The following is a 72,089-nucleotide window of genomic DNA, read 5'->3' as shown; positions in this document are numbered from 1 at the left end:
AGCTGCTGATATACCTACCTGCGAACAGGGCGACATAAATATCAATGAATGCATCAAACGCGCCTTTCAAAAGCTGACTCCCCGCCTAAAGGATGGCATCAAGGAATTGAATATACCGCCCATGGACCCTTTCATTATTGAGCGCAACAACATTGATGTGAGCGGCAGTTTCGCTCAGGGCCGTGTGCAGGTACGTAATGTGCGTGTATTTGGCATAAGCGAGGGCGATGTGCAGAAGGTGAATTTCCATTTGGATGGCAACAATGTGCGCATGGAGTTGGTTACCAAAATGCCACGCCTCTACGTTGAGGGTAATTACAAGGCAGATTTGAAGATAAATGAAGTGAAAATGACACCGAAGGGCTACTTCAATGTGACTATGAGTAAGTATAAGAGCGAGAGAGAGAGAGAGAGGGGGGAGAGAATAATAGTAACTCGTAGAGAAAGAGAATAGAAGAAATAAGAGCGCCCATTTTGTTTATTTTTAATTAGCCGATCTTCTGCTGAGCTCCGAGTCGGAAGGCGAACTTTATGAGCGCGACGGACACACTTACTTGCGGCTGACGAAATTCAATTTCGAACCGGAGATCGGTGATATGCAAATCTATGCAAGCAATCTCGTGCCAGATCCATCATTGAGTAAGTGAAAAAAGTATTGCAATGGACAAAAATAATTAAAGTAGATAATTTTAAATTAATTAGAATTGAAAAAATTAAATTGAATAAAAAAAATAAAGAGAAAATAGAATAAAATAATATCAAATACAAAAAAAAACTAAGAAAAAAAAATTTTAATTCTAAAATTAAAAATGAGATAAAATAAAATTAAGTAAAATACAAGAAAACCAAGTAAAATAAAATCAACAAGAGAAATCAGAAACTAAAAATCTAAAAATAAAATAAAATTTGATAAAATACAAAGAAATAAAATATTAATAAAATAAAGAAAGTAGAAAATAAAAATTAAAAAATTAAAAATAAAATGAAACAAAAATAGGTAAAAAAGTTAAGAAATCAAAAATTAAAAAAATTTAAATTAAATAAAACATAATTAAGCCAAATAAAAAACAAGAAAGGCAAAGTAAAGAAATCAGAAAAAATAAATATTGAAAATAAAATGAAATAAAAATAGATAAAATAAAATAGAAACCAAGTAAAATAAAATAGTATAAAGAAATCAGAAATTAAATAAAATACAATGGAATCAAATAAACAAAAAAAAAAGAAATCAGAAATTAAAAATAAAAAAATTAAAAATTAAATTAAATTAAATTACATTGAATTGAATTAAAGAAAATTAAATTGCATTGAATTGAAATGACTTAAACCGAATTTAAATTAATAATACAAGAAATAAAGTTAATTTGAATTGGATCCAATTCGATTAAATCAAAGGATAAATTTGATAAAATTTGCTCTGATACTTTATTTTTAACTTTATTTAATACTAAATATTTTTCTATATGAATTTAATTGAATACAATTTAACTTAATAAAGTTAAAGTAAATTTTTTTTTCTTAATTGTTGATTTTGAATACTGAAAATGCATTCATTTAATATTTTACATAAAATTGTTAATAATATTTCCTTTTCCCTCTCCTTTAGATGCTGTTATTCTGGACTTTGTAAATCAATATTGGCGTCAGGTCTACAAAGTTATGTTGCCACAGACACGCGACACTTGGGAGCCGATGTTCTTACGCGTGATGAATTTATTTTTGGGCGCCATACCGTTCGATTTGTTCATTAAAAAGAACTAAACATTTTAATAAAAATACTCAGGGATTTATTTGACAGAATATTCACAATTTTTGTATATACATAGATATTCATAGAGTTAAGAATTTAACTGTATTACTGCTATTTAAATTTTATGGCAAAATGCTTATGTACATATTAATATACGCAATGAATTTATCAAACCAAATTTAAATTTCATTTGACATCAGCGGGCGGCGTCTGTTCGATATGGGAGTCCAACTTATAATTGCACGGGGCTCTATGTCGTGGATAAATTTAGCCATTTTGTGTTGGAGGGCTTGCTCCCAAAGCATTAATTTTTCACTTTACTGCACAAGAGAAATATTTAATGGATTCCAATAACAGCTGAGCGAATAAATGGGTTAATTTCGAATACCGAAAATATGATACGACACTCTTCTCAAATTGTCGAGCGGAAAATAGCAGACAGGGTCTGATATTTCTTTACCATACTGAATGATAGCAAAGCAAGAGATGAAGGGCACTTGTGACAGCTGATGCTCCATTACTGGTACTTCAGCAGCAATTCTATAAAATTTAGGTGTAATATGTTTTAAAAACAACAATCAAAAATGGTGTCAGGGTTCGGGCCTACATATGGGAAATGATGAAAAAGAAGAAGAACTACACACCTGGCGTATTAGCAAACGACAGCTGTTAAAATTTCATGATATTCCATTCATTAGTTCGTGAGTCATTGCGTTCAGAGTGACGCTACTTTTATTATTTTCAAAATAATGGTCAAAAAGGATTTCGTTCCACAAAATCGTTTTGAATAATCGAAAAGTGAAGTTGCGTTAGTTAGCTGACTTCGCAAAGATATCAAAAGAGCGAGTTGGCTATATATTGCATGAGCATTTGACTACGAGAAAGCTCTGTTCAAAATGGGTGCCGCGTTTGCTCATAATTTTTTTCCATCAGACAATGCACCGTGTCACAAGTGAATCAAAACCAAAACTACTTGAATTGAACTTAGAATCGCGCCTACATCCACCGGATTCACCAGATTTGGCTCAAAGTTTCTACTGGCTGTTCGCAGACATACCAAAAAACAAGAAAATGCTCGCCAGTGGGAAATTTCGCACGATTGCAGAGATTACCTTACTAATAGCCAAGCGGCGATAAAATCCCTCACAAAACAGTCGACAATCTACAAGGTAGCCATGAAATGCCGCCCATCTCTTAACGAGATGGCTGAGTCATCTCACCTAAAGGTAACATGGGTTTCTGGCCATCGCGACCTTGAGGGTAACTGTAGGGCCACTTAACTAGCGATTTGAGTGATGAGTACATAGACAATGGCATAGACATACCCTGACAAACATGTAAGCTACTCATCCTTGAAGAAATCGTAACGTAAGCAAACGAAGGATGGCGTAATGAAGTCACCTGCAAAATCGCGCGTCAACTGCGGCTGACTCTCAATCGCACTGAATCTCTGCTAAGCTAAAATGAACACAGTCTTAGCACACTGATTTCAGTCATAACTGAGCACTGCACTCAGTTCTGCAGGAATCAGAGATATTCTAAAATTTTTGAAAAGCACACACTGGTTTTAGGAGAGATTCAAAAATATCGTTGAAGAATAAAACTAATATAATTTTTAACAAAAAGAAAAATGTGTTTTCTTTGTTAGGGCCGGGACTTTTCAGTTCACGTGTTAAAGACCTAACTTTTTATATAGAATGATCTATATTTTTATAAAAAGAAATAGCGTATTTTGAAAAAACAATAAAATCATTTTCAACTACCAATACTAGGTTGTTCAATAAGTTTTGCGGTTCGATAAGAAAAACACAATTTCATGGTTTCAAATGCACTTTATTATTCAGTATAGTCACCCCGAACATCAATACACTTGTTCCAAAGTGATTCCAATTTCTGAATTCCATCTCTAAAGTGAGAATCCGGAAAGGCTGCAAAGTATGCTTCCACAGCTGCTATGACCCCATCATTTGGTGAAAAACGCTTTCCACGCATGAATTTTTTTAATACAGTAGATGCTCCAACAATTCGAATTGTAATGGATGGACTTTAGCCATTTTCATTGCCCTAATGAAAAATAATTTCTTTCTTCTGCAAACTGAGTATTTTTTCACGAATTTTTTCCTTCAGCTGATCTAAAAGTTTACAATAATATTCAGAATTTATTGTTTTACCAGTTTGCAAGTAATCCACAAACGAAATTTCTTTCGCATCCCAAAAAATTGCTGCTAACACCTTCTCGGCCAATTTCTGGACACGAACTCGTTTCGGAGCCGAGTAACCACTTTCACACCAATCATTAGCCTCGCGTTTCGATTTAGGATCGTGGTGATGTGCCTCGACACAGTGCAACAAAGCGAAGCTTTACAGACAGAGACACAAGTAGGCGAGCCTATAGCATGAAAGCTGGCTACAAATATGGTGGACCCAGATGTGGGTGAATAGAATTGGTGCTTTATGGATGCTGTTCTGGGCTTTCACGAAGTAATGCAAAGTAGTCCCGGAACGGAGTCTCCCCAGAAGAGGGGGAGGGATTGTATTAGTGGCCACACCACACGACGCAGTAGACGATGGTAGTTGAAAGTGCGAAGGCATTTTGAACCCTACCTCAGCCACCAAAAAAGAAAACAAAAATGGTGATGGAGCCAAGTCTTCGAGAACGCTCTAAATGTTGCTGAGAAAGTCGCATTCAATTGTGTTTTTATTCCATTGTTATTGTTAATGAGGCACCCCTCCCCCAATACTTCGGTCAAAATATTGCTTACACTGCCCAATGAGATGCCGAGGGTTTCTATTAAATCTTTTTCACGATTTTCCAATACGATATTCTGTATGTTTTCAACGATTTCTAGTCTTGTTGCTGTTTTGGGAAGTCCTTGGCGTGGAACGTCTTCAAGGCCCGTACGAACAGGTTTAAATTCAGCAACCCACCTTTCTACTGTACTAATTAATGGCAAGAAATCCTTATACGCTTTCAACACTCGTTCATAAGTTTTCGTTGCTTTTAAACATTGAATCACTGCTCGAGACTTGACTTTTTCCATTGCAGAAAATACTGGCTAAAGAATGAATGAGAGATTGAAATGATAAAGGGTGTTTTTTTAGAGGTTAGGTTTTCAAGATGAAATAAAAGGGTTTGCCATTATGTTTTAAAAATGATTTCGGGCAAGTGGCCGCCGCGGCTGGCTCGAATAAATTCCAGCTGAGAGGCCCAATTTTCGACCACTTTTTGCAGCAATTGGGGCCGTATGTCAGCAATAACGCGTCGAATATTCTCTTCCAAGACGTCAATCGTCTCGGGCTTATCTGCGTAGACAAGCGACTTCACATAGCCCCACAAGAAATAGTCCAGCGGTGTTATATCGCACGATCTTGGAGGCCACGCCACAGGTCCACGGCGCGAGATAAAGCGCTCACCAAAAGTTTCCTTCAATAAATCGATTGTTGCGTTGGCTGTATGGCATGTAGCGCCGTCTTGTTGGAACCAAAGGTCGTCCACATCAACATCGTCCAATTCAGGCACGAAAAAGTCATTAATCATGGCTCTATAGCGCTCTCCATTGACTGTAACATTATGGCCGGCTTCATTTTTAAAGAAATATGAACCAATGATTCCCTCTGCCCATAGAGCACATCAAACAGTGACTTTTTGAGGATGTAACGGCGTCTAAGCAATGGCTTGTGGATTATGTTCACTCCAAATGCGACAATTTTGCTTATTGACATACCCATTCAACCAAAAGTGAGCTTCATCGCTGAACAAAATTTTCTTGTGAAAATCGGGATCGGTGGCCATCTCGTTTTGTGCCCATTCACCGAACGTGCGACGCGCTTGATGGTCGTTCGGCTTCAATTCTTGCACGAGTTGGATTTTGTAAGCCCGCAAACTAAGATCCTTCCGCAAAATCTTCCATAAAGTGGATGGGCACATCTCCAATTGCTGCGCGCGATGGCGGATGGACTCATTCGGGTCTTCTTCGATACTCTGCTCCACAGCAGCAATAGCGTCTTCGGTGCGCACTGTACGACGTCTCTGAGGATGCGTATTATCCACTAGAGCAAACGTGGTGCGAAACCGATCCATGGTTAATCGAATTAGTGACTCTGATGGACGATTATGTCGACCGAATATTGGACGCAGCGCGTGATGCGTCGCGCGAACCGAACCATTATTTTCGTAATAAATTTGCACGACTTGCAAACGTTGTTCAGGTGTAAGTCTATTCATTATGAAATGGCAAACCAAACTGAGCATAAATCAAGTGACAGCTGTCAAAAAGACCATCTACGAAAAAAGTAGTGCCAACTTGAAAACCTAACCTCTAAAAAAAACACGCTGTACTTCGCATACGTCCCTATGAAGAGTGTACCAACACAACAAAAACAAGTTTAGGCTAATAGCTACGCCTTCTCTTATCAAACCACAAAACTTATTGAGCAACCTAGTACTAATTTTTCCATTGTTAGGCCAGAAGTAGTGGGCACATAAAATGTATGTTTCTTATGACTAACGCACTATGAAAACATATTATTATTTCAGGGTTAAGTGAAATTACCAATTATCTGTATGGAGTTTATCGTCCAGCGACTAATTAAATAGGCAGTCTCGACACTCGTTGTAGAATAATTTCTGAATTCCACTGCTTTTCAGTGTCACTCACACCGAAAGCTAAGGAATGGTGCAGGTGCACAGGTTTTTATGAAATTAGTCATGACTTTACAATTTGTGAAAACGATGAATTATGCACAACTAAATAAAAAACGCATTGAATTTGAACGACTTTCCAGACATGTTTAATTATTTATCACAAAAGCCAAAAGACTAATTGGAATTAAATTTATATTATACAAAAAGGCAAGGTAAGTTATAATGAAAACTTATTAATACGAAACAGTATAATTTGTATTGAAATTAGATGAAATAAATAAAGCGTTATAAATTTAAGTACTTTGAGTATTAGGTGAAATAAAACGTGCCGTATGCTTTCCACTACGTGGCCTTAGTGAACCATATTTTGCGATTTATTCCATCGGCCAAATACAGTGCAAAGCTTCCATTCGTGACGTATTTGCTGCTTTCTCTGTGTTTTGCAACAAAATTACAATAAAAAGTTAAAGTTAATATAATTTTCATAAAAAGTACCTTATAAATTATCAAACTATAATTTAGGGAATTTTTTCTTAATAGTATTTGAGGACGTTTACACAGGACAGATTTGGCAATAAAGTGCATAATTTAAAGCTCAGCGACCAGGCGTAAATCATTGGAATGACAGAAAGTGTTAAGCAACTTAGGGGACGAAATCGGAAAACCACTACGAGGAATGGCTGAAAAATTGCAATCGAAGTCAAAAGAAGAATTCGTTAAAATTCGGAAACAGAAATAAAAGAATGCGAAATTTGCTGAAGAAAATAGCAAGTTGGCCTCTTTTATGGCGTCTATAGGTGTTCCACAAGGTTTACTTTTGTTTATTCTTTTTATTAATCGCCATTAGTTCCTGTTTCAAAATTTCGAATTTTCTATCTCATTGGGCATAAGCAATATTTTGACTGAAGTATTGGGTTTCAGAGAGTTTTTATACGCAGTGCACAATGGGTGTCCCATTCGCAAACAATGGAACAAAAACACATTCGATTGCGACTTTCTCAGCAGCATTTAGAGCGTTTTCGAGAGGATAAAGCGGATTTCGTGCATGGATTTGTGACTATAGATGAGTCTTAGATCTATCACCATGGTGCTTAAACAAAGCAAGAGGCTAAAGAGTGATGTGAACCTGGTTATTCGGCTCCGATACGAGTTCATGTCCAGAAAACGGCCAAAAATGTGTTAGCATCCGTTTTTTCGAATGCGAAAAAAATTTTGTTTATAGGTTACTTGCAACCTAGTAAAACAATAAATCCTGACTATACTTCTTCTTCTTAAGGGGTTATATACCTTGTGTTTTTTAAAAAAATCAAAATAAATTTTATTTCTTTATCGTAAAGTACAATCCCTTGAGAACATTTTCCAAAAATTTCATAGAGATCTGAGCAATAGATCGAAAGTTACAGCGTTTTAAATTGTGCGTCGTCACGTCCTGAGCGTACGGCCTCATGCGGCGCTTGAAACTTTAAACGCGATTATCTCAAAAACGTGTTTTTCCAAAAATTCTTTTGCGGTGGACGCGATTGCAAAAAAAGTATTCAACCGATTTTTATAATTTTTTTTTAAATTGTTCGTAATTGATGTCGGCTCTTAGTGAACGATCAACTTTTTATGTATAAATTTTTATTTTGCAGATATGAATTTTTTAATGCCAATTTTAGGACTGTAGAAGTGGAGTTTTTTAAAAACATCTTTTCGATTTTTTGATTTTAGTTGACTTGGTGGACTTCAATCGCGTCCACCGCAAGCCTCTTCCAAAAAAAGGGTCTTGGGGGAAAACGCCATAACTCCGCCATTTTTAAATATTTTTACACAAACAAAGCCTTTTTTTTTCTTTAAACATTGTAATATCCAATAATAAAAACTTTTATACAATAAAATTATTGCTACATATCTTTAAAAAAAACCCAACTTTCGCTAATTTCACCGGACCACAAGGTATATAACCCCTTAATGGTGCGATAACCGCTTAGAGGGCGTCCATAAATTACGTAAGATGTTTAAGGGGGGGAGGGGATCGAGTCAAATCTCATCTTATCTTACGTTGGAGAGAGGGGGGGGTCTCGGCAAATATCACGCAATTTTTTTTCTGATTAAAACAAAAAAAATTATACTATTTTGGTCCATTATCCAGATTGAACATGCTTAAGATTTAATCTTAAGCGTAATCGTAGTATGATTGAGATCATTCACTAATTCGTTCGAAAGAAAATAATTTCATTCATACCTCGACGTTATATTATATCTGTTTTATACCAAATAGCTCAATTTAATCTGAATTTACAGTACAGTGTAGCCCGTCGCTTGTTTTCGAGCCACTATCAGCCGAACGCGCGACTCAATGAACAAGAGCGTACGAGCTGAGTGGCAGCGACACACGGACAGGTTCCAACCTTCTTTGTTTATTATTGTAAATGTTTTACTCGACTCAGTTCATGCTCTTACTAATTTAAAATGAGTTATCCAGATTTTATAACGCATACGTCAAAATATACGTCTATAAGGCGAAGAAGTCCTGCCACGACGATGTGATAAAATTATGAAATACCTTGAAGCGAAAATTCCCGAAGAAAGAAGAGTTAATACATCACATTAAACATGAGATTGAACGGCTTCTCAGGGAATCCACTGAGAGAAAAGTTCGGTCTACTTTAGCATTCCTTCAAAAGGTAGGTTAAATATATATGTTTTTAAGAAAATACTTTTTTTATATAAAGTTTATTGTTACATTTAATAGCATAAAAAAAACTGAAACTGTGATAAAATATGCTAAAATCATAACTACAAAATATTAGCGCGGTCATTTCCTTCACTGTTTTCATATAATTCAAAATCAGCTTCTTGTGATCAGCGATGATGTGGATGAAGCTATGCCGAGCACTACACCATCTAACGTACGTCCCATTCCAGCACAAGATACTATGAAGAAACAGATTGCTAAGCTGCATATGGAGCTTGACCTAAGTGTTGCAGCGCACGCCGGAGTGATCTGCATATGATTCTTCACGACCGTTTTCTGCCACCTCATACCCTATCACTCAGGTTGATGGACGTTTGACAATTTCGTACTTTAAAGAACATGACGAGCTAAGCAAGCGCGTATGTTCCGCAAAGTGCGACCTTCACGGATTGTCACAAGACGAGCTAATGAGTTACTGTGCGCAAGCGCCAACGGCTTAGAGTGGCTAGATCAGAACGAAGTTGAAGGAGCAGATGATTTTACTGAAAATCATATGGACATGTTGGTCCCAATAGTCTCTCTTGAAACCGCGCATGATTCTCCATGGACTGAATTAGAGTAGATATTTTTTTTTTAATCGCAGTAGTTACGATTTAAGTCTTCTATTGCTAAATTTTTATTACACTTATAACTCTCAGCAATATTGATTACTAGTTTTAAATAGTCGTAAATAAAAGCACGGAGCAAATTTTTTTTTTCTTTTTACAATAGCAATCCAACGCGTTTACATAAGAAACCCACATTTTGAAAAATCTCACGTGAGATTGGGGGATGGGGGAGGGGGTTGAATAAAAAGAAAATATAAAAAAACACCTCACGTAATTTATGGACGCCCCCTTACGCGATTGTGGTCGAGTTTCTCTTGGCGATTTTGGCTCGAGTTTAGACCATCTGACGGCAAAAAACTTTTTATCAGGCACTTCTGTCAGGACTATCTGCCACAAGGGCATTTTGACAATGGCTAAAACCCATGAATTAAAGTCCGAAATTTTGGAATGCCCCTAGCGACTTCCATCTGTTTCCAAAGTCAAAAAAATTCATGCGCGGAAAACGTTTTTCGCCAAATGATGAGGCCAAAGCAGCTGTGGAATCGGATTTTGCAGCCTTTCCAGATTCTCACTTCAGGGATGGAATTCATAAATTGGAATCACGTTGGAACAAGTGTATTGATGTTCAGGGCGACTATACTGAATAATAAAGTGCATTTGAAATCATAAAATTGGGTTTTTTTGTCCAACCGCAAAATTTATTTCTCTATAAAATAGTTTTGAACGCACATGCAAAGCTGCGATTTTAACGATTTCGTTCTGGTAGGTCGATCGTTGAAAATGTCGAAAGCACCTGGAAAATCATCGCGACTGACCGGCATACCTATGAGCACTCATTCCGTTGCCAAGAAATTGGAAGCGCGATTGGACAAAGTGCCTCGAAACAGGGCTCAAACGAATGCAATGGTGTATTGCTTCTCATGGAGAATATTTTGAAAAACCATTTCCAACCACCAATGCTGATTTCTCCAAAGTTCGCCCAGAAGTTCATATGTAGTAGCCCCTCGTATGAGCAAATATCTTAAATTTCATCATCGAAATGAAGCGTGACGTTGTGAACTTTTTAATGCACCTAATATGAACCTCGTATTGATAAAATATGTGCATTGTGCAATAAAAATAATTGCCATTAAAATATATAATTCGTACATACAATGCTTTGAAAGCCCATAGAAAAACTAAGTGCTCGAACACTCGGCATATTACCTGTTTGTATGTATGTATGTATGTATGTATGAATGCAACTAAAAATAATTACCCACCTAGTCGTGCTTATAAATGCAGATAGTTCAACTTGTACCAGATATTCACGCATACATATGCAAGTATGTATATATGTGTGTGTGCTTGAATATATGTATTTGTGACCACTGATATGTTCCATAAAATAGTCACTTGGTTAGTTTGTGTGGCTGTAAGTAAAATTGTATAAAATTATTTTCGTATCAATTTGATTTTATTGGAACGTTTCATAAAACCGACTGCAGAAATGCATCTGAACGCAGAAGGCGGTCAGCAGTAGTCGCGTCTAAGTGTGACACCAAAAACAGAAATTTTTAAATCGGAAAATTTAAATAATTAAAATATTGTAAAATATACACAAGAAAGCTAGTGAACTGTGAAAATTCTGTGAACGTAAAAACGTTGCAATTAAAAAAAAAAAACAAAAAAAATCCATCAAAATGCTTTTGCATCTAAACAAGCGGTGCGTACCGTGCATTTTCACGTTGTTTTTGTGCCTTGCGTTTGCCCAAGAGGAGCTCTCAGCATCTGTTACAACAACCACAACAGGTCCTACCACAGCATCAAGCACAAATGCCGCTGATATATTGAATAGCTCGCCCTCTACCACTACAACAACTACTACTGCTACTGTTTCTGCCACAGCAAATCCTGCGCGTGCAGAGGTGGTCGGCTCTGGTAGTGACAAGCAGACGGCTGGGAGCACAGCGCAGCCAAAGAAATATTTCTCATTGGGTAAAAAAAGTGTTGTTGGCTTAGTGCCTGATTTTCTTGTATATAGCACATGCAAACTGTGGAATCACTTAGAATTGGGCTCTAGCACTTCTGTCAGATAATATAATGTAGTTTTATGATCAACATATGAAATTGTAATTATTTTTTTTATATGTGCGGTCACCCTAATGTGCATATTTTTGTGGTGTTGTAAAGTTCATATATATATTTGGGTTTATGTGAAATTTTTGGCTAGTCAATGAAACGTTTAGTTCAAAAGAGGAGCTAGCAACCATAACACAACACCAACATTGCCTAGAAACTAAAGCTAAACCAGAAATTCGTTTGGAACCATTTACATAAGGCTGGTCTTAAGAAAGAACTCTTGCCGAATTCTACTTTTGGGTCAATTTGACGCTTGCAATTTTTTGCCGAAACATTAAAAGGGCACTCATTTTGAAAGGCGGGGTAACTGAAGATAAAAGCTTTATAAATTACGTGAACAACAGGCGGAAAAATGTGCGGTCAAATCGCGGTGAGTTGCCCTAAACGATTGCCAAGCTTAGATTGACGGCTAAGGAGGTTACGCTTTGCATTTGACATGACTGGCTACATTTGATCAGATTGAAGTAGCGGTCAGATTTGACGAATAGGAGAGGGTGGAACTCCTTCAAACGCTACTTCAATCTATCAACACAACGTCTTTAACAACTAGCCAGAAGTTCTGAAAACTTGAATGGAAGGTTGTAGGCGATAGATCAGAAGCGGCTTAGGAAAGGATTTTAAAAATACGCTGTTCGAGTTTTTTTGACGTGATAACGTCTTATAATTCGATTTAGCCGTCTTATCGATTTAGCCGTCTTAACGTCTTATTATTCAATTTCGAGCAATTTCCAAACAAAAAGAACAAATCTAGATGCAAAGATGCATACAAATCATATGGACATATCAAATGTACGAATCTATTCTGTACGCAAGTAAATGTAAGCTAATGTGCTTGAACTGCAAGCGAGAGCGCGGAACGAACGACAAAGAGCACAATCGGCCCTCGCGTTCGGCAACGTTCGACATCTGGTGGTCTCCTACTTGAGTGAGCATACATAAATATGTATGTATATGCGCATTTGTATATAAATTCCAATACTTGTATTTGCATATGCCTTCTTCCTGTGTGCATGGTAATGAACCATTTCGCTGTTGAGAATAGGACGATGATAGAAAAAGTAGGAAATGAAAGGGAGTGTTTCGAGTGTAAAGTGTATTGAAAAAGGCAAATCGATGATGGTGCCTCTTAGTGTTGTTGACTTATTAACGTCTGATGCACAATCGAAATTGAACATATCTTTCATGAATTTGATAAATGTTTCGTCATTTTTCACGTTTGTGTAAATGTAACTTGACCTATTCCATTGCAATTCCATGTACCTCCTTCTCTATATCCATACAAAATATCTATCAAACAAATAAAATTAAAATTTTTTTCTGAAAATTGCAACCATTACATCAGTATTTTCTTATGACTTTGTCACGTTAAACTATCGTCAGTAAACCTACTTTACAGACAACCTCTTTTTTTTCAACCAATAATGGAGAATAGTCATTCAGTCTCAGGATTATATAATTGGCGCATATTTCATGTGAATCGGATAATTCTAGGTATGTAAATTTCATCGTGCAATTTGATGCGGAAATGGTTAGTCCATTTTTTTTAATATTTATACTGCGTTAAATAACTACAGCAAAGGGACTATTAACAGGTTTTGGCCCGGGTTGGGCATTTTGCACTACCACTACTTAAATAACACAACAGGGTTGCCCATATTCGACGGACCCGACGGATTTCGATGACTCTTTGGGCCCATTCCAATCGACGAGGCTTGTCCGCAGGCAACGATCTTTGCGTCAATTGAATCTTATACGGGAATAAATGCAAATCAATGCGGATAATTCGTTGTAAAGTGGTCCGAGCAATGCGACGCCTTGGTCCGTTTTGATTTGGCCTCTTTGGATAAACGCTAAAAAAAAACACTTTTTTCATGAATTTATTGTAGCGAAACGGTTCAAGTCAGTTTATTAAAAGTTGTTGCATATTATAAAGTAACATTTCAAGAACATTTGATAAAATTTTCATGTAAAAATATTGCAAAATGAGCGAATGAGAGCACATTTACGTAGACGTCTTTTCAAAAATACATTTTGCAGTAGTCAGCATATCTCAGCGTAGAATCATCTGAAATCAAAAAAATCGAATAATTTAGTTAAAGTATGAGTTAAACTTCCCCCAACGTTTATTTTGACGATTTATTTTCATTTTCAGCCATTTGGTAGTCGTTTGAAGTAAAAAGTGATTTTTGACGAAAAAATGCCGCCATTTTGTAGGTGTAAAACCACCTTAATATAAAAAAAAAATGGCGAAAAAAAAACGTTGGGGGGAGGTTTTTTATATGTAAAATATGTGTGCAAAATTTCAAAAGGATCGGTTGAGTAGGTTTCAAATACCAATGACTACGCACTTAAAAAAAAAAGGTTCGAGAAAACCGCGTTTAAAGTTTGTAACGGACTACGCGCGCAACTGCTGCGTCTCGGCAGATGTTTGAGGCGGCTCGGCTTTATGCTCTATAACTTAAAAAGTTTTGCTCGGATTGACTTAAAATTTCAACACGGTATTTTTGAAATGTTTTACTACAATAACATGCAAAAAAAATCGATTTTTATCCCTTACCCCCCCCTTAAGCGATCTGACGTCTCTGGCAAAAGATGCAGAGTTGCCAGATGGGTCCGTCGAATATTGGCAACCCTGTACAACCATCTTTCGTAGCTACTTAAATTTGCTACCAAGTGCGCAAATAGCTCTAATGGACAGTAAGCGACAAATAATGGTAATAGTTGCATTGGTATATCCGAGTCTCATTCAAAAGTAAGTCTCGCTCGAAAGAGATATTTGAGTGCAAGCCTAGACTTACACATCGTAGTTTCAAGCGCCATACTATGATTAGGTAGGTGGAAGTGGCAGGCGGAATTTAAACCAACTCAGTTAGACCGTCGCGGATCCATTGGGATATTCCTCGTTAAGCCATTTTGTTGCAAACCCATTGATCTCGTTGACACTTACATCTCTAAGATCATCAGTAGCATTAAATAACGATGAGCCAAAATATCTAAAACTAGTGGCATGCCACGCAGGATAGCGACAAAGAAGATGCCCTATAGACGTTTCCTCATCATTTTTGCAGCTTTTGCAGTAGTCGAAATGAGGTGCATTCGACAAAAGAGACAGTGTGACCTGTGATCAAAGCGACTAACTTAGAGACGTTGTGCCTTGACCGATTAAGAAGCGCCTTTGAGCGCCTTACGTCCCAAGCTGGCCAAATTCTTTTGTAGCTTTACATGCCAAACTATGCGACGAGTATTATTACGTACTCAGTATTATTACATACAAACATACATATGTATGTAGCTCAAATAATGTAACATACATTTGTGTTGTACAGCAACATGTGCTACATTTTTTATTTGTTTATATTCACTTGCGCAAAACAAACGAGGCCCACACAATTTACGCCGCCAATCTAAAAATTAATAAAAAAAAGCAAAACTCGATCTTAGAATGGATAATTGTAAATTTGTAGACACGTAATCAGCGCATATCAAAGGTCATATTGTGCGCTTGAAATGCTGCCTTCGAAGCGGCCGACCTTCACTTGAAGCTGGTTGCTGCGGCTGTGGCTGCTGCGCGGCGCATTTGGTGTATTTGTTGTTACACTTGTAAACAGTAGCCAGCAGCACGCGTACGCGGTTGACTGGGTCTAGATAGCGAGGTAAATATCGGCATATACGTACACATATGGAAGTACGCATGAAGAAAACTAAAAATTACGCGAGAGAATTTTAGCGTAAAAATTGAAACGAATAAAAATTAATAGTTAAGAAAAACGACGTACATACATGTGTGCATGTATGTATATGCTGCTGCTAGCAGATAAATAATAGTAATTATTTGGCAATAAGTTAATAAATATTTATAATCGAGGTCTTCTAGCGCTTGTGAGATAAGCGAAGTACCTGCCAGAATATTGCTCATTAAATCTGTTTTCTAAATGTTTTTGTTGAAAAATTTGCAAAATTTTTTATATTATTTGCTGGCTTCCAAAACCTTAACGGAAAGCATCTGTGTTCTAGAACAGCGAAAAAGCAATAAATGAAGCACGAAACAAATGTCAATGCGCTGTATGAGATTAGATAAGTAGGAAGGAAAAATATTACTCATACGACACGGCATGCACTGACTATAAAGTTGCTAATTATTAGGTTAATTTTTTAATCCCCGCTTTGTTACTATATTAATAATAGCATTGCGGAAATATTGTTTATATCAGTTGTTGATTTACAACAAAAGACTCTTTGAAATTTTTAAATTTCCTAACAATGAATCATTTTTCGAAAACAACAGGGGCAGCGGATATACCAGCAAATTATACAGTAATCAAGCTAACAAAACAGGACATTCCAATTTCACTTTCGCTGGCCTTACGTCAATAAGCGAACACTAAACCTTGTACAAAACTGCCAAAAACTAAGCTAAGGACTAAGAATACCAAAACCATAAACTTTATTTTATCACTGTCTAGGAAAGACTGCAAAATCTTGGTTGGAGTACCGACGGGACACTGCCTCACCCCACATCACGCAACCAAAATGAGACTAGTCCAGAACGATGCGTGTAACAAACGCAACAAAGCGAATGCTAGGGGTGCTTGGGAACACCTACTTTGGCACTGTCCGGCTCTTTGTAGGTATCGACAAATATGCCTAGTATCAGCATATTTTCCATCCTTGAACGATATTGCAGACAGGCGGTATGGCTTGTTAAAACTCTTCGATTCCTAATACGTAGTGTTGGCAACACAACGGACCTTGGCGGTTTAAGTGAGATCTTTATACAGATCAGCCAGCACTACCTAACCTACATTCGTTGGCCTTAAAAGAAAGAGTTTTGCCGCTCGCCACCTGCAAGTTCATTATGAGGGAAATTTTCTCAAGGATTGCAGGTTTCAGATGGACATATTTTTCCTTATGTATGAAATACAGCTAAACTCATGACCCAACCAGAATAGAACGGAGACAGATCGCTGATTTAAACTTTATTTATAACTGTTTGAAGTAAATTTTTGGGCACAAATATGAACATTCAATTCGAAAAGCAAAAAACAAAAAGCAAAAAATGTTTAGAACTCCGCGGGTTTACTTATTTAGGATTTTTTATGCAAGGTGGCGCAAAAGTAACCATTTTTGTTTTTACAAAACTTTTTTAATAAATAAAAAAAAGATTTTGAGTGATAGAAATCTTTATTTTGACATTTGCGCTCTCCAATGTTTGTCTATTTGAATCCTGCAGCTGTCTAGTCTACCAGTGTCAAATATGATTGACGCAGGACACCATTTGTAAAAAACCAAGTCTTTCGATAGGATGATTAATTTTGCGCTACCTGTATATTTAGAGCTGACGCCATCGTTCTGTGAAATAATTTCCCAACTCCCACATTTTAATCTCCAATTTGTCGCACAGTTTAATCTGAAATGAGAAAAAGTACAAAATAAGGGTTTGCAACTGTTTCTTAAACTTCTTTGACTAAATTTTCTCTGTCACAAAATGTATTGCCTAATTAATTCTTCTCCCCTTCCAGACGACAACATACCAGTTTGCAAAAATGGCAGCCCCGAATTCAACAATTGCGTCAAGAATCTCTTACAAGTGTCTTTACTCCGCGTGCAAAACGGTGACAAGGAGCTGAATATACCAGTAATCGATCCTTTCCGACTCAATCGCACCACCTTCCAATACTCAAATGGCAATGTACGCGGGCGTATAATAATGCGCGACGCTCTCATTTATGGCTTTTCTAAATTAGATATAAAAATGCTCGACCTGAAAGTGGTGGATGGCAAAATAACTATGAAAGCGCTATCCAATGTGCCAGAGATAAGAATTGTGGGCAATTATAAGGCGGAATTCACGTTGAATAATGTGCAATTGCGACCAAGGGGCCAATTCAACGTGTCCTTGGGTGAGTTATAATGAGGCTTAGTGAAAAAGTTTATGCGTACTTGTGTATGTATATTTGATTTAGCGTACTTTTAATGTCATCCCATAGTTGACGTGAATATTGACCAAACCTACGAGGGTGGTTTCTACGATGCTGATAGCCATCGATTTGTGCGTATGACGAAATTTGATGCAGATCCTAAAGTTAGTGACTTTAAGTTTTTGGCCAGTGGCGTATTCCCAGATCCAACATTAAGTAACTAAGAAACACCAAACAGATTTTATATTGTTATAAAATAAATATAAAAAATATTACTTTCCTAGATGAACTTGCGGTAAATATTATAAATCAATATTGGCGTCAAATCTTCCAAGCCTTTCTGCCTGAAACACGTAAATATTGGGGACCAATGCTGTTGCAGCAAATCAATGACATAATGTCGGTGGTGCCGTATGATGTTTTTGTTGTAAATTAACGAAATTAGCTGCACACATACTAATGCAATTCATATATTATAAGTACGAGAATATGAAGTTATGTAAACGAGTTCGTCGCTTAAGTCTTTCATCTTACTTAGTTCTAAGAGCAGATTTATTTTTGTTCACTATTTTTTGTATATATTAAACATAAATTGCTTGAAAATTTTTTCACTTTTAGTGTACGAAGTATACGAATTGCTGCAATTAAAAATTGAATTAGGAGCCGAAAATTTTGTATTGTAATTTGCGCTAATAAATATGACCTTGGCTTTTTAATCACTTATTTAGCGAGCCCGGTAAAAATTATCAAAGTTATATGGATGCTTGAAAAAAGCTTTCAAGGGTGCCACACTTGGTGAATTCACGTCAGTATACATTTCAAGAGTTACGCGGTGAGACTGAAAAGCATAATTATTTATTTATTTTAATTATTTATTATAATTACAATTCAAGAATTATAATTAATGCAAGCATTGGCTGCCAAGGCTATCGGCTTTGTTTCAAAATGAGTTAAAGTTAGATTAACTTGAGTAGACAATTATATTTTAGAAAATTATGTAAGCTTTTATGTCATGTATTGTTGGTTGGGTTGGCGTGGAATAACTCTTTTAAATGCCGTAATAAAGTGCTTGGCATTTGTCATTCTTGAGAGAATCGCCCCAGTTCTCAGCAACATGTTGCGCACCGAACAGAATGGTTTTCGCCCCAAAAGATCGTGTGTAGATCATACTAACACGCTGCGTATAATTATAGAGCAGTCAGCAGAATGGCGGTCGCCACTGTACCTACTCTTTGTGGATTTTGAGCGCGCTTTTGACACCTTGAACAGGCGCGCAATTTGGTCTTCCTTGGGGACAAATGGAGTACCGGAAAAAATCGTCACCATCATTCAAGAACTTTATGAGAGAGCTGTGTGCAGTGTACTTTTCAAAGGCAAAAAGAGCGAGCTCTTCAGTATTCACAATGGTGTGCGTCAAATTTGTGTGTTGTCGCCGCTACTGTTTATCACTGTACTTGATGACATTATAAGAAAAACAAATATCGATATTCCATCGGGCATTCATTGGCGCCTATGTCAGAAGCTCTACGATCTGGATTATGCCGATGATATATGCTTTTTGACACACAAATTGTCTGAAGCACACGCTAAATTTACTGCCTTAATACGATATGCAAGCCAAGTTGGATTGCGAGTCAACCTCAAAAAAACGAAGCTTATACGCATCGAAACTCCAAACCAGGACGTACTGACGCTTGAAGTGGGTGGTACGCTGGTTACAATTGAGGGCATGGAAAATTTCTGCTACCTTGGCAGTATAGTGTCAAAAAATGGTGGAGCGAAAGCTGATGTAAGCCCCCGTATAAACAAAGCTCGCCACGCTTTCCACAGGATGAATCGAATCTGGTCATCAAGACATATCAGCACAAAAACAAAATTACGAATTTTCAATACAAGCATCAAACCAGTGTTACTTTATGCGTGCGAAACATGGAAAGTCACAGATACCATATGCAATAGCCTAAAACATTTATCAACAGATGTCTGCACATTATTCACCGCATATTTTGGCCAAGAGTTATCACCAACGAAAATCTTTTAAATATTTCAATGTGCAAGCCCATCGCAGCTGATATCAAAGAAAGGAAATGGCGTTGGATTGGGCCCACCTTACGCAAAGAAGACAATGACATCGCAAAGATGGCTAAATAAAAAATTTTGAACTACTTTTTTGCAATTGTTTCTACATGAAGTCGCTCGTGTAAGTAATTACGATCATTTTAAACCCAGAATTATTAAAATCGGTTCATTTTTGACTAAGTTATGGGCATTTAAAAAAAAATTTTCTTATATAATTAAAAAAAATCGATTTTGAGCCGAAAAACAAAATTGCCGATAACTCTTGAAAAAATTTTTTCGGGCGAACAAAAAAATACGTGTCTCATTATTTTGACCAGAGAGCAACATATTTTAGTTACATCGAAATCGAAGAACATGACCCGAATAGCCCGGTTGAATTGAAATGGAAAGCATCTAGTGTGAACTTGGTTCTTATAGGATGAACGTTTTTTTTTATTTATTTATTTATTTTTTTTTTATTCACTCTCCTCCCGGGAGCATAGAGCCTCGACAAGACTCTTCCATCGTACACGGTTCTGTGCTGTTGTTTTCGCACCGTCCCATGAGATGTCGTCATCTGCAAGTTCATGCAACATCGACCTTCTCCAAGTGTTTTTTGGTCGACCTCTGCTCTCTTGCGGGTTCCAGTCAAGTGTCACCCTCGTGATGCTATCTGATGGTTTTCTCAGTGTGTGACCTATCCATCGTCACTTTCTGCGTTAGATTTGCCTAAGAATGGGTTCCTCGTTCGTTAATCTCCACAGTGCGTCGTTACTGATGGTGCTTAGCCAGAAAATTCTGCAGATGATGCGGAGGCATTTGTTGACGAAGGATTGTAGCCTCTGTGTGATGATGTTAGAGACCAGCCATATTTCGCTTCCGTACAATAATACGGACTTCACGCATGAGCCGAATATTCGTAGTTTAGTGCGCTTGGAGATTTGCGAACTCCCCCATACTGTATACATTCACCCGAATGCCGCCCTTGCTTTGTTTAGCCTGCAGTTGACATCTTTATTTGCTCCACCATCTGCCGTGATGATGCAATCGAGGTAGTAGAAGTTTTCGACGAATTCCACAGAGCATCCGTCAACCAATATTTACCTTGCCTTATTGTGGTTAACTCTCACAGCCTGGGTCTTGGCGATGTTGACCTCCAAACCGGCAGTGCGTGACAGCGCGACTAGTTTGTCGGTCTTCGTTTGCATGTCGGAGAGTTTGTGAGAGAGGAGGCATATGTCATCGGCAAAGTCCAAGTCCTCGAGATGTCTGGTAAAACTCCATACGATGCCTTTTTTGTGCAGTGTCAGTTGGCTCATGACGTCATCAAGGACGATGGTGAAGAGAAGGGGCGCCAGGGGACAACCTTGCCTTATGCCTGCGTTGGTAGTGAATGAATCGTTGATATCGAATTACCTTGGCGGGAACTCCCTTTCTACTCAGTGCCAGCTATATTGGGCCTCGTTTGATAGTGTCAAACGCCTTCTTAAAGACTACGAACAGCTTGTAGAGTGGGGATGAAATTTACTCAATTATACTGAACCTGTACTATTTAATAGTACTTGGCACTAGAGTCTTGGCTCCAACTATCAATTGATGACAGTGCATAATGAAACCTAGTTAGAATGTCGTTGGTGTTCTTTTTACTGCAAATCAGATCAATGCTTAAGGGGACAGATACCTGTAAAATTTCGAGAAAAAAACATTTTTTTTTTTAATGTTAATATAATCCTTTCAGAGTATGTCAAACAATTTTTGGAACGTAAATTTAAGTATTTCTTATATTATAGATCGACAACCGTGACGACTCTATTCTTTGCGTTCGAACGCTGGGAGAGGAATTTTCATGTATTCAAACTTTAGACGGGTTTTTCTCAAAACTATATTTTTCGAATTGGCGTACATGATAACTCGAAAAGTTATTGACCGATCTCCCTGAAATTTTGCACACATCTTTTTTATGATATTACTTTCTATGTGAACTTACAAGTTTACGAAATTTTTTTTTTTTTGAGGCATTTTATTCCGCGATTTTTTTTTCATTTATTGTTAACTCATATTGAAATTGTGACATTCATAAACAAACAAATTTTTGGTTTTTTGTATTCAGGTCACTGACGCCGATGCTACAATGCCCGCCGATTGAGAAGCCCCGCTGGAAGAATTAAGTGTTTTTTGTATAAATAAACTGTATGCCAATTTTGAAAAAAATATATTGACTTCTTCATTTTAAATAATTTTAATGAAAATCAGGGAAAATATGGCCGTTTACAGGTATCTGTCCTCTTAATAATGTTACGGTTTAAAAAGAAGACTTAAAGTCATCAAAAGCTAGTAAAAATAAGATGACTGACCAGGGGGAACTTTGTGGTGTTCCGTTGTAAATTGGATAGGTTGCGGAGTAAACATTGTTTACTCTGACTTTTAATTCAGCGAGAGTGATTAGAAAAATGTCAAAATGCCAATAAAAGCACACCACTTTACGTATATATTTGTAATCCAATATAAGCTTACACATTTTTAATTAAAATAAGTTGCTTTGTCTCATTTAAATGAGTTTTTTAAGGTAAATATTTTTCCACACCCACATTTTGCCCCAGACTGTTGTCCATTACTATTGTCAAGCGCATTAAACGTACACACATTCAGACATTAATTGAGTAGGAAGTTACTTTTAATTTGATTAGCTATCAGGCATGAAAAATCTTTTATATGCAATGCTTTAACTTTTAATTGCATACTTTTTGTTATTCTACTTTAGCGTTTGAGCTATGAGAGACACTTTAGCGTATGAGATGCTTTTCTAAGTGAGATATGTGACAAGGTTCACAAAGAAAGGCTTAGAGCAAATAATTTGTTTAAAAAAAAGTCTCTCTAAAACTAAGGGAAGATGTCAATCTACAAAGTAAAAGAATTTACTGAAATGATTTATAAAGTAACATTGATGGAAGTTGAGTTATATTATAAGATCTGGAAATTCTAAATAAGAAACATTTTATTCAGCAAAAAGCACGTTATTCAAAGCAAGTAATTTTTTTTTTTCAAAATGAACCTATGCTGTTCTGCAAGATTTAATACGACAAAAAAATGCCAACGGCGGTATTCAGCTCTATGGAGTGAATTTGTAAGTCATCATCAAAACTTGAATATTCAATTGAATAAATATTTATTTCTAATGCCAAGTCATCTTTACTTTACGGGTGCGAACTGTTATATCATGTTGAATAGAATCAATTATGGTCTCCAAAACAATATGGTTTCAAAGGGCAGACCTCAACTTTGGATGCTTTGCATAACACAGTTGAAACTATTGAGAAGGAGAAGTGTGTCTCTAGACATTAAAGGTGCTTTTGATCACGTGGTGGCCAGCGCTCTTAAATCAGCTAGAACGAATGCAAACTCCATTTAATATTTACAGGCTTATTACAAATTACCTTACAGTTCGCTGCGCTTCACTAAATTACGCCGACGCCACTGCAACAAAAGCAACAACTAGAGGCTGTATTCAAGAGTCTGTATGTGGTCCAATTTTTTGGAACATTATCATAGATGAGCTTCTTTGCCGCTGCCTGAAGGGTGTGAAATTCAGGCCTTCGCAGATGACGTCCTTTTAATAGTCAGCGCCAAAACTGTAAAAGAACTGCAATTTTACGCTAACAACGATGCTCTGAGCCTAATATACATATAATTGGGGAGAGAATGTGAAGTTGACTTTAAGTGACACCAAGGCACATGCTATGGCATTTAAAAGTAATGCTAAACAAGCTGAACTATTTTTAAATGGCAATCGACTAATATTCGTCAAATGAAGTACCTGGGTGTAGTAATAGACGATTGACTGAGATTCACCAACCATGCTATGTACGTTGTCGAAAAAGTTCAACGAGTATATGAAAACGGATGCCGATATGTTAGACCCACATGAGGTGTACACGCGGAAAACGTTATCACAATTTATAAACAAGTTATGGAGCCAACTATAACTTACGCTGCTAGTATATGGGGCAAAGCCGTACAGTTTAATTATACTCGCCGTCTTCTCCGCTCGTCCCAAAGAAATTTCGCTATACGAGCAATCAGAGGCTTTCACACAGTTTCGGCCAATTCGGCTCTGGCGGTTGCAGGGTTCACGTCGCTGCACCTGACGATAAAACAAACTATGCAAATCGAAAGTGTCAAATTATCTGGAGTATAGGCTGAAACATTAAACGTTATGCTTGAACAACGTACTGCACCAAAAAATCATCTACATCCATCCGAGCGTCAGTCTATACGTTTTGAAAGTATAGCATCACAACAGGAAGCTCACAATATTATCGACGCAAATGCGACCCATATCTATACCGATGAAAGCAAGTTTGAAACAGGCGCTTGTGGATCAGCTTTTGTCGTTCATAAACAAGATAACGACTGGACGTCACGTAAATTTAAATTACATTCTTTGCAATTCCTTTGCTCTAGCAATTGACGCTGTACTGAAGTGGGCTCAGAAAGAATTGAAAACGGAAAAGCTAGTCATATATAGCGACAGTCGCTCTTGTTTGGAAGCTATCCAAAATCGGAGCAATCCTAATCCCTTAATTGCATCAATTCATCAGCACCTGCACCTTCTTCGCCAGGGACACAGAATTGACTTTTACTGGTATTCAAGGAAACGAGCGCGCAGATGAGCAGGCAAAAGAAGCTGCAAATCAAGGAGTTGATTTAAGCGTTGCATTTCCTTTAAGATACGCTATACGGCAAATTCGTCTTAAAATATTCGAGTCATGACAGCAGGAGTATGCCGACGACCCCACTGGCTCCATTACAAAGACTTTCTTCCCATTTCTTGAAGATACGCAACTATACCGACAACTCGTTGGGATATCATTGGAATTGACACAGCTCTTTACTGGCCATGGTTTCAACAAGGCATACTTAAAGCGATTCAAAATCATTGAAGAAGACTGGTGTCCGTGTGACCAACTCACTGTGCAGAGTATGCATCATCTTTTGCACGACTGCCCACGCTTTCACAGTGCACGACAGGGATACGAAACATTCTGTACACAATATGATATTCCAGCATTTAATATTAAACAAATTTCAAGGTATCCTAGTTTGATAACATCATTCAAAGATTTTGTCAAAAAAATTATTGATAATCTAAAAAACTTCAAAAATTCCTACCTCATGACTTAATCATAATAGTACAGGGTAGGCCATATAGCGTTTGCTTTTTGAACCAACTATTTTTTTGAGAATGGTAACACAAATGACATGTCAAATGTGTTCATAATTTACTTAAAGGTTTGACATTTACGAAATGGGACGATAAACGCTTGAACACAATTGGGAAATATTGAAAACCTATTTCCAAGGTGGTGAGTCTTCTTCTTCTTCCGCGGTTACAGTAAATGGCGAGCGTTACCGTGACATGCTCAACGAGTTGTTCCCAAAAATTGAAGAGGATGACATGGACGACATTTGGTTTCAACAGGACGGTGCAACTTGTCACACTGCCAGAGTTACACTCGAACTTTTGGCTACCGTTTTTGAAAACCGAATAATCAGCCGAAATTCCGATATCAATTGGCCGCCTCGGAGCTGTGATTTAAGCCCGTTGGACTATTTTTTGTGAGGAGTCGTTAAGGACAAATGGTATGCGAACCATCCAGAGACGATTGATGCTTTAAAACACGAAATCGAAGCTGACATTCATGAAATTGGAGCCCAAACAACCGAAAATGTGCTTAAAAATTGGGTTGATGGAATGTAAAGTCAGTCGTGGCAGTCATCTGAACGATATTATTTTTCATTCATAAATGACAATGTTCAATCTTCAAAACAAAAAAAAAAAGTTTGAAAAAATATTGATTAGTTTTTTTTTATAGCTCATTCAAAAAGCAAATTTTACATGGCCCACCCTGTAATATAGTAGAATAAGTAATAAGCTGCTTGTATCCAATCGCAGGCATTTTATTTCAGTAGGTTTTGTTAAACTATATTATAAAATTTATGTAGTTGAAAAATATTTGTAATCTATCTGAATGTCATACTGGCCATATGTATGAAAATATTTGCACTAAAATACAAACTGATTGAAATAATAAACTACTCGAAACGCAGTAAGCGCGTAGAGCTCTAGGAAAAAAAACCTAAGCTAATTATATTAATACAAAATTAAACATTTCAATATTTGGCTAAATGCATGAAGTTATTAAAATTCTCAACTTACTTTTTGTATTTTTGTTTTACTGAATTCTACAGCTGATCTACCTGCCACGTTTATTTTCAGCATTATCGCTACTTGTTTTGTAACTCACACATTCAATTACGTCTTTCCACTATACGCGGGAGTTTTAGTACTTTCTCAAACACATAAATATTAATGGACTTAAAAATAATGGCTATTCAGTAAGCCGGTCACGTTTCACCTTGAAAAGAGCTAAAACCAACGAAAGTTCATTTTTAAGTTTTCAAGTAATTAAATCCAATAGTGGCAAACATTTCGGTTTTATTGTCGTATTTGAAAATAAGAATATGAAATATTCGATTCTCCATGCTAAAAATAGCTAATATGATTTTAAAAGACATTTCGAGCAAATTTATTTGAATGATAAATAATAATTACTATTATCGATTTGTGAAACAACATTAAGACGCACACCACAAGTAGGATTAGGAGGAGCTCGACTAAACACCTTACAGAAGTGTGCGCGCCACTTATTTCTTTATTTATTATTGTCGAAGCCTACAAGTCTAGTACTTTCGTAGATAAAAGACGCACACTGCGAATCAAAAGATGGACTTGACACATGTTTTTCTTTGATACCTTGAAAAGTTGATGCAAAATATTTTATTTGTTATATTAGGAAAAGTGAGCGAAATACTTATATACCTTTTTAGCCTTCAGACCCATATGAACCTTTAAACCAACTTTATTAATATCCTTGGTAAATATTTTTAAAAGAAGAATGTTTTGATTTCGGAATAAAAAATTCGAATCAAGAACATTGAGTTTCATTCTTCAGTTAGAAGGGTAAGTAAGTGGTCAAACACGGATTATGGTCACGATAAAATCTTGGCTACTACTTTGAAGCTTCCCGGACTGGTGGTCTATTCACTCACGCCTACACTTCCATTACAGTGTTTACGACCCTCCTACACTCAAGCGAAGAGTGGAAACGGGACGATGTAAGACAGGGCGAGTATACACAGATGACTCAAAACTCGAGGGCAGGGTGTGCGGGGGTGTATACTCCGAACATCTGGGGATCTCCTTCAGTTTTCGGCTCCCCAACTACTGTAGTGTCTTTCAGGCTGAACTGATGGCAATACAATAAGCCGCGACACTGGTACAGTGTGATGCGATACTTGAAGATGATATCGACATTTTCACTGATAGCCAGGCGGCGATAAAATACCTCACAAAACAGTCGACAACCTCCAAGGTAGCCATGAAATGCCACACATCTCTTAAAGAGATGGCTGAGTCATTTCCCCTAAAGGTAACATGGGTTCCTGGCCATCGCGACATTGAGGGCTACTGCAGAGCCGATGAACTAGCGAGCCTCGGCACCAAATTGACTGATGAGTACATAGACAATGACATAGGGATACCCTTACAAACATGTAAGCTACTCATCTTTGAAAAAATCGAAAGGAAAGCAAACAAAAGATGGCTTAATGAAGCCAACTGCGAAATCGCCCATCAACTGTGGCCGACTCTCAATGCTAAACGCACAGAGCCTCTGCTAAGCCAAAATAATCACAGTCTTACCACACTGATTTCAGTCATAACGGGGCATTGCCTAATAGGTAGGTGCGACCAGAGAATGGGTGTGCAAACACATGACTTCTGTAGAAGTTGTCTAGATGAGGACGAGGATGAGACAATCTCGCACCTACTGTGCCACTGTCCTGCTCTATCCAGACGTAGGCTTACTATTCCAGGTAAACAATTTTTAATGAGTTGGAAGATCTCAGTTCTGCAGAAATCAGAGATATTCTAAAATTTTTAAAAAGCACACACTTATTTTAGGAGAGATAGGGACGAGCTACCCGCGTGGCATCACAATGGCCTATGACCCTGAGTGTGAGCCACAGGACAACCACTCCAAACTTACCGAACCTAGGAGGCCTTTTATACCCTTGATTTTTTAGCGATAGCGATAGTAACGATAGCTTCGATAAGTATAAACAGTACTAAAAAGCAAATATATTTAAATATTTTCTTATTTTTTATAAAATAAATAGCTAAATTTTCCATAAAAGGTGCGCAATTTTACTATGCATAAAAAACCAAAATTAGTTAAAGACTTGCCTTCAGTATAAAATGCATACAAATAAGCACAAATCAACAAAACGAAAATTTTCGATGCGCGACATAGTCGCCTCAAATGAACTTTAACACTGTCATAGCAACCAGGTGCGGCATTGACCTAACTTTTTGCCAAAAGTTTCAAATTCAAGTCTTGCTTGACTTAGTTTTGGCTCAACAAGAAGCAAAGTTCAGAGCTGTAATAGGAAAATCATGTATTTTTTTCCCATCGTAGTTTTTTCTGCTATTCTGTTTTTTTCTTTTATTAGCCATTTTTATTCACTATTTATAGGAAACATTTATTTTGTGCTTCGACTTCTTTAGTTATTTCTACTCTACACGCCGTTGACTTCGTTGCTTGGAATCGTTGACTTTTTGTAAAATTTAAGGTTGGCTAGTTTTTCCAAAAATTTACGCAGCTGACGGTAATAATACTTTTTGGTAAATTTTATTCACCAAAACTGCATTCAAACTGACTGTAAACACAAATAAATGGCCAAATCCTTTTTCGAAGATGCAGTCCCAAATATGAACCTTAACTGGATGGTTAACAGTTCGTTGAAGTTGTTGATTATCAGCAGAACACCAGATCTGACGTATGCAAATATTCGCCCAAAATTCATCTGCGAATATTACGTTTGTCCTATTCCGTCTGAATTTGCCTTAGCCCGTTAAAGTATTTACTCAATGTGATAGTGAAGCAACGTTTTTTCAAAGCGCTTCGGAATTTGAGGACTCCTGTATATAAATGTGTTCGAATCGTGTCTTTGGATAGATTAAGACCGCTTTTCCTTAAACTGCTTTAGCTTCACGCAACGATGATCTTTCTTTGGACAGGTATTTGTTTTTGGGCCTCGTGCGGGGAAGTCGTCATGGTTTCAACTTCGGTGTACCGTTGCAACCATTTATTTATGAACGCCTCTCCAGAGAGAGTTTTTTTCCTTGTTCACTCCACTCGGGAGCATAGGCCCTCGACAAGACTCAGTCTTGCGTTGGTGTCGTTAATCTATTTTGCTTTCTGGTAGGGTAGGTGATTAGCCTGCCGCTATCAGTCCTAAATAGTGGGAATGGCCACCTGTAGTTGCTTAAGAACAACTTCTTCTAACTGTTTAGAGCGCACACAGATGGTAGAGGAATTCGCTAAATTTGGTGTGTCTGCGTTATTACCGCGATTGCCGGCTTTCTCTTGCTGGCGCCACTAATGCATTGTGTCACTGTATCTTTTTCTTTGTTTTTTGCTTGTTTTAGCAGCCATGATCCAAGTTATGCGCTGACTTTTGTGAGGGAATAAGGATGGGAAGGAAAAGGTTTTTGGAGCTGAAGAATCAAATTTTTTTTTGGTTTTAAAAACTAGGAAAGTAGGTAAGTTTGGAAAATTGTGAGGACCATGCTTCACGTGGGACTCGAATCCACAACCTCTGGGATGGCAGGTTAGAGAACTTACGCTAGACTACTGAGGCAGCTATGCAATTACTTTGGACCAATTGAAATCGGCCAGATTATTAAAAGGATCGATACTAAAGTACCCAATTCTCAAAAATATTTGAAATAAATATGTATGTATGTAGTGTGTTAATTTAAGCGGCAAAAATTGTGTCAAAAAATAACAAAATATTATATTTTTCTTCTTCTTATATTCTTTTCTACAAACGTTATTTTTACATTAGTGTGTCAGGTTATATTATTAAAATCGCCATTAAATTTGTGTCTGTTTTGAAACCTGCCCACGTTTTGCTGTTTCTAAGCCAAGTCATTTTTTCCTGTTCATTCCTTCTTCTTCGTTCTTCGATTTTTTCTTGTATCAGTAGTTATAAATCATCATATTTGTTACCTCTTGTAATACGAGCATCATTTAAAAAGTCCTTGCAAAAATAAAAACTACTTAATTGTTTGGGGTAAAACTTTTTATTTTCTGCTTTATGTGACATGAGTTAGAACCCTATTTCCGTTAATTTTGCGACCACAACCACTTAGACGTGAGCTGGTGCGTTGTCGTGATGGAAAAGGAAATCTTCAGATGAATGCCAAACACACAAAGAAATGTACCGATCTGGCTGAAACTTGGTGTGTTTTCCTCTAAGAGATGATATTAACTAAACATGAACCCAATACGCGCCAGTACTCGTATTAACTGCTAACGTTGGTTCATAATAGCTACAATAGAACCTGGAAACGGTATATGTGTTGGGCTTGAAGAAGTGATGTGTGGGAGTGATGAAGCAGTAATGTGAATTAGGGCGTGACGGCACTCAAGAATAATTTGTTGTTCCATTTGATGCTGTAGAGATCAGAATAATCTAAAGTGCCGTGTATTGCATGAAAAAGCCTTCTCTTGAAAAAGTCGTCGGTGGATCTACATGTATTCTATCGGATCATATACCTAAGCACATACATTTGTTGAATACTGAAACCTTTCTACAATTTTCAAATTCACTTACCTGATTTGAATGAAATTAAGATTTCTGGGTTTTATTCATGTAAAGAATCTCCATCTGAATGCCATTTTAATCTTACTATATATTGCCACACTATACCCACTATACGTAGTTCATTGTACAGTTCAGTCTATCAATATTAACATGAAGTGCATAAACTGAAAAATAAAGGAAAAATAATAAAAGAGTAATAATAAAATTAGCAATAACCAAAATGATTGCAAAAGCTTTGGTAGGTAATTAGGAAATGCGCTCAGTTTTAATTAACATTCGACACAACCTTCATACTATTTTTCTTAATAATTTGTTCAAAAAATAAATTTGTGCTTTTTCGGAAACATTACGAAACTGAGTTTCAAATTGAGTAAATTCTAATTAAACGAATTGCATTGAATTTGTTTCTGAAATTAAGCAGTAAGGTATTTATTTATTTCTAAATGATATTTTATGTTACAAATCAGTGGTTCCCAATTAGGGGTGACTAGAGTTGAAGGAAACATCGATAGTTCAATGGAAAAGTTTAAAGAGAACAAAAGGTCCAGTTAATAGCAGAGATTTATGAGGGCGTGTTTTATGCTGTGTTGATGGAGTCGCAAATTTGATTGTTAACATTTCATTTCAGCTTTAGTTTTATCAAGCGAAGGGTATTTATATTTTAAATTTAAAAAAAAAATTTAAAAAGACATTATTATAGGTAAGGATGATGACGATTCATCTTTATCTTAAAAGTAAAATTTATTGTACAAACCTTCAAAATGATCCTAATTAGAACAGTTCTTCTTGTACCTACAAATTTATGCTGCCTCCGAATGGCAGATGGGTTTTTTATGAGGAGTTTTTTGATGGCAAAAATACATTAGGATATTTCCCATTGCCTAACGAGAGGCGACAGCTTTTAGAAAAAAATGTCTATCATTTGGTGTACAAAATTTATAAAATTTACAAAATTTACTTGGGTTGGTTGGTTAGAGTGGTGATTCATCCAGAATCCAACTAGCGCTTCCGCACCATTTTGTTGCCACATCCTCGTTACCAAATTGTTTAACAGTTATTTGCAGCAGGACTATATCCAATCTGTGCGGTTTAGGAACCTTATTAGGTTGTTGACGTCTAAGCCAGACAGTTGCTCGAGACTCTCGAACAGCGGTTTGCCCAGGGTTAACATTCTGTCTTTACATAGGGCAGGGCATTCGCAGGGGAAATGGAATATTGATTCCTGTTTCTCCGGTTGTTTACAACTGTGACAGTATGTGTTGTGAGGGATGCCCATTTTGGCGGCTTGTTCTCCGATAGACCAGAAGCCAGTTATGACTGCCGTAGGTCTACAGGTGTCCCGTCGTTTCATGTTTATTAATGTCAACGATTGCTTGAGGTTGTAGGTGGGCCATAACGTTCTGCTGATTTTGCATTTCGTCTGGTCTCTCCATCTACAATCAGCAATTCGAAGGTATTTTAGGGAAATTGCATTCTTGACCGCATCTAGTGGAGTGAATACTGGTACTGCAAGAGCGCTATTCATGGCAGATCCCCCCTCTTGCCAGTTCATCAGCTTTTTCGTTACCTTCTATGTTCCGGTGTTCCGGGACCCAAATTAAGGTTACTCTATGGTTTTCACTCAAGTTGGTGAGACTATTCCTACTTTGCTCCACCACTTTAGAGGTTGTTATAGTCTCGTCCAGCGCCTGGATTGCGGCTTGGCTATCCGAAAGAATAGCGATATTGCCCTTAAAAGAGAAATCTGCGATTAGTAACCTACAGGCTTCCACAATTGCCAGTACTTCCGCTTGGAAGACGCTGTTGGTATTAGGGAGACGCACAGATTTTTCAATTCCAAGTCTATGAGAATATATACTAGCTCCAACACCACAATCCATTTTACTGCCATCTGTATAGACTGTGGTATCGAAGTTGTTTAGAGAGAATCCCTTATTCCATTCTTTTTTAGATGGAAAGAGTGTGGTAACACTAACAAATTTTATATTACAGAGGCTTTTAGGTAGAGCTAATCTTTTTATTTTCGGTTTTCCGACTCTTCTAGACTCTTCTATGTAATTTTTACTATTTTTTCCCTTAAAACAATATCGTAATTTCTGATTTGATGCAATTAGGAGAGTATTAGGAGTTTTATCCTATGTATATTATGTATGAAAGTTTAAAGTTTAAGTTTAGAAAAAGCGCATGAATCCAAAATAACTTATCCGACTTTTATATCCACTTTTATATCGGTGGAAAACAGGGTGATGCCACCTGTTTTTATTAAAAAACGTATAGGACTATGGTTAAGTTCGTGCGGTTTTTTTTCGAAATTTGAAACTTTATTGACGTAAAATGGTTACAAATTTAATATTCAAAGTATTGTCCATCGCTTGCTACTACTTTTTCCCATCTTTCTGGCAATTCACGGATTCCCTATGTGAAAAATTCGGTCGGTTTTGCCGCAATCCACGAATCGATCCATTTTTTGACTTCATCGTAATTACGGAAGTGCTGGTCAGCCAGGCCATGTTGCATCGATCGGAAGAGATAGTAATCGGATGGCGCAAGGTCTGGACTATACGGCGGGTGGGGTAGGACATCCCATTTGAGCGTTTCTAAGTATGTTTTGACCACTTGTGCAACATGTGGCCGAGCATTGTCATGTTGCAAAATAACTTTGTCGTGTCTATCGGCGTATTGCGGCCGTTTTTCTCGCAGTGCTCGGCTCCAACGCATCAATTCTCGTCGGTAGACATCCCCCGTAATCGTTTCATTCGGTTTCAGTAGCTCATAATGCACAACACCCAGCTGGTCCCACCAGATACACAGCATAACCTTCAGGCCATGAATATTCTGCGCCGACGTCGATGTTGAAGCATGGCCAGGGTATCCATACGTTGCCCGACGTTTTGGATTGTCGTAATGGACCCACTTTTCATCGCCAGTCACAATTCGATGCAAAAAACCCTTTCTTTTGTGCCGTTGAAGCAGTTGTTCGCATGCCATAAAACGGCGTTCAACGTCTCTTGGCTTCAATTCATACGACACCCAATGGCCTACCTTTCGGATCATTCCCATGGCTTTTAAACGTTTGGAAATGGTTGATTGATCAACTCCCAAAGTTTTTGCAACCTCTTCTTGCGTTTGAGCCGGATCTTGATCGAGCAATTCCTCCAATTCGGTATCCATGAACTTTGGCGGCGCACCCTCGCGTTCTTCGTCTTCCAAGCCAAAATCACCACGTTTAAAGCGTGCAAACCACTTCTGGCACGTTCGCTCAGCTAGAGCATGCTCACCATAAACTTCCACCAAGATACGATGACTTTCGGCTGCTTTTTTCTTCATATTAAAAAATTCCCCGCAAAAACACATTATTTGGCACGAAATTCGACATTTTCAAGTGTGGTAAAAATATTGTTGTTTACGCTTCAAATAAAAAACTTATACTGACGTTTGTGCCTTACGACAGTAGCTCTCCAATGAATGTTTGGAAATGTGGATCGATGGAATAATAATCAAGTTACGCCATCTGTTGTAAAACCGCAAGGAACTTATTCATAGTCCATTAATTTACTAAAAAATACACATAAGTACTAGAGCATGGATATCAAGGTTAATATTTAATGCAAAGCTATTCCAAAAGAACCTTTTTTTGTTAGCGTTGCCACATGAATTTTATTCCAATACTAACAAATTTATTATAGATTTCAATTGAATAAAAAGATATGGGAATTGAATGAAAGGTGTTTAAATAAGCTTTAATACAAAAATATTTTCAGCTGGTGTTGCCACTTGCAAAACAAAAATATATAAATGTATAAGTTTAGGAAAATATAATATATATTGCATCCAAATATGTATAATCCAGTAAATTTTTTTAAAGGCGCTACAATCTAATTTTAAAGAAAAATTTAAATTAATATCAAAATTAAATTAGAGGTTTGGATATTGGTATCAAATTAAATGTGTCCAAAAAAATTAACGGAGTTTTAATTAAAATTATTCGTGCATAGCGTTGCCACATTGCTCTTAAGATTAAATGGTAAATGATAAAGTGAGTACATATTACGATGTGGGCATCGAGTAAATTTTTATTAAGAATGTTTTAATTAAACATTATTTTTGAATAGCGTTGCCACCTATTTTTTTTAATTAAGAAATTCATAGCAAAAATATATTAATTGCAAAAAAATGTGTTTTATATCGATGCAAAGAATAAGTTTATTTTAATCTAGTAAAATTATAATAAATAAAAGGCGTTGCCATCTAAGTTTAAGGAACAAAGAAATTCATAACAAAAATTAATTAGAGGTTAGGATATGGGTATCAAATAAAATGTGTTCAAAAGGATGAACAAAGCTTCAACTAAAATTATTCATGTATGGTGGTACCACCTATTGTTTGAATGGATTATAATGGTAAATAATGAAGTGAGTACATATTAGAATGTAGGTACCCCGTAAATTTTTATGAGAATATTTTAATTAAAAGTTATTCTTGAATGGCAATGCCTCCTATTTTTTGAAATTAAGAAATTGCTAGCAAAAATATATTAATTGCGAAAAAAAAGAATGCACAAATCTTTAATTAAAATTATAGCGTTGCCACCTAGCTCTGAAGATGAAATAGTAATTTATGTATTAAGTATTAAGATGTGGGTATCACGAAACTTTTTGTTGGGAATATTTTAATTATGTTACTAAATGTTATTAAATTACAATGGCTTTGCCACCTATTTTTCAATTGAAAAATTAATATTAAAATAAATTAAATTAAATAAGTGTCAACTAAAAACAGAAATTAGCACCTTTCTCTTTGAAAAATTTAATGTTATTAAGCGTTCTTTCTTAGTGTTAAATACACTAAGTGTTTCATATAATATGAAAGCGGTCACCACTTAGGTTATCTTATAAAATCTCATAAGATTATAAAACGAAAAAAAAAAATCTCATGATCTGGGAGTGGAAAATAGTTTAAGAAGCACTGTTCTTATTGATATATAGAATAAACCCTATTTCACGTAGTTGTTGATAGGAAAGAAATCAATTGATACATTAAAATCACCCAGCATGTGAAGAATTACTTATGTTAATGTCACGAAATGATGGGGTTTTTATATGGCACTCTACTGAAACACATATACATATATTCACATACATATTTGGCTGTATATTTACTTACAAAATTTTATTGCATATTTACAAATCTGCGAATAATCACTCACACACACATACTTATACATCGCATGCGATGAGAATAATTAAATAGTTTGCTTGCAGAATAGTACAGGACTGAGAAATTGTTTTGAGCTGAGTCGAGTGGAGCTTTGCCTGATGTAGTTTTGTAGCGTTGTGAAAAAAGCTTTAGGAGCGCCCGTAATATTAATTGTATAGGAGTGCCTAAGTTTAGGTGGTATCACACAGCATACATGCATTTGTATACCCAGCGCACGTTTTATTAGAATATTAATTAGGCCAATTTATAAATTTTATCCGTTACACATTTACTTTATACTACTTTTCAGATCTTTCAATTATTGCCGTTCATTAAAAGCAGACTCTGCAAGCAATTCTTTCTCTAAATATTCATATGAGGTCTTGTCTAAGTATCAGTTGAGACTTTAAGTGTAAGTTATTAAGTAAAATGATCAAATTTGATATTTAATTAAATTAAATTTAAGAAGTGATTGAAATTCCGACCGGCTAGCTTTTTAACTTGTGAGCTTTATGAAATAAATTTTTTTCGTGATGCGATTCGTGATTTGTGAGGTGAGAGATTCGAAGTTATGTCGAGTAATTTTTTAAACAGAAATATTTTTTAAATTATGTTTTTTTATTTTAATCTAGTAGAGAATTTCATGACATTTATTTTTTAATATGATAACCGGCATATGTCTGCCGCGGCTATGAGATGCATGGCTTATTCAATCAGTCCAATTTTTTCAATAAATCTGGCCATATGGCGCCAATGCTGGCTTGAATATTGCAAAAATTTGTTTGTTAAGCACGCTATATGACAAGTTGCACCATTTTGTTGGATCCAAATGTCGAAAAAAAATTTAGTCAGTCTTTTCAAAGTAAATTTCCACAATTTGAAAGCGTTGTTCTAGCGTTAAACGATTTATGACGGCTTGGCAGAAATGTCAAGTCAGTAAGCCATTCTCAGCTGTCAAACCATAGTTATCGATAATTTTCATACAGCTAAAAAAAAACGCACGCGATTATAGAGGTAATTAAAGTAAAGTAAAATATCTACGGTTCTCTTTAACGTTTTTATACTTTGTCTTTTTTTTTTTTAAATTTTTAGGACAAAATATACTAAAAAAATTAATTTTTTGTTGAAAATTTTGAGCAATAATTTGTTTTGTGATTTTTGAAAAACATCTCCTGAGTATTTTTTTCGCTTTTTCAAAAATGTCATAACAAAAAATTTTTAAAAATACTGCTTTAATTTTTGCAATTTTAATATACACATATATAATATATATATATATATATAATTGGCACGTACACCCTTTTTGGGTGTTTGGCCGAGCTCCTCCTCCTATTTGTGGTGTGCGCCTTGATGTTGCTCCACAAATGGAGGGACCTACAGCTTGAAGCCGACTCCGAACGGCAGATATTTTTATGAGGAGCTTTTTCATGGCAGAAATACATTCGGAGGTTTGCCATTGCCTGCCGAGGGGCGACCGCTATTAGAAAAATATTTTTCTTAAGTTTGGTGTTTCACCGAGATTCTAACCAACGTTCTCTCTGGGAACTCCGAATGGTTGTCACGCACCCACCCATTCGGCTACGGCGACTGCCAATTGCAATTTTAATAGTAATATAAAATATTTGATAAATTAGATTTATGTAAAATGACAAACAAAATATTGAAAGAATGTTACTTCTGCCTCTAAAATTTCAATACTAATAGGAAATATTTGATAATTTTGATTAGTGAGAAGTGATGGTAAAAATTTCAAAGTTTTATAAAAAGCAAAAAAAAAAACACAGTATACTAATCGGTTAAGTCAGGTTTGCTATGTTGTAATTTGAAAATTAATTGTAGAATTTCTTAATACATTTTGGCTAATAGACACCTCTCATTTAAAAGTTTATCCAAGTTGTGTCGAAAAAACTTTTTAGAAGAGAGTCGTGAAAAAATAAACAAATCCTGTAGAAATCGGAGCATTCTGTGCATATTAGTGCACAGAAATATTTTGAGACTTACCTTTAAATGATATAGAGATTATCTTTCGAAGATTTGAGTCCCTGTGAGCCGCACTATTTTTCATAACCACCTGTAGAGGGTTTTCTTTGCTTAGTGATTAACTTGATTACGGTTAAAAATTCTATTTTCTCCATAGTTTAGGTTTCTTTCTCAAAAGACGCGTCTAGACGTTGTGTTAAAATAAAACATGTCAATCTTTATAGTATTTCTTTGACTATTTTTATTCAAAATACGCCTTTTAAGAAGTGAAAAGCGACTTCATTAAAATGCCCACAATGAGTACGTGTATGGGTGAAAACCGCCAAATAATCAATTCATGAATTCCTAATTGTTAAGAACGTCGAGATATCGATGTTAAAGGTTGTCTAGCAATACTTTGCACTACAGCAGCAGTATTCTGAACAGAACGTCCAGTTTTTGTTTGTCAGTTCTTGTTTTATCCTCGATAGAGCCGATAGAACCAGTTTCGCGAACTTTTTTTTACCAATCTTTGAATTGTCGAGTCAGTTTTTGGTTTATCAGTTCTTTTTTTATCCTCGACAGAACCAATTCTTTGAAATTTGTTCAGCACCCTTTGACTTGTCGACTCATTCGGATAATTATTTCCACCAAAAAAATTACGAATTTTGCGATATGTTGTTATATTTTCATAAAAAGTGGTTTACTTGAATGGTATCAAAGGCGACATAAAAAAGGTAACGTCTAGGAATTATTCCTCAGTCATATCTAGGCGTCACTTTTGAAAGACGCTTCATAATTTTGATTTTAATTGATTTTTGACTGAAAGTTAGGATTCAGCAAATACTGAGTACTAAGTAAAACGGAAATCTCTCATCCCTTTTCTAACTCTGAATTTAGTGAACTCTTCTTGTTAGTTAGTTAGGTATAATTTGTATATTAATACGATAGAATTTAAAACTGGCCTTCCATATTGAATTTCGGTTATATAACGGTATGGAAAAATATACTTTTTTTCGCTTAGTAGAACATTCCATTATAATAAATGGGTAGAAAATAGTTTTGAGGACTAAATAAAGATTATAAATTTTATAAAATATCACCTTTCCAATTTTTCACGTATACCTTCATACGAATATGTGTCCCCAATTCGAAAGAAATCCATTATATATCAACCTACTAGTGCTTTGGGTATAAAAGCTAACTACTAAGGCAACATTGGACCAAATGCAGTTATTACAACAACAATACATATATTGCAGCATAGCACTAAAAATTACAACAATAACACCTACAAGAGCTGGCAGCTAGCCAACAATGCAAGCAGAGCAAAAGCTTTTAGCTCGTAAAGCTCCTCTAATAAAGCGTACACATGGACGCTCTTAGGCGCTGCTCTTTGGCTTTGACGTTGTTTGCAGTTGTTGTGCCGTATGGTTGCTTGGTTGCTCAACACTTTGAAGGCAGACGCTACTGCAGCTGTGGGTATTTCAAATGTTTGAATTTTGAGCTTTTGATATTTTTCTTATTTTTTTCTTTTTTGAGTCAACCGAATATTTTGCAGTTGACGCTGCACTACTGTTACTGTTTTATAGTCATTTACGTTGTTGTTCTTGCACATGTCATTGCTTTGGTTGAGTAAATGAAAAAACTTTTGCCGATTTTGGGTTTTGATATAAAAACTATAAATAAACGTATTTACGGCTCATTTCGAGATTTGCAAGCGGCGCGTTCGCTAGTTGGTCGGGAAAACAGGAAAATTAAAAAAAACTTACAGTTGAAAAATAAGGAAAAAAGGAATATTACATTAAAATAAAAAAATAAAAAATACCTGGTTTCATTGCAACTAATAAATCGCAAATCATTTCTATTTTTCGATCAATAAAAGTTTGACCAACAAGTTTGCGGTGCCTTAAAAATTTAAAATAAAAATTATCAAATTTTGTCTAAGTGAGAAAGCGAGTTGAAAAATGCAAAGAGTGGTGAACAATAAAAAAAAATTCAAAAGTGATTAAACGAGAAGCAATTCTTTTTAAATTTAGAAGCAAGGTTTATTTCGATATTTTATTTTCATATTTATTTTCAATTAATCTAAAAATCTGTGCAAATATTTTACACACAAAAAATACAACGCACCAATTCTTCAACTGCGGAAATTAATATTCACTAATTGACAAAAAAAAAAAATTAACTAATCTCGTTAACGAAAATAAGTGCCCAACACCAAAAAAGGCCAGTGGAAATGCATACATTTAATATTTTCTGTCTTACCGCCATTGCGGCAATACTCGGAAGTGCAACTGCCGCAACAATATCGGAGAACGCAGCAGCAGCAGCAGCAGCAGCGGTGTCGGACAACTTGGACGGGTACACAACAGCTGCCGTGCAGCCATCGGCAATGGCAGGCACATTTTCTGCCGCGCCAGCACCAGCAACACCGCAAAATGGAGCAATAACAGCACCATCACCACCAGTTCCTCAAACTGCGCCCCAACTACTAAATGTTGGCGTGTTGGCCTACGATAAAGTCGGTATTAGCGATGGCGTGGAATTTAGTCCAAGTGAGTGGTTTAATAAATTTTTTTTATTGTTACAAAAAATGTATGCGAAAAACTATTTGAAATAAATATTTTATGTAAGCGCTTGTGAATGCGTATGACTGTGAGTGTGCGTGTGTATGTTATTCCATTGCCGAAGGAAGCTTTTTTGGTAAATTTAATGCTTTTGTGGATTTTCGATTTGTGTGTATTTTTTTAATTTGCTTTGTTTCTTTTTAATTTTTTCTAAATAGTTGCCGCATTTTGTCGCTATTATGCAATTTTTATTTAGGCGAAAGAACTTGAAAATCAAATGCGCAAAATACTTGCGAAATCTTGCAAGCAACTTTGTGTGCGAAAGCTGCCAATCGCGTTCGGCGCTGTAGTCTTTTGTTTACTTCATTGATGCGTATCATTTCTACGCGCGAACGGTGTAACTAAAAGTTCATTAAAAGTGTAACAGCCACAACGAATTGGGGGCTATGAGTAATAGTGAGTGCTTGCATTGTTGTAGGAAGTGGTTCATTGTTAATAAAAGGAAATGAACCAAAACCATAATTATTATTTTTTTACGGTAAATGGAGTAGCCTTCAGAAATGCTTTGGGGAAAAGTTACTGATAAAAATGGATTAATTTACTTATTAAAATAATAAATTGATGTATAAAAAAAAAATTGTAATAATGAAAATTTTGGATAATTTACATGCAACGCATACAACCTTCGGCAGCCAAAGCAGTCTTTCAAATTTGAGGTTTAATTGAGAACCAACAAAAGTGCAGGATATAAACATTTATCATATCAGGGACGCTGAAGCCGAGTGCATTTTTGCATGGCTACCATGAATAATCAGATGTTGGAAAAAGTTTGTTTTTAATCTTTAATTGGGGACAAGTAATCTAGCGGACCAGAGTGATCTCATGCCGAAGAAGACTGAAAATTCTTTGCTGGTTATTTGGTAATAATAATATGCTGATGATAATAATTTTTGCTTACTTATAATAAAAATGTGTTATTTTATATTAATATTAAATCTTTTCATTTAAGACTTATTTATCGACCTCATAGTCCTCGTTTATCGATTTTACTCGGAGAATTAAGATTATTTGATCAGTCGTGTCCAGTGGCATGGAAAAGAATTGTTTATACTTGAAGGCTAATAATAGTCAACTCGCGGCAGGTAATAGCTAACCTCCGAATATATTTTTTAGAAACATCTTAAGAGTACTTAACCAGGCGGTCACTTCAGCCAGGCGGTAAAATTAACCATGTTTTGTGATTTTTTTTCAGCGGGAAATCACAGGAAAAAATGAAAATTTTGAAAAAGGGCCTCTATTATACATGCAAGGGCATAGGCAGGGCAGCAGGGTTTACAATGAAAGGAATATTCCAGTTTATTTATAGCTTCATAAACATCAGGAATTCTAAATGGTAACAAGATTTCACGGAATTTTACAGAACTTAAATAAGATCTCTTAACCTTCCTTTGGGCATCCAACTTCAGCTGCCAGGTAGCTTCCTTATATTTAAATTCCTATCGATTTATGGACATAACTGTTTAAAAAGGATCCTCGAATGGGACGAAAAAAAAAAAATTTAAAAAGTTACACCTTCGACTGGGCACCCGGGTCTGGCCAAGGACTTTATCGAACACATTGGTCCTTGCAAACATCGAAAACCTTTTAAAAAAGGTGCCTTACGGAGAGGCAAATTTCTGTGTCACAGAGAAGAAAAAATATATTTAAATATATTAACAGTCTCTGCTACGCCTTGCCCCTCACACCTCTATTTGGCTATGCACTTATATAAACGCCATAAACTGTTTCATATTTTCTTCTTTTGTTTCGTTAAAAAGTAGTATAAATAGAAATGAAGGTTTTATGGATTTTTGTACATTTTTTGTACTCATTTGTTATTTGCAAACTGTCTGAGAAACAATAAGCAAATTTGTCACAATTAATTGTTCATTTTTTAATCAAAAAAATAATTCTTTTTATACTGTTATTTACGCACCTGCTTATATAAACGAGTTTTATTGTATAGGGATAAGGCTGATTGGTTGCCCATAAGCCAGTACATATGTATTTCTTAATTTGATTTCTAACTCCTCTTTTTTCTTTTTAACGTGAGCATTCTATCTAGTGACATACCTAAGTATTTGGCGTTGTTATGATACGGGATTTGCATGCTGTTTATGTGTAGTGGCAGATATTGGATTTTCTTCTGTGTGAAGTCTAAATGAACCGATTTTGTTTCGTTTAGTTTTATGCGCCATTTAGGCCTACTCGGAGATTATATTTAAATTTTAAGCTGCTTCAAACTTGCACTTATTACGTTAAAACTGCATGGGCTATAAAATTGCGTACCCGAATTCTGATTAAAATGTTTGAACATTCGATGAACATTTTATCGAATTTTTACAAATCTGAACTTGGATTACTGTAGTCTTTATTATAGAATATCCCAATATTTTAGTAGTAAAATAATAATTCAAGTTAATTTTCTCAGTAGATAGCTGTAGTGATGGATCTTTCGTAAAGTGTCAATCAAACAATTTAAAGTTAAATAAAGGGAACAGATACCTTTAAACGGACATATTTTCCCTGATTTTCATTAAAATTATTTAAACTGAAGAAGTCAATATATTTTTTTCAAAATTGGCATACAGTTTATTTATATATATTTTTATAATTAAAAAAAAAAATGGAAAAAAATCGCGGAATAAAATGCTTGAAAAAAATGGATTTTGGGGCGAATTTTCCTACTATTTTTGCTTTGAAAAAACAATTTTTTCGAAAAATTTTTAAAAGCTTGTAAATTCGCATAGAAAATAATATCATAAAAAAGATGTGTGCAAAATTTCAGAGAGATCGGTCAATAACTTTTCGAGTTATCGTGTACGCCAATTCGAAAAATATAGTTTTGAGAAAAACGCGTCTAAAGTCGGCAACGTAACTATACCTCTCCCAGCGCTCGAACGCAAAGAATAGAGTCGTCACGGTTGACGATCTATAATATAAGAAATACTTAAATTTACGTTCTAAAATTTTTTTGACATACTCTTAAAGGATTATACCAACACTTTATGAAAACAATTTTTTTTTTCGGAATTTATTTTTTTATCTTACTGTTTTTTGTTTGCCCCATTCAATTGTGAGTGACAATTGAAGTCAGTAAAGGGGGAAAAAAGGGTACATTTTACAGTTTTTTTTTGATAAAGTCCAAAATGTAAGACAGGTCGATGCCTATACTAAATCAGGCAGGCATTTTTGATGTTTAAGAAAATGTCGATAAAATCACAGAAATAATCGAAGTTTACCGATATTTAGTCGTAATTGACCGGTTATTAGTCTTAGCATCGCCCAGCAGCTAAAGATCGACCATAAAAAAGTTTTAAATCATTTAATTTCAATCAAATTAATATAAGCGGGATGGAGCGTTCTTTTGCAAAATAATATAGCTTTTATTACTCTTCTTTCTCTATTATGTTTTAACTCGTATATCTCACAAAACTGGTGTAACTCACTGTATTCAGTGCTACCAGCTCTCTTTTGTGATTCAAGTAAGTTTTCTCAGGCCGCGTCCCTGCAGATAGGCAGGTATTGCAGTGAAATATTCCATTGCAGGCTGGTCATCGGTGCTTGTCTATTGTTTAGGTTGTTTACTAGTTCGTGCCTATTGTTTTATATTTGCCTTTGTGGGAAATGTCGTTTCGGTTGCTACCTGATCAGTTCGTTCTGTTCTTTAAGCGATAACGGATTCATTGCATGTTCGAACAAGTTATGTGGTGACGTTGGTGCGGTGACATTGTAAACATCCTTTAACTCTCGCAACCTGAGTTTTGTATTTCCTGAGTGCTCAATTTTCACTGCAGTAGCAACTACAATATTGAATGCAATTCTCGGCACCATGAAAATCAAGGGAAAACTCATAATCTTGCATCACCGCGATAACGAAAAGTAGTAAATTAAATAATATCATCGATAGCATCTGTGACATACTTGTTACTAATCCTCAAAGTAATGTGGACACTTGGTCATTCACAAATACGGGGTCACATGCATGCTGACAAAGCCGCAAAAGATATGACTGCTACACCTGCTATGACTTAAAATATCATATTTAAAAACGCCATTGGAATGGATATATAGGGTTCGGCACTCGAAGTGTAACCAACTTCAGAGCGCTCGGGCAGATGATGCATGGGTATTGTTTACAAACGCGCGAAAGGATTTTGCCGAGAGAAAAAGGGAACTTCCAAGATAAAGTTTCATTTTTTTTTTGAAGACATTTTGTTTGGTTTGCGCAGTGAATTGTTGTTGCTTAAGTTAAGCATATCATGACAAGCTTAGAGACTGACTTGACAAAAAAACTTATAAATGTCTTAGATGCAGTACATTTCGTAAAAGAAGCTTGGGCAAAGGTTCAAACGGAAACCATAAAAAACTATTTCTAAAAACAGAAATGTGGCAAACGAATTCGAGTCCGAAGATGACTTGCTGCTAGCAACGCTGACTTCGTTATTTGGATGGGGGAATATAATTCCAATTCTTATGAATTTATAACAGTAGATAGTAATTAATGGATCAAAAATCCAGACTCGGGTTGGTTTTTTTTGCTGATAAAAACATGCTAATTTTTGGCTATTATAATATTGATCAGGGAGTATTACCGAAGAATATAATAAAATTTTCTCAAACGAAACGGTTTTGAATGCAATTTCAAACTTAAAGCGATTATTGCTTTCAAATTGTTAAAAAAGATGGAAAGCCGAAGCCAATCTAATAAATATAGTTTTATGTAGATTATTGGCTGAAATGTAATATTTGTGTCTATTTTCGTTATTACTTTGAAAAAATGCATGCAAATTTTTGTTTGAATGCTGTATATGAATATTTTTTATTCAAAAAAGAAATAATAATTAATTGATTAAAAAATCAAAAATTTCTAAAGTAAGCTATCCGTCCCTTGAGCAGACACCTTTCTTGAGTGGGCAAAAGTCGACTGACAGTGAGTTTCCGCCCAAGGGAGGTTTGTTCTGCCTTCTTTTCTTCATGGAGAGGTATTACTCTTCAAAGCATCAGCAACTAACTAAGACCCGCGGAGAACTGCAAAACGAGTAGAAGCTAAAACCGGGGTTTTCATACAACTTCTGGCTAACACCAGAGACCAGTTCTGGTCTGTATTAGATCACCAAGTACTTAATTCGAATAGAAGCGTAGGAATCATAACACAATTGAGGAATTGCCTTGCGGTTATTGTTGAATGGGCAATGCTGTATGAATCAGAATGTTGGTGTAAACGGTTTGTGAGGCTTCTAAGCCAATTAAATGCCTTGCTTTTGTGAAAAAGTTCTTTCTTCTACGTAAGTTTTGTTTCTTTGATTTTGATACTCATACTTGATACGTATGATGGCTCCATGTGTAGAAGTACATGGAAGTGGGGAAAGTTACTGATCACCTTGGGAGTGGCCAGGACGATTCTTCTACATATGGTTCAAGCAGCTCACAACTTCCGGGATTAGCCCAAGTATCCCATTCGGGAGTTATCCAACGTGAGAAGTCGAAGCATCCCAGGGTAGCTGGTTGTGCGCTGGTTTGGGACCCGCCGATTAAAAATCTCCCCCCAATGAAAACATGTACAAAGCCTCAGATGAGAACTTCCTATACTGATGACGACCCCTGCGAACGAACTAAGGATTATGATTTGAGGGCATGCACCTGGTGTGTCTGGTCCCTTAATGGGGAAGACGCCTCTGCCCGGCTGGTTGATGTCCTCAAGAGAGTAATGGCATCTGACATCACTGCCATTCAAGACATGCGATGGACGGGGCAAAGCAAGAAAAACATAGGACCTTGCGACGTCTACTACAGCTGCCATGGAAAGGTGTCGTATTTGTTGTGGGAGAGAGACTTCATCGCCAAGTACTGTCGTTCATCTCGGTGGACGAGCGCCTCGCAATAATCCGCATCAAAGCCCGATTTTTTTAACATCTCGCTCATTTGCGCCCACGCCACGACAGAAGAGAAGGACGAGGCGACCAAAGATCCCTTCTATGAGCGTCTGGAATGTTCCAATGAGCGCTGCCCCATCACGACATAAAAGTCGTGCTTGGCGACTTCAACGTCAGAGGGAATTTTTGGTCCCACAATCGAAAAATTCAGCCTGAACATTCGGTAACGCACAGAGGCTGATCGAATTCGCCGGGGCCCGAAATATGGTAGTCTGCAGCACTAGATTCCAGCATAAGAAGATACATCAAGCTACTTGACTGTCTCCTGATCGAAAAACGCGAAACCAAATCGATCATGTTGTGATAGATGGAAGGCACGCTTCTAGTGCATTCGATGTACTTACGATCCGAGGACCCAACATCGACTCGGATCATTACCTTGTTGCAGCCAAACAACGCACACGCCTCTGTGGAGCAGAAAACGTACATCTAACTACGCAAAGAATGATCAACATTGAAAAGCTGCAGCATCTAGTACTTTTCAAGCCATTAAAAACAAAAGTAATGTAGTTTAATAGTGTTGTTAGTGTTGTAGGTACTGCATAAACATATGCATATCTAGTAACCTTTTTGGTTATTTGCTAAGCTCACATAGCTCAAAGTAAAAATTTTGTCAATTAGTGTAATTTTGCAGTGTAGGGAACGCCATCTAAAATTTTAGGTTATTTCCTAAGTATAGGTAAAAAAAATTGTTAAAGGTACTATGAATTTATCTAGCATTAGAAATTTATTATCTAGGAAGCAATTTTCAAAGGCTACACAAATTTTTTAATTGGCGTGATTTACTAGTGTAGATTATAATTAATATTTATGTAATCATTTCCAAAGCTTAGGAAGGAAAAGTTTGTAAACTATTGTAATTGTCCAATGTTGCATACTGTATATTTCACTCTCTCTCTCTATATATACATATAAATACTTATATATTGGCGCTTACACCCTATTGTTGGGTGATTGGCTGCGCTCCACTTTCAGTTTGCGCTGTGCGTCTTGATGTTTTCCCAAAAATTGGAAGGGAAGTCTGCAGTTTTATGCAACCGCCGAAGGGCAGATGATTTTGATGAGAACTTTTTCATGACAAAAATGCACCCGTGGGCTACCATTGCCTGTCGAGGAATGACCACTGTTAGAAAAAACTTGTTCTACAATTTGGTGCTTCACGCCTGGGGTTGCGAACCCGCGGAATACCAAAAGGTAGTCATGCATCACCCATTCCGCCATTGCAGCCAAAATACTGCAAGTACTTTCCTTTGTTGTTCATAAATGTTACACAGAAACTCATTCAAGTAAAATAAATATAAAAATATTTAATAACTGAACAGCCACACAAAATTTTTTCTCATCCCCCCATTAGCAGTTTAAAATCGAAAATTTATTTGCAACAGAAATATTTAAACAACTAATAGGCCATTTTTTAAAGTAAAATATTAACGCGAATATAAAATCCTATGGAAAAAACACGAAATGTAAACAATTCATATACAATAAAAACAACAAATATAAACTGCTTACAATCCACATACTTACACATGCACGCACGCATATCTATGGATGAACAGTAAACCCACTTGAGTGTCTGCATCCACTTGTTGGTATTTATTGATTTTTCTGGCTTGCAAGTATATGTATGTATATGAATATATGTTTTATTTATGAACGCAAGTGAATAAAATATTGCGAAAAATTTGGCTTGGAGTACCTAAATCGGCTAAGATAGGCAACGGCAACGTTCGATACCAAGCCAAGTATAACCGAATCGTAAAGTGGCTAGAAAAAATTCACGAGAGCTAGAGAAGAGAGAAAAAGATGTTAAAATAAATAAAACAAATATAAAGGTAGTGATAAAGAGTTACATTTGCCGAGGAAGAAGAGAAGTTGTGAAAAAATATTTAAAAAAAATTTACTGACCTACATCAATTTACGACGACGGTAAAAGCCAAAAAAGTGGACGCTTAAGTACAACTAGTAAAATTCATAATTATCATAGGCGCGCATACCAGCATACCTACATATATATGTACATATATTGTAGTGTATACGTGTGTACATACTTGAGCGCGTGAGAGCAGATTGCGCTAGTTTAAAGTGAGCCAAAACCATACAGAACCTCGCTCTCTGAACAGCGTAAATAAGAGTTACAGAAAATATGAATAGCCAAACGCATACAAAACAGAAAGTTATGCAAAGGCACAACGCAATGGAGTCAATGAAAATATGGTTAATGAAATAAAAGCTGTCAGCAGATGAACACGAAAAATTGAGTAATCTTTTGCTACGGTTTCTATCTCTTACGTCCACTTTGTTTGCAGACAGTCGCGTCACGTTATGAATTTGCCGAAATACAATGGCGGAGTTATGAGGGACTCTGTGGAGGCTTTGTTTGACAATTTAGATACTGAGCTAAAAGCTTTCAAGGGCGTAACGTTAATGAGATTGCATTTGTAATTAGTTACCGAGTGTATGGGAAGTCGGGGTCATGCAATGGAAAGAACAGATGGACGCCCAAAAGGAAATTCACTCGTAAAGAGCGCGACAATATTTTGAGCAGTTTTGACTAATTTTCTAAGTTTAACTATGTTTACTTTTATAAATAAAGTATAGGTTTTTATAATGTAGTATAGTATCGTAGTATATCTCATTGTCTAACAAAAACAAAATTCAGCAAAAACCCAAAATTCCAAATTTCAAATTTTATACAAAAGAAAATTTTTCCATACTTCACATCCCAATGCCACGAATTTTATTTAGAGTCTCTAAATAAATTTTTGATATGCATTTTAGTAGTTTATTAAATTTTAGTATAATAAACTGCATGCTTGAGGTTGCTGAAAAATTCCTTTAATTTTTTATAATTTTTTCCGTATAATTTTTTCATTTAATGAATGCACTTCTTTTTATGCGCTACACCATTAGTTACAACAATCACGAATATTAAAAAAAAATACTCAGAATGGTTACAAATATTAACCATTTTCTCGCGGGGTGTAAGAACAGCCCGGCAATGGCAATTAAGGGGGGAAACTGGTTTAGGAGGCCAAAATTTTGGTGTTTTTCGATAATTTTTTTAATAAAGAAGGAATAATCAGAAATTGTTTAAGTTTAGAGGATATTTTATTTATATTTTTAGGTACACTTTTAAATTTTTTTGAAGCTATTTCCGCGGGAGATAGTGGCGTTAGAGTGTGCTGTCCATGGACGATCGCCATCCGAGTGTTTTGCTGGCGGGAATTCCTGAAGTTGCAATTTTTCTCTGTAATTAACAGCAATTTTTTTTTTATCATCAACATATTTCTTAAGAATATGCACCTAATTGTGGTAAAAAAATATTGAAAATTGCATGCTTTTGAGGTGCTTGAACACAAAGTAGTTTTTTATACTATATTTTTTCATCTATTTTACTTAAAAAAACCATATTTTAAATAATAATATAATCCCAGAATTAGGTTAAAATAGATTAGAAACGAATAAAGAAAAAGTCCCGAAAAACTTTAGAATGATTGAGAAGAAGGTGCTGCGATGATTCCACCTCATGCTCCAGACAGCTTCTGCAGAAAGCACTTGAAGCAACCCGAAGTCTCACCGCATGGACACCTAACGGCCAATGCCCGATAAGGATACCTACAAATACATATATACTGCTATAAGGAAGTTCACTTGAGCGCCCCTAATCGACCGTGTCCAGCAGGCGCAGCGTCCGCTGAGTTGACGCGAAATCCATCAAATACCTCAGTAGAGGTAGCGAAACGAAACATAGTTTCGAATGAGCTTCTTCTAAGGGAAATTATCATGTTGGAATTTTACAACAGTCGGTCATGGTTTATAAGAAATAATAATTTTTCACGCTAAAAGTTAGGTCTGAACTACAGTGGGGTATTTTGGAAAGCTGCCAGCATAACAACAACACCACTAAGGAATATACTGTGGCTTTGCAACGAAAGCCATAATTTTTCTGAATATAATTTCGGCTTTCCTACGCTCGTTTCAAAAGATGAAGCCTTAGCACAGTTTAAATTTTTTCTTCTATGACTATCAGGGTTGGGCATTTTTGCACTAGCAATGAATGGAACTACCACTGCCTGTTTAGTGAAACACGATCTTTAACGAAATGCATTTGAATCTATACTTTGAGGCCAATATTTGTTATTTACTAGATTGTTGATAAAAGTGCCTAATGGTTTATGGGCGGTTTAATTATACGATGTCACGACTTCTTGGCGTCAACAGCAGGCTTATTATTTTGGCACACTCGAAACTCTAGAAGTCAAAAACAGGTTGGGTGAACTGTGCTATAAGCTGGAAATTTCCGCTTTTAATGAGGAAGGAGTTGAATATTTGGAAAAATATGTAAGAGTAATGCAACTTAACGCAGAAGCCACTGACTTCTTTCAAATGGAACAAAATTTGCTCTGTGGTAGTTTTATTCCCGATTTGGTATACATTAAAATAAAAGTGGAAATTAATATTCAAATGCAATCACAGGTACTGAAAAGGTTTGAAAAAAGTGTTTGCTTGCACACTGACTCTTGGGATGCAGTTATTGCAACATTCATCATTTTCGATATCAAATGAAATTTCAGCTAAGTCTTGCTGGAAAGTACTCAGTCACTCTAAATGATGTCCAAGATAAAGTTAAAGAATGTGCGCTGAAGTTTAAAAGACAAACGGTAGCAGGAGACAGTAATTGAAGCCATCCGTAAGTGCTAATACATAATTTCTCGAATTCGCTGAGAAGTCCACAGGTGTTCTTCTAAAATAAATTAACTTGCGAAATTCTTGTAAATAACTTGCTTTTCTTAGATGAAAACGAATATATAGACACCCATGGCGGAGCAACCGAAGTAATTTTGTACTTCAATGGCGATGATAGAAGGATTAATGGTTTGTACTGCTTTCCTATTATAAAAAAGTAATGTTTTTGCAATACAATACACCTCTTCCTTCCTCTGCGCCAGTGGAAAGACTTTTTCCTTTGCCGGGATTGAAATTGCCAGTCTGGCACTCCTCAAGTAGCACTAAAGCGTCGTTTTGATACCATTATGAGACATCTAACAGACAGATATCTACAGCCTGCCAGAGCTGTTGATGTAATGGAGGATATTGATTGGATTTAGGTTGCCGCACTGCCCCAGGCTGTCGAAGAAAGGAGCGCCCAGTGACCTTAGTTGTCTAGCTGGCAAACCTGGACATTTACAGAGAAAGTGCTTTAGCTAGCTTTTCCGCGTGTGTGCCGATCGTCCAGTGGCCGGTAAACACAGCTATGAGTCTGGAAATTGAATGGCAAGGAGGCCATCACTAAATAATCGGTGATAGTAACATTCGATGTTTTAACTACCACTGAAAAAGTAGTTTGCTTATATAGGGTGGGCCATGTAAAATTTGCTTTTTGAATCGGCTATGAAAAAAAAAACTAATCAATATTTTTTCAAACTTTTTTCTTTTATTTTGAAGATTGAACATGGTCATTTATGAATGAAAAATAATATCGTTCAAATGACTGCCACGACTGGCTTTACAGTAGGCCATTCGACCAACCCAATTTTTAAGCACATTTTCGATGACTCGTTGAGCATGTCACGGTAAAGCTCGCCATTTACTGTAACCGCGGCTCCTCGCTCATTTTCGAAAAAAAATTGCCCGATGATGCCGCTAGACCAAAAACCGCACCAAATTGTGACTCGTCGTTCTCTACAGTAACGTGTGGATTTTCTGAGCCCATTTGACATGTCATTTGTGTTACTATTCTCAAAAAAAAAAATAAGTGGTTCAAAAAGCAAACGCTATATGGCCCACCCTGTAGTAGTAGTAATGCTTATTGCATTTTTTTAGTGCATCTTGGCTAACCCGGATGAATACACACAAGAAAGCTCTAAAAAATGCCTACATTACTTGGAACCTGGAAACTCTTTAAAAACAATGAAGTTTCCTACCTCCTCGACCTAATCAACATCCCCGGTCATGTTTTGACACAAAAGCAAGACAAAAGTATTTACGACAGCAACTATGATAGTAGTTATGACAGTCATAGGGCATCAATAGCCACAGCAAGACTTTCGCTTTTTCTAAATAGCCGCCGCTGTGCTATCGTACTGCAATAATCTTCGCAGAAAAGCGATAGTGCAGCACCGGTTTTATTTGGTATTGCTTTGCTTTCGCTGTGACGGCTTCAATATTCGCAGCCAAGGCACAGTCGAGGCTAAATGAAATGAACTGAGAGCGATTTCAAACGCTGGTCTTAACTACCAGTAAACCCTACCACTGAGAGAGTTACTGAACCTCGAAATTCTGCAAATATCTCAATATGTTAAGGGGATGCTTGATGAAATGGAGGAATATCGTTTCCTTATTTTATAAATTGGTTAATACTTATGCTATTATATTTACTGCTAAAAAGGGGGCATTGAGGTCAATAAAGACAAACACAGGATATCCAATCCAAATTAACGGAGAAGACATAAAAATACACTCAAGTGCAAAATATTTAGGCTTAACGATTGGCTCAAAACTCACATCGAACACATACTGAACAAGAGAAACGAGATGAAGAACAAATTCCGACAACTCTTCTGGCTACTAGGAAAACAATCAACACTAACCATATTTAGTAAACCAATGATATACAAATCAATAATCAGAGCGACGTGGACCTACGGTCTAGAAATTTGGGGGACTGCCAGTAAATCAAACCTACATATCATACAGGGAAGTCAATCTAAGATGCTAAGGACAATCGCAAACGCAAATTGGGACATAAAAAATGACGATATTCACCGCGATCTCGGCATAGTCACAGACAAAGCAGCAGTAAGCATATCTTGCGACTATTCTGGTAGAGCACAAAAACTATGAAATGAAACTGATACCGGAAATGGAACTTAAACTAAGAAGACTAAAGCGCAAAACCCCCACAGATCTTGCTCATATTGTAATAATAAATAAAATTATAGAAAACTATGTTGTGCTAGTAAAATTGTAACTAAATGCTACCAAATACAAATCTCTTTCAAAGAGAAGAGCATTTGAATTCCAAACCCTAACACCAATTACTTATTGTTAATATTATTAACAGATTGTAATTTATAATGGAAATAAAAATAAAAAATATTTACTGCTAACCGCTGCAAAGTAGTAGTTTAGTTTTGTTATAACAGGGTAAAATTATAGAAAAATTCTTGTATCAACTGAAATTCGTAACTGTTAAGATATTCAACAAGTTTTGCCAGAGATAAAGTAAATAAGTGCAGCACTAATTTTCGGTGGCTACCGAATGGAATCCAATCTAAATTTTTGTGCCAGAGCATGACCCAAGTTGAATTTCAGTCGGTTTTTACAAACATTATTCTTTGATTTTAAAAATTCTAAAAATTTAAAATATGTATTTTTGAAGACTAACCCATTTCACCCCCTAAACATTTTTTTTCTTCAGCCAGTGCATAAACACACATATAAGTACATTTGTGTATTGCTTGCTTGTGTACACACTATCGTAATACGGCAGTTGTATTAACACTTGCACTCTTTGCTTTCAATACTTTTCATCTCACCAATGAATTTTTATTTACCCACTAATAATGACAACAAAAACTATCAATTCGTTGGTTGCTTATGTGATACCTTAACGCACACTAACCTATTTAAGAGTTAATGGGAATTTCCTGCAAAATATAGAGCTCATATTTACATTTCGTTTATTCAGTTTAAACTGATGCCGTTACGAACAGTTTAGCGATATTTATGCATTCGCAATGGAGAGAAATCTAATGCAGTTGGCAACATACGCGCATTTTTTTATGAACCTGCGCCACTTGCGGTGGGATTTAATGTTGTATAATAAGTGGGTAATTGTATAATTGGCCAAGGAGTGAAGAAAAGTGCGTGAAAAGAGCTGAAAGCGGCAATGTGTGTATAAAATGTCTCGCGTGTAGCATTTTGTTCCCGCTGAATTGGTTTTAATAGGCGTCGAGTTGCTTGCTTAAGTCTTTTGTGCGATTGATTACGGAAAGTGTGAGATCGAATGGGGAGGTATTTTTATTATTTTTGCATAATTTCAGATTAGCTGATGATAAAAGTTAAATAGCTTCTAATCAATGATGAATTCATAAAAAGATTAGAAAGAAGATAAAAATGATTTTAATTGTAAAACGGAAAAGTTTGCGATTTTCATTTTTGTAATAAAAAATTAGGAATTTTACTTTTTCTTACTTCATTCCTGTGCTTGCCTCGGCTGGTCTCATAGTAGCGCATATAACGAATGCGAATTTCAATGGCCCTGGTGAAAGTTTCTGGCTCTATATCAGAACTAGCTCGAACAAAATTCGCCTGCAGAGCTTTCAGTGTTACTGCATTCGGAATTTTTCGATAGTATTGAAGCTTAGAATACTCGAAAAAAGGCGGCACAAAGTCAGCAATATAGCAACAACATTTTTCAAGCATCAGACGATTATTTTTCTTCTGTTGAGGAATGACACTGATTATCAGCCAAGTATTTGAGAGCAAATGACCAGCAATCGACAATATTTTCAATATTAAATGTGCAGCGCTTTATACGCAATGCAGCTCAGACTTGAGAAACAAATTCAGAGGTTCTATGTTGCTAAAAGAACATTTATGTATGCGTATAACTTCACAGCTTCAATTGTAGCTATTTATGAAGAAACATTGCATAAAATGTGAGTGAGAAAAGTGTGTTTCTAAATTTTCTTTCCTAACTATTTATTTGTAATGCGCTTTAGATATCTATATTTCACACAAATTTCATGGTCATTTAATTCAACTCAACGGAATATAACTGGCACTTCTCACCTATTGCCAAATTGATGTCAAAGTTGTATGTCAAAAATGTCAATATGCAAAAGTAGTCATATGAGTCAAATCTTGCCCAAATTTGTTTTCATTTGCTATGTGCGGATGGGAGAGATGTTGAAACATATCAGCATCCAAGTATGTATGAGCACTTGCTTATGTATAAACACAAACGTATGTGCAATTGAATTTATCTTCGTTGACCTTTCTATATGACCATGTTTCGCTTTTTAGATGACTATTTCAAGCGATCTTTTTGGGTCAAGTTCAGTTACAAATGAAAATGAAATTTCGTGTGCTCGTAATAGGTAAAACTGGAGCGACATAAAAGTTTGACATGTTTTGAGTTTTTCATGCCTACCTTCACAGCTACATAAATCAGAAATATGTACAAACACACGTTTTCGGTTGCTAGTAGCTGATTTGTATGTATGCACAAACCTATAAAATATTTCATGGGCGAAAGCAAAAACATTTATTTCTCTTGCGGTTGCTTGACCTTTTTACGGGAAATAAGCCCACAAAGCATAATGGAGAATCACGTGTGAATTTTTTGTGACAACCGGTAGTTTTTGGTAATAAGGCAGTAAAAAAATATAATAAAATAAAGTAGGAGTAAATAAATAACTCAAAAACTAAAGAAATAAAAACTTAAAAAACACAAATTAAAATTAAATAAAAATAATGCGTTAATTTAAATATAATATGAAATGAAGTTAAATGTATTAAAAATATAGGGTGTGCAACTAGGTTCTCGCTGTTTGTCAATAGATGCCGCCAGCAGTGTGTGCTAGTCGATTCTAACATAACCTAAACGTCATAAACCAAGCTTAGACATAGTGTAAACAAACTGCTTTGACACATTAGCGATTTTTTTTTGGTATTACATACTTTTGGTTTTGTGAAAATTACTGATTTTGTGCCGAATAATCGTCATTTGTGGGAAGTGTTGATTTTACTCTTTCATTCGAAAAAAAATGGCGGCTGCGCGAGAAGCGGCCGCAATACGCGGTGAAGCATGAAATAGTGATTCTTCAAACCCGTTAAAACCTACCTGGAAACACTAAAATGGAACATCCTTCCCCACCCGCCGTATTCTTCAGATATTGCGCCGTCCAATTATCACCTGTTCCGATCGATGGCACATGGTCATGGCAGTTCCATTCATATGAAGACATGAAAAAATGGCTTGATCCGTGGATAGTCTCAAAAGATGAACAGTTTTACCGCGACGGTATACGAGATCTACCAGAAAGATGGGAAAAAGTAGTAGCCAGCAATGGGCAATACTTTCAATGATTCACTTGTAACCATTTTTTCAGAATAAAGTTGTATTTTTATAAAGAAAAAACAGCGCACTAATAAACAAATACAGAAATCAAAAATTGCAAAAAAAAAAAATTAAATAAAATATACTGCAAAATAATTAGATAAATTAAGAAACAAATAAAATAAAATGAATTAAAATCAAGTGAATAAAATTATAAAAAATTTTTGTTGGTGAAAATAAAAATTAAGTAAAAATAAATGAATAGCGTCAAAACTAAAAAAGATTAAAATTTAATAAATTAAATTGTGAAACAAACGAAATTCAATTGAAAAAATATTAAATATATGTAAAAAAAATAAAGTTAAATAAACTAAAGTAAAACAGTAAATAAAATAAAATAAAGTAAAATAAAAAAAAATAAAAAAAAAAAAATAAATAAAATAAAATAAAATAAAATAAAATAAACAGTAAACCTTTTTCTTGTTAGTAAATTTGTTAACTATTTTGTTATTGCTAGGCAATAAAAGATAGGTGCCGAAAGGTGCGGCATTTACGGTGAAACAATCGACCATGTAATTGATGGATGTAGCGTACTTGCCCCTCGTGAATATGTCATGAGACATAACAATATAGCAAAGATCCTCCACCAACAACTTGCGATAAAACATGGTCTCTTAAATATGAACCAAAGCCAATATTGGAAAATGCAAATTTTAAACTGTACTGGGACAGGTTTATTTCCACAGATCAAACCGCAGCTGACAACAAACCTGACATCATCTTGTTTGACAAGATAAATAAAACAATTGAAGTAATCAATATGGCGGTGCCTCTTAATCGCAACATCCAAAGCACATACTCCACCAAAATATAAAAGTATGCAGCTTTGGCCATAGAACTAAAACGGATGTACAAAGCGAGGGAAGTTAATATAGTACCAGTAATTATATCTTCCACTGGATTAGTGCCTAAGCATTTAATAAAAAACTTGAAGAAGTATGACTGCCAACACCTTTTAGAAGACATGCAGAAGTCGACCATACTGGACACATGTGTAATGGTTCGTAGATTTTTAAATATTTAGGCAATAGCAATCGCATAGGCGTAGAACTTGGACTACGCTCCACCAGAGCACAATCCCTTGAAAATTTTATCCGGGATGTGTAATCTCCGACAATAGCCGAGATGGATTAAGCTCAAATAAAATAAAATAAATAAAAATAAAAAAGATAAAAAAATAAAATTAAAAAAATAAAAAAAAGATAAAAAATAAAATAAAATAAAATAAAATAAACTAAAAGCAAAAAATACATTAAATTAAGCTAAAAAAGTAAATTAAAGGAATTAAAAATAAATAATTAGAGGAATTAAAACAAGCAATAAAAAATTAAAAAAATGCAAATAAATGGAGTGTAAACTTCTGTTAGGTGTTTGGTCGAGCTCCTTCTCCAAGCGCTATCGAGCTATACTCACTGAATTTTTGTTTCCAAAAATTGATAAACTAAGCATCGATGACATCGGGTTTCCATCAAGACGGCGCAACTTGCCATCCAAGCGCTTAACAATCGATTTATTGTATTATTAAAGCTACCATTGATGTCATACGGCCAAATTTATTAGAAAAAATGTCGGAATGAACTACGCAACTCGTATACACGGCGGGCATATGCCGTATATCATATTAAAAAAATAAATGCCATGAAATTCTGTACCAGAATTTAATTAAAATAAAATCATTCCAACAATATTTCTATTTTGTATTATCATTTTAAGTTATGAAGCTCTTAAAAAAACACTCGATACATATTCAATTCAATACAAAACTTCCAAAGGTTCAATGAGTTAATTAACGCCTCCGACGAGTCCATTGTTTTCATTTGAAACCAAAACTAACTCCAACAATAACTCTAACCAAATTCATTGTATTTAAAAAGAGTTGCTCTGTTGTTTTTCGCGCACACTGGATTTTGATATGAAGTACGCTTCGCTTACTAAGTAAGGTACACTTTGCTGCAATTCACATAAATTTCAGTTACAATAACCATACCAAAAATGTTGTTGTACTTGTATATATATGTAAGTTTACTACCATCGTTAAATCGTAAAACTATTACAAAATAACATTTGCAACAATTTTAGCGGTTGGTCGCTTGGTTTGTTGGTCAGTTAAGAGTATTATATTAAAAAACAGCATTCGTTTCTTAAGCACAAAAATATGCATGTATGTGTGTGTAAGTATGCTTGTACTTACATATACATATTTTTCGAATGTTGCAATTACTTCTTTCAATTATTTCAATTATTGATATTTGTTAATACACTCTACAGAGGCCAAGAAAAGTGTTCCCACATTTTAAATGCTGCCCCCAAATATTTCCATTTCTATATAATTTTTCAATTTATAAATTTCTTACCAATACTATGTCAGAAAATCGGTTGTTGTTTCAGCACATATCGGAGAATAATATAAAAATGTGTCAAAAAATATTCATATGCAAGAAAATGAAATGAAATTTAAAATAAATTAGGCCTCAAAAGGGCCGCAATTATAATAAATTCCTCAAACTCCTGACCTAGAACAAGAAAATACAATAGGCAGGGCCAGTGATGATTGGAGAGTCATGGCATGTGAATTCAGTCAGCGGCAGATCGGACGTGTGGAAAAGTATATATGCAGAACATCAATATATATATATATATCTAATTGGCGCGTACACCCTTATTGGGTGTTTGGCCGAGCTCCTCCTCCTATTTGTGTGATGTTGTTCCACAAATGGAGGGACCTACAGTTTCAAACCGACTCCGAACGGCAGATATTTTTATGAGGAGCTTTTTCATGACAGAAATACACTTGGAGATTCGCCATTGCGTGCCGAGGGGCGACCGCTATTAGAAAAATGTTTTTCTTAATTTTGGTGTTTTCACCGAGATTCGAACCAACGTTCTCTCTGTGAATTCCGAATGGTAGTCACGCACCAACCCATTCGGCTACGGCGGCCGCCGATCATCATTACTTGCTTCATTTCCATTAAACAAAATCAGCCCACAGAAGATTTGTGAAATTCGCCGTGGAGGTTTGTCGCTAAAATTAACACTACAGTAAAGCCCAATACAAGAAGTACTTCAATATGGATCGCAAACATCGTATAAAGGCATGACTAAAAAATGTTTGCACTCCTTGAAAAATTAAAAACAGATTAAATAAAGTCATCAAGCAGAATTAAATGCCTGGTACATATTAATATTTTATTGAAAGTTATGTAACATTTTTTTTTTCTCAAAATAAAATATTTGAATAGCTTCCCTTTAATTTAAAATAAAATTGATTTTTGTGTGAATAACTTTGTACTCCACTGTTTGTAAGAAAATCGCGTTGAGCGTTTGTGGTGCAGCAGACCATGATTTCCCAAGGCGAACTCGACTCAATAAAACTCGAAAATTAATTAACTAATCGCCTTTGCTTCGCAATGAATTCAATGAGTCAACAGATTTTATATTTGTAACTATTTTTGATAGAATTCCCAACATTTATTTACATTACATTTGGTTTAAATCAAAGGCAGGTTCGTGGACATGTTATTTGTCATAGTTTGTGCTGCCGATTTCCACTACTTGGATGACACTTTAAATAATCCGTAAGGTTAAGGCCTTTGCACAATTTTCTGAGCACTGATACACCTAAGTTATATTTCTTTTTATTTTTCTGCGTATAATTTATGAGACTGCATAATAGTTTTCGGAGCAATATAATAGGTTAAAAGCAACAAATTTTAGACGAGCTTCTAACTTGAGATTGAGGATAAAAAGTCTTCGCTTTATTCAATAAAACGGCTTGAAATATGTTTGAAAAAGAGATACGACATCTATTTTTTGTTAATGGTATGAAAGAGTTCCAAAGATGGGATAAACTTCGCGTTTAGTTGCTTTTCAGTTGATTATGGATGAATGTGATTTGGAAGAGGTTGAAGTAAATTCTTATTACAACTCAGATTGATTTTGGGTAGCGAAAGCCAGACAAAAGTGGAAAAAAGGAACGGAATTTACATCGTTTTCTCTACAGGAAACGATTCTGTATATGTACTGGGTTATCGATGAAACTACATGCTGGTGTCATGAATTCTGTTCTGTGATCAACCAAATCAGCAGTCATAGCTCACACCTTTTCAGCTTAATTAGGAATTTCGCTAGCAACTTACTCGACTTTTTCTGCAGGCAAAATGTCATCACTCAAGTGTGGAGGCTGCGTCAACAGCTCCCGTGTATTTTTAAAATGAGCTCCCAAATTTATCGGGTGTTTTTTAAGAACTTGAGAATTTAAAATTATAATAAATATATACATTCTATAAGAAAAGTACCGGGAATTGTTCATTAAAACGCAAAATAATTGTTTAATCATCAACATTTAATTTGCTGCCTTCAAAATAGGCTCCATTCGAAGCATGGCCAACGATTAGTCCAGTCATCAAAGCACCTTTTAAACGTGTTTGCACAGATGTTCTTCAACTCCTTCAGCGAATTTTCCTTAATGGCTTCTATTGACTCAAAGTGGCTTTCGCGGAGTGGCAATTTAAGTTTTGGGAAAAAAGTCACAGGGTGCTAAATCTGGTAAATCCGGTGAATAGGTTGGTTATTCGATGATATTTGTCGAGTTTTTGGTCGAAAAAGTGTTCACAATATGAGCCTTGTGAGACGGTGCGTTATCATGGTGCAAGACCCATGAGTTTTCTTTCCTCAAATTGAGCCGTTTCCTAGGCACACTCTCTCTCAGACATCGCATAACTTTCAAATAATATTCTTTATTTACCGTAGAACCATTTGGAATCAAAGAAAACGAGTAGCATGATTTTCACTTTTGACCGACTTTCACGTGGTGTTTTCTGTTTCTGCTCATGTGGATAGCGCCATTCAGCCGCCTGTTGACTGTTTTGCATGTCAAACTCTCATATCCACGTCTCATCACCTGTTAGGATGCGCTGGATAAACGTTGGGTCCAATTTCACTTCCTCAATCATGTCTTCAGCCACCTTCTTCCGATCAAAATCAAAAAATTTTGAAAGAAATTCAACTCTCTTGGAACGAGTCGAGCAGCCACGTGTCTTGTGCCCAATTGATGGTGTAAAATGTTGCGAATTGATTCGTGAGACACGCTAAGGTCACGAGCTACCTATCTCAAACTTAAGTGAAGATTTTCCAACACCATTTTCATTGACTTTGTCGACGACTTTGTTTTCATCCGTTGAAGACGTTGATGGGCGACCAGATCGGGGCAAATTTTCCACTCTGCCACGACTTCTTGGCCCTCTGCAAAAGCCGTATACCACTCCTATACCCGTGTTTTTGATAAAGCACTCTCGCCATAGGCTTTCTGCAACATTTTCAACGATTCGGCAAACAGAGTCCCGTTTAAGGGGGGAGCCTGGTTTATAAGGTAAAAAAAATCAATTTTTTTTTCTTTTTAAGCGATTCCTAATATATTTCAGAATATTCACACAAAGTTACAGAGCCTAATTCTCAATATTTCCGTAGATACAAAGCCAAAGGTAGGCGAGCGTTAGGTAGTTACGCTGTGACCGGACACCTATGGTACAAACTTTATCTTCTTTTCTCGACTTTTCATTTTTATGATTTCTTTGAATTAGCGTACATGATGAAAAAAAATTAATGAACCTTTTGAAATGAGTCATAGCTTGTTCCCTTCAGTATTAAATTTGAACTAACAAAATAGATAAAAAAAAAAAAATTTCAAGATTTTTATAGCAAGTTGAAGAGAATTTTTTTTTATAGAAAGGCATTTTTTTCCTTAAAACCTCCAAAAAGTTAAAATTTTGGAATTTCTCTCAGTTTTCTTAGTTCATCTAGAAGAAAAAATCATGATAATTAGAAATCGATTCGAATTTTTTGCTTTAGATAATAATTACGAGCTGTATCTTGTACGCCAGTTGGAAACTCCAGTACAAAAATTTTTTATACTTTTTAAATGTTCATTAAAAGAACAGTGTTAAATTAATTTTTTCCTTAAAAAAAATCGCAAAGAGACGCAATTTTTAGACCTCCCCCCTTAAAACACAAAATTTAAGATAAATTCTTTGTTCGTTACTTTTATCCATAGTGAAAATCGCAGAGCACACCTGCGGTTGACTGATACAATTAAATGCCAAAAAAGAGCTAATTGACGCTTATGCTCTGCGACACTATAGAGGACAGTTGTACCAACATTTCAGCAATAAAATTTAGACATATGTATGTGTACGCACGCTTTTTAAATGAAAAATTCCCGATATATTTTTGACAGAATGTACACCCTTTTTGGGCGTTTGGCCGAGCTCCTGCTCCTATTCGTGGCGTACGTCTTGATGTTGTTCCACAAATCGAGGGACCTACAGTTTCAAGCCGACTCCGAACGGCAGGTATTTTTATGAGGAGCTTTTTCATGGCAGAAATACACTCGGAGGCTTGCCATTGCCTGCCGAGGGGCCACCGCTATTAGAAAAAACTTTTTCTTAATTTGGTGTTTCACGGAGATTCGAACCTACGTTCTCTCCGAATCACGCACCAACGCATTCGGCTACAGCGGCCGCCTTAGTTATACAAAACAAAATATTGTTAAAATACAATTTTTTATTTATTATAATCTGGTAGATAATTAGATGTCATTTATTTTTTGAATGTGATATCCAGCATATGTCTACCGCGGCTACAAGATGCATAGTCTAGTCGACCAGACTAGATAATTTTTGACTGCTTTAATCTGAATAATAAATCTAAATGAGCCCAAGTAGCAAAAATTCGGCGTAAACGACGGTCATTTGGCTTTAAATCGTACACGAGCTGCATTTCATAGACACGTAAACCGAGATCCTTGCGTAAAATTTTTAACGTAGTAGAAGGACAAAACCACCCTAAAATTTTTAACTAGAATTCAAGAAAAAAATGTGTATGAAAGATTGAAATCATTCAAAATAGTCGTTCATTTTTGATAAGTTTTCTCACTGACGATGTTTCGCAGTTTCTCCGTATGAAAATATGTATAAGAATGTTGGGTATTCTTTATATCAAAAAAAGCAACACCTTCAGAGGAAAAATGATCAAAAATCAACGGGCTGATTAGAAGGTTTGATATTTTGATGAAAATTTATCAAATTTTTATAAACTTTGTACAAAGTTTGAAACCTGATTAATTATGGTCTTATTTATAGAATGAAGTACACTTTTATAAAACAAAAAAAAAAAAAAAAAAAAAAAAAAATGCGAATACGAGCAGAGAAAATTAAGCAATCCAACACTTCCCCTCCTGTTTTCCGTTTTCTACAGGGATCATAGGTTTGGCCAATAATTATGGTGAAAAACCAAATTGTGAGGGGAACTTCGGCTACGCCAATCCATTAGCTGATACTGCCAAATTCGCTGAGAGTCGGTTAACGGTTTCATATTCAAGAACGATACTAATGAGAATATAGAAAATGGATTCTCACCATCGTGTCTCATATTGGCCAGTCCTTTAAAATATTTTCACCAAGCGTCTTCTATAGCCTAAATTCAAAGAATACAATTTTTACGAAATGAAACGTAGCCTAGTTTACCCACATGAAAGCAATTTACTTCGCTCATATTATTTTATCAATGTATTTTTCCTTTACTTGACTGGAAGTAGACTTTCCTTTCATGCATACCCTTGAGTAATTACGCTGAGAGAGGCTGCAAATGGACAAAACTAATGTTACCTGTCATGTCCGACCGACTGTCGCAATACCTCCTGACACTAAGCAGAGGGGACTGTAGGCGGCAGGTTGGACTGATGACGTGTCACTTTCTATGGGCAAAGCACATGGAAAAGGTGGGCATCTCAGACAGTGCACTCTGTCCAGCACGTGGAAACGTAGATGAGACGGCGGACAACTTTCTGTGCATCTGCCCAGCCGTTGCTCGAATCAAGCTTGATGTCTTTGGCACTGATGTGCTAAGAAGCGACCACCTTGGCTCCTTGGCACCACAAGATCTAGTCAGATTTCTTCGGAGGTCGAGTAGATTTAAAGAAAATTAAAAAGGGAACCCGAGTGCAGTAGAATTGACTTAATTGTGTCTGAGTGCTGTACTTGCTAGTCTGTTCCGACAAAAAAAAAATTACGTTCTCTGGCACATAGTTAATTTCCAAAGCTAAAGGTTGCAATTGCACTTGCTTGGTGTGAAAATGAAGAAGAAAAGCACAAAGGAATGTGAAAAAGAGTTATCTAAATATTAGTACCTATTTAGAAAAATTTGTATGCCTTTTAGTTAAGTGTCAATACACTACCTTTCCCTTTTACTTTGTGATAATAGCAAACCCTTTTTTTCTTTTGTTTTTGCAGTTCCCTCTGAAGTCAACACAGCCAACGCTTACTTCGCAATTGAACCGTGTAACCTGAAAGATGCCGCTAAAAACGAATGCATTCGTAATCTATTTGCCCAAATCGTGCCTCAGTTGAAGGTGGGTATACTACAGTTATCAGCCATACAACTGCTTTCAGTCTCCATTTTATTTATGTGTGTATGTATGTATGTAATTTTGTATTTTTCTTGTTTTTCTCTAGGCCGGCTTACCGCAGTATGGCATGCCCTCAATAGACCCGTATGCCTACAGACGCGGCATTTTCCGTTATGACAACGAAGGTGTGCAAGGTGGCCTGCTTATCAAGAATATGTACATTAACGGCATTAGCGAATTCAAAGTGAACACATTTTTATCAAATTTTACTGAAAATGCATTCATTGTCAAGTTGAGCATTCAAATACCAAAAATCAAAGCAAATGGACAATTTAAGGCCGATGTAAAATTCGGTGGTTTGCGTTTGGTGCCAAAAGGACCCTTCAACATAACTATCGGTTTGTTGCGCTTGCAATCTTTTGCTGTTTAATTTTTTGCTTCGTGTATATTTAAATATTTATTTTTTCGTTAATCATTTAGATAACATACGCGCTACCATTTTAACTGATGGTGTCATGGAGACTACTGAGGCGGGTCGCCGCTTGAAGCTGCAACGTTTGAATGCCAATGTGGCGGTGGGTGATGCGCGCATCATTGCGAATGGCATTTTCAGCGATCGTAATTTGAGTGAGTAAATGGGAGTGGTGGGCGAACTTACCCTTGTCGAACTAACCTTTTGTCAGGCGCAATGTTTATCTCATTGATGTACATAAATGAGGATAAAGTTATGCTCGAAGAAAACAGAAATTATTTTAAAGAGTGATCAGATTGGAGGTACTTTTTCCAATAGGGATTTTTTGACAGATCACGCGTGACTACTGACAAATTAAATACACTATTTTTTTCACTATTCATTGGCATTTTATCATGGAAAAACTTATGCCTTAACAACTTTTAAAAATCGTAGAATTATGTTGCGAAAATCGACGCTCTGTGAAATGGTAGTAAAGGGTTAAGGTATAGGCCTTTAGCACTGCGACCATATTGATCTATTGTGCACCGACGCTCTGTGAAAAGTATTCATCGCGCGCTCATGACAACTTAAGGTGTATATAACCGTCCTATTGAACGCACCATTCGGCAAACCATCGGAAAAATTGAGAATAGTTTTACATTATTGGATGTTACTCAACCCATTAGATAAAGAGAATATTGCGGCTGTCAATGAGAGTTTTGCCGAAGACTTGGAAGAATCGGTTTGGCGCCGATCTCAGCAACTTGGCCTTCTTTATGGCACTACTTAGGTGATTTTACGCAAAGATCTTAGTTTGAAAGTGTATAAAATACAGCTAGTCCAGGATTTGAAGACGTCCGATCTTCCAATGCGTCATAATTTGAGACGTTGTGCTCTCGAAAAACTCGCCCAAGATCTTCATTTTGGGACCCGAATTTTGTTCAGCGATGAGGCTCATTTTTGGCTTAATGGCTACATCAATAAGCAAAATTGTCATATCTAGGCAGAAGAGCGACCCGAAAATATTCAAGAACAGCCATTACATCCATTAAAAAGAACCGTTTGGTGCGACTTACGGGCTGGACGGACTATCCGCCCATATTTCTTCATAGACGAGGTTAGGCCCAGTGTAACAGTGAATAGCGAACGCTATCGATAAACGACTTTTTGATGCCGGAAATTCAAGCCCGTGATCTCCAAAAAATCTGGTTTCAACAAGACGGCGGTACTTGCCATATAGCGTGAGAAACAATGGATTTACTGAACCGCCGTTTCGGTCAGCAATTTAACTCTCGTCTCGGACCAGTGTTTCGGCTACCAAGATCGCGTGATATCACACCTTTGGAATTTTATTTGTGGGGGTATGTAAAGTCTAAATGCTTAACCAGCTTCGATTAAGGCATTGGAAGCCAACATTACTAAAGTTATTTACGAGATACCGACCTAAGTCCTCCAGCGATGTATTTCAAAATTGGTGTTTGCAGATGAACGAATTATGAATTACGCTGGCCAATATTTGAAAGGGATTATCTTTAAGAAATAAATGCCAATCAATTCGAATTTTCGTTGTTTTGTTTCAATTGAAAATCCGTTACCTCTAAAAACTGATCACCCTTTATAAGCAAAATAAAAGCACTATTCAATACAAAATATATTGAAAAAGCTTCAGAAAATATTAAACTGCTAAAGAGGGATTAAGATTCTTACATCATTACAACAAAAGAATCGTAGCTTGCACCAACCAAGGCACATCAACAAGATAGTAGCATTAAGCGGGCCACAAAAATGCAGAAAATAACTTCATAGGTTTGGCCAAGACACTTCCGCAAATTGCCCAATCTGTACGGAGAGGCACACGATATGCTTCCGAAATCTTTAAAATCTTAAACATAGAAAATAATGTTGATTTGATGTTGCAATTAGCTGATCACTGAAAGGGGATCAGCGCGTATGTAAAACATATCTATAATGATTTGAGGTGCGCGGAGTTTCGTAGGCGTCAATAATAGCTAGCAGCCCCGTGAGGTAATACCTTTTTGGCAGTTCCGTGGGGAGAATGATAGATAGTGTGTTTAACACTAAGAGTAGCTGTGAGGCTACAAGTCGACATACGCCTATGCCGGTATAGCAGTACTCATCACAGGCGTCGCACACTGGGGATTTAGCGGAAGAAAGTCAAATTTGCAACATACCACCTACGCAATGTTTAATGGTATTTCTAAATTCCAGAATAGAACCAACAATAAAATCAAAAAGAATTACTAAACTCCGACTTACAGTTTTTTTATAGATATGTCAAAAGTATAATTTTTTTATAGTATTGAACTGACTAAGAAAAAACTTCAAAACTCAAGGTGGTTTTTTTCCTTTTGCTTGAGCCGACTTCCAATTTTTTATTTTTCATTTAGGGTACGATATTTTTATATATTTTAGCCGGAAGAACAAAGGCTGTGAAGTATTTGATTATCTATTTATAATTAATTTTACGAAAAAAAAAAAAATCATATTCCTTCATATTCTTGGATCTGCAAGTTGAGCTACATTTACCTACGGTCAGAAACTAGTATCAACGTGTTGCTTAATAACGTCTCTTTCAGTTTTAATCAATTGCAGGTGCCACCAGGTGCCACCAGGCGCCACTGATTATTTTTTGGCAATGATAATAACTAAACGCTTTCTAGTGTGTGCATAATGATAACGAAACACCTTTAATTTTGTTTTGACATTTTGAGGGTAATTCAGAATTATGAACTTACATGTATTCCGTGCGTAAATATTTGCTGGCTTATATTAATAAAAAAAAAAATTAAAATTTATGAATTTTAAAAAAACATTGTTTTTTTTTAATTTTTTTTAAAAATAGTTTTTAAACATGTTCTTTTCATACACAAATATATACAACTTCGTTAGTAGTAAAAATGTAAATATTTTTTGGGATGTATACTTTTTCCGCATCTCTGTACAAAAATCCCCAGTGTGCGTCGTCCCGAAAAAAAGATCAAAACAATCGGGCGCGTGTTTGACATGGTGGGATTTAAGTTAGCGCAGTGTCTCAGGCTGTCGAGGAAAGGAGTACCCAGTGACATTAATTGTCTAGTTGCCAGACTAGCACATTTACAGAGAAAGCGCTCAACAGTCTCCTTCTTTGAAAGGTCCTCAGGGTTCTTTGAAAGGGTTAAATGCGACACCTAACTTTTCTGTCTGTGAGCCGGTCGTCCAATGACCGGTAAATATAGCTACTAGTTTGGAAATTGAATGGCATGGAGTCTCCAGGACTTTCTGAGTCCTCCGGCTATTGTACAGGGTTTTCGAAATTGAGCTCCATCTTTTCTGCACTTTCCTGAGAAATAAGTTCTGCAATTCCTCTTCGACAACAGACATGGGGATGCCGATGACCGGAAGTCTCTGAAATCAATTCAGTCCCTTTCCTCGTAAGCTCGTATGTCGTGGAACCCAGATCAGAGATATGCTGCCTGCACTCCCACGAAATTTGATTTCCTTCTTACAGGAGTTGACTAATTTGGATCTGCACCATGGCGTCGTTAGAGCCTTCATTGCGGTTTGACTATTGGAGGAAATGTATATATCTCCTTTGCTCCCACGTTATCACGCTCTCTAAGCAGTTTGTATATCTGCGCGATCGCAAAGACATCTGTCTGAAAAAACCAGCAATATTCGGCGATTTTAAGGAAATAGATAATTTGGCTGATTTAGAGAAAACTCCTGCTCCGACTTCCGATTCCATCTTAGAGCCGTAAGTGAAGACAGAGGTGCAAGCTTCGGTACAGATTTCCCCTCGATCCAATTCTACCTACGTGGAAAGATCGCCCTAGCACACCCTCAAACTCTCGTATGCGGATAGAAAGATCTCTTCGAAGTTCGGAGAAATACAGACCGTATGCCCAAAAGTTCTACCTTGTTCCTTGAGAGACAAGGCCTCCAGAGGTCGAACTCCAGCGATGAAAATAACGTAAAAGTCGATGGGAAGTCAGTGCAAAACGACTTTCAGGGCAGCACTGCGGCAAGTCCCACGTGGTTACATTGTCAACACAAAATGAAATGGCGAAAAGTAGGTCCATTCGCACTATCGTCGTATGCTTCTAACTCCAACTACATGTCGGCTGTTCAGGGTAGTTCCTTCTTTCTTTTATAATTTCTTTTGTCACGATATTCAAATGTACAAAAAATTGTGTTGGCCTAATGTCATCACCTTAAATGAAAAATGCCATCACCTAAACAATTGAGATTGCGTTGGTGATATACGAAAAAAAGTCAACATAGCCTGCGTTCCCGCCTGGAAACGGATGAATGTGTGAAAACGTGTGATATGAGCAGGCAGAATTTTGGTGTAGAGTCCCCGGTGATGTGGCTGCCGAAATTACTCTCACAACTTTGCTTTGAATGGCCAAATTTGGTAATGGATACCTGGTAATGACTGCTGCTACCTTGTAGATGTGCTTTGGTATAATGAAGTGCTAGTTTTTCAATTTTTAATTAATTAATTTAATTTTTCATTTTTTTTTGTTTTTTTGCTGGCGGTCTTGTGCATTTTCTCTATGTACTGACTTTTCAAAATTTGTTTCTATGCAAGAAAAAACCGCCTGCATGAAAAAAAATGAAAAAGTTGATAACTCGATTTTTCAATCACTTGAAACGTGCACCAAAGTTCGGTGGGCTTAAAACTGCATGTCTGCAATTTTTGTTAAAATTTTTATTTGATTAAATAGTATGGAATTTTGATGAAACATTTTTTGGAGTTTTTTGTTTTTAGTTTTCAAAAAGTTTGTAAATTGATTTGACATGGATTTTGCAGGAGAATAAACTTTATTTTCGTACAAAATTTATTAAAATTTAAATAAAAAACAAAGAAATTGCCAAAACTTGTCAATAAGTCCTAGCGCATTGATTATTTAACGGAGTGCAGATAGTTGCGCCTAACGGAAGGTCTACTGCTTTGGAAACGTATTTTTCTAATTAATATTTGTTTACATTTCAGATGCCATGATTTTGAATTTGGTCAACGAGAATCTGCCGGAAATCACACGCGTGGGCATACCGGCCACACGCGAGCAGTGGGCACCCATTTTTATTACTCACATCAATCAATTCTTTGCGAATATTCCTATTGATAAATTTTTGATAGAGTAAAAATTCAATTTCGATAGGTTTAGAAGCTCAGATTTCACTTTGAATTAACAAATTCGCACACAAAATATAAATTAAATTTTTTAGGTTAATAAGGTTTAACAAATTATAAAAAAATAGTACTCTATTTAAGGCGCTCATTTCCAAGATCGAAGCATGTATTTATTTAATTAGTATTATATGACATGCACTATCGTACCTTTGTATTTTTAGTATATTTAAGCCTTCGATTTAATTGAGAGTTGTAAATTGTTTAATATTTAATTTAAATAAAAAGTAATAAAAAAAAGAAAAATGTTATTGTAAATGGTATGGAAATTATTCATTTTTAGCTGTAAGTGAACGGCGGCACCACAAATTGCCTCAAAAGGTTAAAAACGACAATTTAATTGAGGCCAGCTTTTGGTGATCGAATCATCGCAAGAAATGGATCCGTCAATTGGGGGGATTTCAAGCTTTTAATATCAATAAATCAGTTAATATTAACGAATTTGGAGCCAGCGTTCCCTACGTTTTGAAAGAGAGAGAGATAAAGAGATTAATCGGGCTTATCTGGCAAAAGTGGTGTTCACATGGTCCACATGAATCGCAATCCAGATAGTCATATTGCTTACCTCAATAGCCATACACCAAAAAATTTATTTTTAGTTAAGTACGCAGAGATGGCCACAAGCTTTTCTTCTATGCTGAGAGGAAGGGCTGACGTAGCAGGAGTTATGAATCGAATTGTTTACGAAAAAACTAAGAATATATTATTGATTGATATGCGAGAAAAATTAACACAATGCCATCTGAACAACGACAGATTTGACGTGGTTGTGAAGAAATGTGCATAAAAGGTGGTTAAGTTTCAAGGGCCGGTGTTGATCTTGAATAAAATACAATTTTTTTAGGAAATTATTCTCATTTCTCTTTGTTATGATAATATTAGTATGGCTGAATTGCGTATGGAACAAAATATTGGACAAATGGCCGCCGCGGCCTCGGCGGTACACATACATCCGATGGTCCAAATTTTCGATGACGCTGAGGCATAATTGAGGTTCTATGCCGTTAATGTCAAATCACATGATCTTCACCGCGATCATGATGAAATCATCAACATCGGCCCTTGAAATTTAACCACCCTTTACATATTACAAAAACTCCCGTAACGTGGCAGCCGAAGTTCCCCTCACAATTTCGTATTTCACTATAGTTGTTGACCAAACCTAGTAATCTACCATCCTTGATCTCAATAGATGAAATTATGAACATATGTCTACACTTTTATCTATGGCGACGTTTTTCTCGACATTTCGATTTTTTGTGATACGCCATTATTGAAGTAAATTGGCGATATGTTAGAAATTACTTAATTAATTAAGTCAATGAACTAAAATTCTTACTGACTATTGAGCGTTCAACTTATGAGGGGACATTTTTTAAGGTAGATATTTGCAAAGGGGATAGTAAGTTTTACATTACTTACTCTTTATTAAATAAATAGACGTTTTTGTATAATGATGGGTAAATAAATATTTAAATAAACCAATCCAAATTAATACCAAGAAGAAAGAAAAATATAAAACTTTTTGTATTTCTCTGAAAAATTTTAGTTTATTTCAATCGCCTTTTTTATAGAGGTATAGACAAAAAGGAAAATTGAAATAAATGTATTTACGCCCACGTTGTAAGTTAAATGTTAATACATACATATGTTTTTATACACTGTGGAGAGAATCCAGAAGGTGTGACCAAGATCAGACCGTT

The 72,089-nt window shown here is 36.1% G+C and overlaps 3 protein-coding genes across 3 annotated transcripts in view; all 3 read left to right on the top strand.

Annotated features, from left to right (window-relative positions):
- Positions 1 to 1,928, top strand: part of LOC129248529 (uncharacterized) — a 16,477-nt gene extending 14,549 nt beyond the window's left edge. The window contains exons 2-4 of the mRNA XM_054888109.1: positions 3 to 383; positions 493 to 639; positions 1,607 to 1,928. Of these exons, the coding sequence (XP_054744084.1) occupies positions 3 to 383; positions 493 to 639; positions 1,607 to 1,761 (683 nt within the window). The 3' untranslated portion in view covers positions 1,762 to 1,928. The remainder of the gene's footprint in view (positions 1 to 2; positions 384 to 492; positions 640 to 1,606) is intronic.
- Positions 1,929 to 11,179: 9,251 nt separating this feature from the next.
- On the top strand, positions 11,180 to 18,336 carry LOC129247532 (uncharacterized). The gene is made up of 4 exons (XM_054886685.1): positions 11,180 to 11,657; positions 17,321 to 17,701; positions 17,789 to 17,935; positions 18,004 to 18,336. The coding sequence occupies exons 1-4, from the start codon at positions 11,363 to 11,365 to the stop codon at positions 18,153 to 18,155; spliced, it is 975 nt and encodes a 324-aa protein (XP_054742660.1). The 5' UTR covers positions 11,180 to 11,362; the 3' UTR covers positions 18,156 to 18,336.
- A 21,479-nt stretch (positions 18,337 to 39,815) lies between these two features.
- LOC129247707 (uncharacterized) lies at positions 39,816 to 70,573 on the top strand. The gene is made up of 5 exons (XM_054886961.1): positions 39,816 to 40,221; positions 64,623 to 64,741; positions 64,845 to 65,136; positions 65,219 to 65,365; positions 70,189 to 70,573. Exons 1-5 carry the CDS (start codon positions 39,903 to 39,905, stop codon positions 70,338 to 70,340), a joined length of 1,029 nt encoding a protein of 342 aa, XP_054742936.1. The 5' UTR covers positions 39,816 to 39,902; the 3' UTR covers positions 70,341 to 70,573.
- Positions 70,574 to 72,089: the final 1,516 nt, after the last annotated feature.

Source organism: Anastrepha obliqua, chromosome 5 (genome assembly GCF_027943255.1).
Source record: "Anastrepha obliqua isolate idAnaObli1 chromosome 5, idAnaObli1_1.0, whole genome shotgun sequence".
Taxonomy (NCBI): Eukaryota; Metazoa; Arthropoda; class Insecta; order Diptera; family Tephritidae; genus Anastrepha; species Anastrepha obliqua.
The sequence above is the reverse complement of the archived record's forward strand: the minus strand, read 5'-3'. Positions and strand labels throughout refer to the sequence as shown.

What these genes read in the sequence shown, in the direction of transcription:
- LOC129247532 (XM_054886685.1), top strand. Translation starts at nt 11,363, where the DNA reads ATGCTTTTGCATCTAAACAAGCGGTGCGTACCGTGCATTTTCACGTTG. An exon ending in CCAATTCAACGTGTCCTTGG is followed by an intron (nt 17,702 to 17,788) that starts GTGAGTTATAAT and finishes GTCATCCCATAG; the next exon opens with TTGACGTGAATATTGACCAA. An exon ending in ATTCCCAGATCCAACATTAA is followed by an intron (nt 17,936 to 18,003) that starts GTAACTAAGAAA and finishes TTACTTTCCTAG; the next exon opens with ATGAACTTGCGGTAAATATT.
- LOC129247707 (XM_054886961.1), top strand. Translation starts at nt 39,903, where the DNA reads ATGCATACATTTAATATTTTCTGTCTTACCGCCATTGCGGCAATACTC. An exon ending in TGGCGTGGAATTTAGTCCAA is followed by an intron (nt 40,222 to 64,622) that starts GTGAGTGGTTTA and finishes TTGTTTTTGCAG; the next exon opens with TTCCCTCTGAAGTCAACACA. An exon ending in TTTCAGCGATCGTAATTTGA is followed by an intron (nt 65,366 to 70,188) that starts GTGAGTAAATGG and finishes TTTACATTTCAG; the next exon opens with ATGCCATGATTTTGAATTTG.